General features: G+C 39.7%; 6 protein-coding genes across 10 annotated transcripts; 5 read left to right on the top strand and 1 right to left on the bottom strand.

Moving 5' to 3' along the window:
* Nucleotides 1-2422: 2422 nt before the first annotated feature.
* Nucleotides 2423-7169, top strand: LOC111236640 (tetratricopeptide repeat protein 39B-like). The gene is made up of 16 exons (XM_022765455.1): nucleotides 2423-2520; nucleotides 2700-2831; nucleotides 3077-3153; nucleotides 3619-3748; nucleotides 3875-3980; nucleotides 4152-4217; nucleotides 4321-4429; nucleotides 4545-4612; nucleotides 4722-4781; nucleotides 4864-5025; nucleotides 5137-5228; nucleotides 5315-5435; nucleotides 5519-5630; nucleotides 5731-5848; nucleotides 6100-6216; nucleotides 6787-7169. Exons 1-16 carry the CDS (start codon nucleotides 2426-2428, stop codon nucleotides 6899-6901), a joined length of 1680 nt encoding a protein of 559 aa, XP_022621176.1. The 5' UTR covers nucleotides 2423-2425; the 3' UTR covers nucleotides 6902-7169.
* An 821-nt stretch (nucleotides 7170-7990) lies between these two features.
* dnajb14 (DnaJ heat shock protein family (Hsp40) member B14) lies at nucleotides 7991-16358 on the top strand. The gene is made up of 8 exons (XM_022765437.1): nucleotides 7991-8163; nucleotides 11940-12114; nucleotides 13507-13652; nucleotides 13878-14066; nucleotides 14677-14762; nucleotides 14926-15035; nucleotides 15455-15627; nucleotides 15753-16358. Exons 1-8 carry the CDS (start codon nucleotides 8031-8033, stop codon nucleotides 15875-15877), a joined length of 1137 nt encoding a protein of 378 aa, XP_022621158.1. The 5' UTR covers nucleotides 7991-8030; the 3' UTR covers nucleotides 15878-16358.
* A 1402-nt stretch (nucleotides 16359-17760) lies between these two features.
* Nucleotides 17761-21330, top strand: LOC111236628 (group XIIA secretory phospholipase A2-like). Its single transcript, XM_022765440.1, has 4 exons — nucleotides 17761-18145; nucleotides 18587-18663; nucleotides 19393-19558; nucleotides 20118-21330. Exons 1-4 carry the CDS (start codon nucleotides 17926-17928, stop codon nucleotides 20234-20236), a joined length of 582 nt encoding a protein of 193 aa, XP_022621161.1. The 5' UTR covers nucleotides 17761-17925; the 3' UTR covers nucleotides 20237-21330.
* Nucleotides 21331-22209: 879 nt separating this feature from the next.
* On the top strand, nucleotides 22210-26228 carry LOC111236607 (group XIIA secretory phospholipase A2-like). Of its 4 annotated transcripts, none has more exons than XM_022765411.1 (7): nucleotides 22210-22433; nucleotides 22579-22698; nucleotides 22910-23023; nucleotides 23275-23409; nucleotides 23566-23642; nucleotides 24539-24704; nucleotides 25109-26228. In XM_022765411.1, the coding sequence occupies exons 1-7, from the start codon at nucleotides 22232-22234 to the stop codon at nucleotides 25228-25230; spliced, it is 936 nt and encodes a 311-aa protein (XP_022621132.1). In that variant the 5' UTR covers nucleotides 22210-22231; the 3' UTR covers nucleotides 25231-26228. The 4 variants fall into 4 exon arrangements, with proteins under 4 accessions (XP_022621132.1, XP_022621133.1, XP_022621134.1 ...); XM_022765412.1 differs by having other exon boundaries at nucleotides 25112-26228; XM_022765413.1 differs by lacking the exon at nucleotides 22579-22698.
* Nucleotides 26229-26791: 563 nt separating this feature from the next.
* On the top strand, nucleotides 26792-31545 carry casp6 (caspase 6). Of its 2 annotated transcripts, XM_022765415.1 has the most exons (8): nucleotides 26792-26872; nucleotides 27145-27186; nucleotides 28681-28723; nucleotides 28820-28969; nucleotides 29146-29222; nucleotides 29417-29592; nucleotides 29694-29844; nucleotides 29974-31545. In XM_022765415.1, the coding sequence occupies exons 1-8, from the start codon at nucleotides 26842-26844 to the stop codon at nucleotides 30207-30209; spliced, it is 906 nt and encodes a 301-aa protein (XP_022621136.1). In that variant the 5' UTR covers nucleotides 26792-26841; the 3' UTR covers nucleotides 30210-31545. The 2 variants fall into 2 exon arrangements, with proteins under 2 accessions (XP_022621136.1, XP_022621137.1); XM_022765416.1 differs by lacking the exon at nucleotides 27145-27186 and having other exon boundaries at nucleotides 26819-26872.
* A 142-nt stretch (nucleotides 31546-31687) lies between these two features.
* Nucleotides 31688-45855, bottom strand: mcub (mitochondrial calcium uniporter dominant negative beta subunit). Its single transcript, XM_022765410.1, has 8 exons — nucleotides 45538-45855; nucleotides 35309-35378; nucleotides 34997-35164; nucleotides 33584-33688; nucleotides 33267-33427; nucleotides 32886-33089; nucleotides 32453-32569; nucleotides 31688-31969 (listed from the first exon to the last, which is right to left on the bottom strand). Exons 1-8 carry the CDS (start codon nucleotides 45643-45645, stop codon nucleotides 31892-31894), a joined length of 1011 nt encoding a protein of 336 aa, XP_022621131.1. The 5' UTR covers nucleotides 45646-45855; the 3' UTR covers nucleotides 31688-31891.
* Nucleotides 45856-70353: the final 24498 nt, after the last annotated feature.

Raw genomic sequence — 70353 nt, forward strand, 5'->3', positions numbered from 1 at the left:
CCCTCACATTCACACATTTCTCAAACAAGAGTTATAAAATGTTATGTTGAATAAGAAAAACGTATCTCATGACTAGAAGAAATCTACAGACTAGTAGCCTATATATGTGGATATGTGGATATTTCTGTCATCAGTGTTGTTGAGAGGGGATTCTTTGTCTGTTAAAAGAAAAATGTCCAAATCAGCACTTAAGATGAAACTTCATTAAAACATACACTGCTAAATGACAAAATACTCTACATTACAGTAGAAGACTGAATATAATGGAACATCTGTTACTGGTTTTATATTTGATCAGTCATCAGCTGTTTCTCCTGCATGTGCAGACTTTTTTTTAGGCTTCAATTCTCCATCACCTATTAAGATCCTTTAATAGTAGTGTGTTTAAAGAAAAAAAGGAGGAAAGAAACTTCAAGTAGAGGGGAGAGCAGCAGGAGAAGTGACAAAACCACCCTAAAGAATTAGTTATGCAGGGATATCACATGCATGCAGATAACCAGAAATGGTAACCAATTCTAAGTAAATCACCCCTTGTGCCGTCATAGTCGAGTTAAACCATAATTGACAGGTCACAGTTGCTGGAGGGATTTGTCCTTTGATGATATTATGATAATTTGTTACTTGTGGTGCTGCAAAGTAACTAAGTACATTTACCCAAGTAGGCTACTGTACTCGAGTACAGGAACATTTCACTTGAGTATTTCCATATTGTGCTATTTTATTTCTACACTTCAGAAGGAAATCTGTACTTTTACTCCAGTACACTTACCTGACACCTGAACTTACTGGGTACTTTTCAGACTAGGATCTTAAAAACCAAAACATATAATTGGATAATAAAATACAGTGTATTGTTAGACATTAAACCAGTGGTTTGTTGTGAGTTTTCATTTGGTTTCATTTAAATAATTGATCAAGGCCTAAAGTGGTTAAATTATCCAATATTTCACAAAAAGTGAGAAGATAAAAGAAAAATCCAAAAAATAAAAAATCCTTTGTGTGGGAGAGCTTTGTTTTTTCTAGTCCTCAACCAGCTGCAACAGTCAAATGCTTCCGACGCTCCAATGCATCAGTATTAACAATGTAACATGTAATATACAGTGATAATAATAATAATCAATTTTCTGTTAAACGAATAGCCAACTTTTAATTTTGACATTTTGCTACATTATTGGTACTTCTATTTACGTAAAATATCTGATTACTTCTTCCGCCTCTGGTTCACCAGGTGACTTCAGTTCCATTTGTCCTGCGCACATGTTGTTACCTGCAACTTGCCCCGTAGCTGCATCTCATTAAGTCTCTCAGTGTAGAGAGGAGCGTTTTCATGCTGGAGCATCGGCTTGCATTTAAATTGTATGACTTTCAGTAATATTTAGCAAAATATTCATACACATATTCCGTTTATCTTAGTCGAATAATAACATCTTGATATAATATTTCTTGTAATGGCTGCTCACAAAGTTCAAGACAGGTCAAATCTTTACGTGCTGCTACAATGATGTTCTGTGACACGAAGAGACAAATTTGTGGGCTGGTTCCTCGAGACCACTCCCGTCCCTTTATCTTATAAATATCGTGGGGGATCTATTCATTTTGATTGCAAAGGGAGAGGGCGCCTTCATTGCAAACATACATTCTCTTATTTTAGTGTAACTTCTTGTTATCTAACCCAACATCAAATGGAGACGAAAGACAATTCATTGCAACAGGTAGGCTATCTTTTTATTGCCATCTCTCTGCAATTGGGTAATGCCAAGTTTTAGTTTTCCAACACTTAATGGAAACTTTAAATGCTGTTTCTATCTTTTCACTTTATTTTTACCATTCAAATGCAAGACAAACGGAAGGAAAATTTTCTAAATGAATGAAACAAGCTAAATAATGAACATGTTTTGGCAGTTTTAATGGACTCTCTAACCATAAAGTTTAAAGATCAAAGTCTATCTTTTTTTGTTTTTCAGGTGGAGCTAAACCATCCCAGTGGGGATGCAGCGTAAGTGAAATCAAATGCAGTCTTCTCTTGATGTTTACAGGCATTTGTGCATATCCAGTATTTTAATGTCTTGTCAGTTACATGTGATAATAAAACAGAATCCTGAGGAAATATCTTCAGAAATATGAAATCTATTCATTGTAATGCAGCACACACACACTAGAGGCCAGTAGAGATATGTTAGTGATACCTTGCTCCTTAACCTGTCCTCAAATCTGCATTGACCCAACTCAGTTTAATCCACTAATACACATGTTTACACAGAAATACAATGAAAATAAGTGAAGGCTGAAGTTTTTTCATAGTGACATTTGTGATGATTCTGTACTCCCAAATGCTTATGCATGACCTGCTGTCGGATTCACATATGTCTGTTGGGATGTAGCTGCCTAACATTAATTTGCCAATCTTTCATCCAGATCCTCTAAAATGGATCTGGAGACTGCACTGAGGGAATGCAACACTGCCCTCGAACTTTTTCTGAACAACAGGTTCGCCGATGCCCTGGCTTTTCTAAAACCCTGGTTAGTACCGACACTCATAACAAACTCCAGCTGACTTTGGATGTGTATATTCAGCTGTTTCACACTGCTGGTACTACTCTCATTGTTAGTTAAAAGCGTTTGATTACTTTTGTAATTGTTTCGTACTTTACCACTTGGAATATTAAATGATCAACAATCATTGCATTTGTCCCCCTCAGGAAGAGTCAGAGCATGTACCACGCAATGGGCTATAGCAGCATCTTGGTGATGCAGGCAGGCATGACCTTTGAACCAAAGGACATGGACGCTGCCATGACGTCATTGAGAGAATCCCTGCAGACATGTCAGAGGTATGGTGAAATAGTTCAACGATCGCAAAAAAAAAAGAGTCAAGTTTATGTACTTGTATTTCCATAAAGTTCATAATTCTACATTGGGACAGCACAGGGATTTCTAAAGTTAGAAAATTAGTCATACATGAAAAACAGTTGAATTCACAGATCATTTGCTCTAGAGAATAGAGACTCTGTCCTGTTACATCTCACATGGTCTGTTAACTTGCCACCATCCACTGTGTGTTCTTTAACGTCACAAGATTTCGGAAGAAAACTGGAATAGTGGAGACTCTGACCAGCCTGTGGTATAGACAACCAGCTGACAGTCTGACAGAGGGTGAGTGATGAACTACTGTATCTTCTGACTGTACTCCTTAGAGAATATACATTTATATATACACTTGATATGTTGACTCACAGGAGGCTCAAAAGAATTTGAGTAGCAAATGGACTTGTAAATGATCAGATATAAGATCCAAGATCTGGATGCCTGTCATTGATGAATAGGGAAAAAAGCACGATAAGCAAATATGTACATGTACATACATGGCATAAATGTGCTAATTTTTTTTTTTTGACATTACAAGAAAATGCAATTTGTTGTGGCCTATAATATTAATTAGTGACAAGTGCGGTGTCTTTAACACAGTGTGTTGCTGCTTGATGTCAACACGACCTCTCTGCTGATAATTTCCTCTGAATACTTTTCACCAATAATCTCCTTTGCTCATTTCTTTATTCCTAAAGCAATGTTGTATTCTTTGCTTTCAACCCACCCTGTGGCATTAATTTCCGTTTACAGAAGAGATGCACGCAGAGCTGTGCTATGCTGAGGTTCTGCTGCAGAAGGCGGCTCTCACCTTCCTGGATGAGAGTATAATCGGCTTCATCAAAGGAGGGATGAGAATCCGAAACAGTTATCAGATTTACAAGTGAGTAGCTTGGCGGGGACTTCTGTTGTGGGGGAATGATGCTTGAAAGATGATGGAAAAAATGGAGAAAACATTATCATATTGATGTGAATTCTAGTGCATTTAAAATGTCATCTCTCCAACCAGGGATTGCCAGGCCATGGCAGCTGCCACCGAAGACCCAGAAAAACAGAAGAGTACGCACATTCATTTTAGGGGAGGTGTCAACATGGGCATTGGATCATTTAATCTGGTGAGAGCTATAGAAAGCATGTAATACTAAAGCTAGGTCATTTGTCAGTGGATTATTTTAAGGACAAATGAATACTCACTGTTAATTTGCAGTGTGATAGAACATTTAAACTCCATTTTTGCACTGCTATAGTAATCCTGTGTTAAATTGTATCCCTTTTTTTGTTATCAGATGCTGTCCCTGCTTCCGTCCAGAGTCCTCAGACTGATGGAGTTTTTGGGTTTCTCAGGAGACAGGGTAGGTCTCCTGAACCCATTTCTTGTCATAATTCAGTAATGGTGTTTTAAAAGTAAAGGTTTTTAATGTCAGATCAAATAATCATTTGCTAATTACCTCACAGGAGTTGGGTTTGTCAGAACTGAGACAGGGAGCAGCCGGCAACAGCCTGCGCTCTATCCTCAGCACCCTGACTCTGATGATGTTTCATCTCTACATCACAGTGATACTCGGTGAGCACGCTGTAGGGCGGGACTGCAGTTTCTTACAGATTTAAATGCCTAATTCATTAATTGGGATGTTTTAATGGTCTGCAATGATTTCAATGCTCTCTTATTCTTCCCTTAGGTACTGGTGAAGCAAACCTTACTGAGGCTGAAGCTCTGCTTGAACCCTACATTGAAAAGTTCCCTAACGTGAGCAGTTTGTTTTGCTGATTCTGAATGATGGCAGATGTTGTATTTTATTGCCTCACTCAGTGAAATTGCATTATTTTGTATTAATGTATTTGTATTTTGTCCATAGGGAGCCCTCATTCTTTTCTACATTGCAAGGATTGCTTTGCTCAAAGGAAACTTCACATTTGTGAGTACTGATAATGTCTCGTGAATGTGTCTTAGCTCATGTTGTTGCAGTGAAAGAGAACTGAGTTTGAGCTTCTGTGCAGGCTCAGGAGAAGTTCCTGGCATGTATCGCAGCACAGCAAGAGTGGCGTCAGATTCACCACCTGTGTTACTGGGAGCTGATGTGGGCGTACTCCTTCGAACAAAACTGGAAGGAGGCTTATCGATACGCTGACCTTCTCTGCAAGGAGAGCAAGTGGTCCCAGGTATCTAATGTAACCCTTTCTCCTTTTTGCCTTGTGGTCAAATTACCTGATGTACCTTCTGTATTTCTGTTTTTCCCCCTTTATAACAAGATGTTTGCTCCTTTCTCGTAGGCTATCTATGTATTCCAGAAAGCTGCCATCTTGAGCATGCTCCCAGAGGAAGAAGTGACTAAACTGGGAGAAAATGTGGTGGAATTATTCAGGTGTGCAAGGGAGAGGACAATAATTTATCACTACAATTGGGTAGTGTATTTATTAATGCAATAACTTGAGAACTTGTGGTCTTTAGGCAGGTGGAAGGACTCAGATTGAGAATTGCTGGGAAATCGATTCCGACTGAGAAGTTTGCAGCAAGGAAGGCCCAGCGATACTCTTCCGCTAACCCTGTGAAATTGGTCGTCCCTGCCTTGGTGAGAGCATGTGCACGCTCTTTACTTTCAGTGAATTAAAAAAATCATTAGACCATTTTAAACAACTCATCTTTTTGTCACAGGAAATGATGTATGTGTGGAACGGCTTCACAGTAGTTGGCAAAAGACCTGAGCTGACTCGAAGCATCTTGACCACCTTGGAAAAAGCAGAGGAGCAGCTCAGAAACGATCGAAGTGAGAGGAACAACAGACCTTTAATAAACACTTTGGTAACTTTGGTAACTAAAAAATCTATTACAAAGTGAAACTAACAAGCATTTTGTTTAACGTGTAGACCCATCAGAGTATCACCTGGATGACCAGTGTGTTGTCCTGCTGCTAAAGGGCTTGTGTCTAAGACAGTTGGGCCGTCTGGTCCAGGCTGAGCTCTGCTTCAACAACGTCATTTCAAGGTGAGGTCATCTTAACGCACAGCCCTGAAGAGAATTTGATCACTCAAGAACTCAGTTGGCATCAGAAAATTCACTTTTATAATAGTGTGTTCATAGTCTTATCAGGATGGGAATTTCAATAGAACCATTTCTTTTCCAAGAGCTTGTCAAATTAGTGTTTCTAAAGTTTGAAGATAAATTTAGTGTCATTTTCCGAACACTACTGAATAGACCCACTGAATTGATTTCCATTGTATTCATTTATTTTGCAGTGAAAATGATCTCAAGCATGAAAACTATCTGGTGCCTTTTACCATGTATGAGCTGGGCCTTTTGCACAAGCAGAAAGGCGACATCAACACGGCCATCACAGTGATTGAAAATGCAAAGTAAGTGTTTTCAGCCAATCCATGTTTGTATTTATAAGTTAGCTTCTGGATGTTGTCTTCGCTTAAAATCAAGGCTGAAATTCCCAAAATGACGAAATATAACTGCTCATAACCTGGAACTGAATTTAAGTTTCTTAGGCAAAGAAAGCTGTGTCCCTTACAGAAATAATTATACGATATTTGCTTCCAACATTAAGTGTATCCCACAAGTCACTACAAGATTATTTCACAGGTTGGACGCTTTATAGCTGTGAATCCTACCTAAATTATTATTATGTGTATTCATGTACAGCAACAACCTACACTGAACAGTTGATGCAAAAGTGGAAAAATCCCTAAAGCGTTTGTATTGCATTGTTTATCATAGCACCAGCACTTCCTTTTATTGCTGTTTAGATTTCACCTTGAGTTGATCCCTTGCCATTGTAGTGAATGTTGTTTTTGCTGGGGAGTCCTGTGAAGGGAAAATAATGTGCAAACATGGATTGCAAAGTAGAGGCTACTAGCTATTTCTAGAAGCATCTGTTCTAACATATTACACAAGGTGCTAAAAAGTGATCTCATTTGTAGGATGAACTACAAAGACTACAGCATGGAGTCTAGGCTACACTTTCGCATCCATGCAGCGCTCAACACCATGGGCTCCTTTTCAGCCAAACTTCCGCCTTCACGTACACCGGCTTAAAGGAAGCCATGGCAGGAAACCTGACAAAGAAGAGGGTAAAAACCTGACACGTCGTCTCTCAACCCTGTTTGCCTGGTCCAAAATCTCATTGAGAGCAAGAACCTGGCCTCGGGTGGTGAACTTGTATGAACTGCCTTAAGATGACTTTATTTCCAGTGAATTACACTAGAACTTGTCAGCACCAGAACAACAGAAACTGAAAAGGGTTATAGATGGTAATTCAAAGTTTGAGATTATTTAACTTGTTTTGCTGTTTTTTTGTTTTTTTTGTTGTTGTTTTTTTTTCCATGAGATTAATCTGATTTCAACATTTTAAGGATGCTGATATTTTTTATAAGATCTAATGTCCAAGTGCAGTTTGAACCATCTTCTTGTAAATACTTGTTCATTTTCTTCATCATGTACTGTATGAATTGCTCTGCTTTGGTAAATATTATTAACTGAATAAATCTTCTGGATAAACTTATGTCCTGTACTTAATGGTGACATGAAATATAAGGTATTTGAGAGTTTTTTTCAGGACATTTAATCACTGAACTAAACTCTTTCTCGAAGGGCTTATCAGTACTGTGTGATAAATTAATTTTCTTCAAAAAGTTCTATACAAGCCTTGATTCAAAATTCATCTGTGTATATGAGAAATATACAAATAAATACAGGGATAGTAGTAGAAGCATATTTCTCAGTTGTGACACATTTAAAAGGAACTTTTAAAATTGTTTAATTTAAATAACAGAGTGACACCCAAAGGGGTAAAATTGTCCAGTATTTCTCAAAGACTCAGAAGAGTAAAAGCCATGCTTTAAATAAATTTTACTGATAGCCCTGCACTTTTACTTAAGTAGGATTTTTACCTGTATATACTTAAATATTTTTTATTAGTACTGGTAATTTATCTTCAGTGAAGGAAATCTAAATCTTCCACTACTGACCATTTAACGTGCATCTTTTTCCCCACTTATTGAAAATAAACACACACAGTGAGATAGACTGCCTTTGAAGAAACACGGTGCACAGTCCATTGTAATTATTATTAAGGTGTTTCTCCGAGACTGCTGTCAGTGCTGGTGACCACGTGGTATGCGAGAGCTGATCAGCTGACTCTGCCGGGAGAGGAAGGGGAAAGAAGATGGAAGGGAACAGAGACGAAGCTGAAAAATGTATAAATATAGCGACAAAAGCCCTAGAAGCCGGAGACAAGGAGAAAGCGGTGAAGTTTCTCAACAAAGCAGAGAAGCTGTACCCAACTGACAGAGCCAAAGGTAACACCGTTTGTAGTTGTTTAGCCGGACAGAGCTAGCCCAGCACAGCTCCGTATGTACTTTAAATTACCAGGTGTTAGCATGTAACTGATGTTTGTTAACATACCTCACGGTTTAAGCTCACAGCATGTCACCAGTTGACCAGTGGTTACAAATAGGTGTGTCATAAGGTAATGTTAGTCAAGAGTTAAACTTGGTTTAGAGACAGGAAATAAAGCAACATCCGAGTTAGCTCAGTGGAAGGCCTAGCGTTGTGTTGGCTAACCTAGCTTGCGCTTCGCTCTCTGTACATTCAGGTTTTTAAAAGGTGAAGTTAAGCTAATAAGTCGTTGAAGATTGCCAATAGTGAAGCACGGGGAGGCTTCATAATATTAGCAGCTAACACAAACTAACTACACCACTTGTAAAACGAAACATCAATCCACAATCGAGCAGTGTTAACGCTAGCTGTCGCTCGGTTTAGCGTCTTAAAGATTAGTTGACCTTTGAAGAGATTTAATTGTACTCTTAACTCAAAAAAACAGCCTGCGTTATTAATGCTGCTGTGTAAAAGCTGTGTATTTTGTCGGGATTTCGGTGAGGACAGAGCACACAAGTGGAGCTTGGGGATGGATGTAGGGCGAGCAGTTCATGTTGTCCAGGCCACAGAGCTAAGTGCCAATCCTTTAATTGAATGATCGACCCGGAGAGAGCCTCGAAGTATGGGCTAATCCAGGACACAACTGTCTCTGGGAGGACAGTAAACGGGTGTGTAGTAAGGCTGACGGGTGTTGTGGATTGTAGCTCTAATAGGATCTTAAATATACAATATTGTGACTGACCTATAGCTCCTCAGTTGTTAAATTGTAACTTGCCAGTTGAAATGGAAAGTATTGAGATGCACAATGTTGTTCTGTGTCTGCATAATATTTGCTTGCACCCTCAGTTTTAACTGTGTGTGTGTGTGTTCATTCAGGTGTGTTTGTGTGTCTGTCTGTCTGTGTAAGCACTAATGACAGTCCCCAAGCTGCCCACACGGAGCTAGTAGATAACTGTCTTGCCAAGGCTGGACCTTGAAAAACTAAGTGGCATGTAAGAGCACACACATGGCCACCAATCTGCAGCTCAGAAAGCTCAGTTTTCAGATTTTTGAGCAAATATTCAAGGAACTCAAGTATACATGCACACTGCAGGATGTATGCTGAAATGTAAAGTGATAAGTGATGTACACTGAAAGACTGTGCAATAAATATGTACCATATGAAAGGGTATTATGCAAAAGAGAAGACATAAACAAAAGGTGTTAAACTAGGTGGCAAGGCTGTACTGCCTGAGGAGTATAGATGTTTTACAAAGAAATGTACATTGAGTGCGTATTGAAGGGAGCAGGTGAGTTAGGGGTGCGTGTTGGGTTCACTAGATTGATGCCCTGGCTAGATTAGAGTTCACAATCTTGATTGCTTGGTTTGCTGGTATGAAACAGTGGAGGGAGTTTGTAACTGCTCATAACTGTTCAGATATCTTGCTAATAGACAGACTGACAATATAACAGAAAAATAACCTTGTGAGTGACAATGCTATTAGCTTTTTATATTGAAGAACATATCCTGCTATTGATATAATTCAGATTTTAATTGAATAATATGAAAAAAAGAATTGAACATTACATTCCTTTAGTAGTTCATATTACCTTTGCAGCCATGGCTGCCTTTACACTGCTACCTATTAAAGCCAGTGACTCTCTGAATCTGCTGGTGTGGGATGCTTTCCCATTCATGCAGAAGGCTTGACAAGATTGCTGCCTAACTGACAGAGAGAGGTTTTACATGTGCACTGGAACTGCGCAAATGCAATATGTGAATAGGTCTGGCTGGGGGCGACAAGGTAGTGTGCTACATCCACTGGTGTTGCAATCCTTCATGAGGGGTTGACAGGAGAAGCAGGCACCTGCACATCGGCATTCCTCGAGGCAGTTAAGAACACAAAACACTTGCACTTCATGGTTACCAACTGGCTCTGTTAACTCAGAATTTTACATTCTGCAGTGGACGTGCTCACATTAAAGAGGGAAGACAGTCAATAATTCATCAATATACAGCATCAAGAGAAGTGTATTTGATACAAGATTAAACTGTTGTTCACGGGGGGAGGGGGGGGGGGCAAATCGGGGGGTTGCACCTGCAAAAATGTAAGATTCAGCATGCAAAAACTGTCGAATGTATACCACTGGAATACAGAGCAGAATGATAGAAATAGTTGAAATATACAGTAAACCTTACACTGTTGACTTTTTCAAAATGTTAAGTTGCCTCAAGGGCGATGGGAAAGGAGGATTATGGTTGTGTAAGAGGAAATAGTTGTGCACTTATATTTCATGAGAATAAAGTGTATAACAATGAATAATGCATTGATAAAGTATTCAGCACATTATGTGAGTTAAAGGCATTTCTGCTGCCAAACCAGAGATAATAGCCTCTGTGACATAGATACAATGTAAATAAGATACAAGGGACAAATTTTAAGTGAATGTGAATTTAAAGTCCTCACTACCTGTCAATATGGCACAGTGGACATATTTTGTCTTTATACAATCATCAGCTCAATGATTGTCTGCACTGTGTCCTTTGTTGGGCTGTAGTTGAATAGTGCATTAGTCTAGATTATACTAGTTGTCGTCAGTGAATTGTGCAACAGTAACTTTGTTTATCATTGACAGCTTGGTAATGGTCAACCAGCCACCTCCTGGTTAGGAATTGGAGTTAGCTGATATTTGAAAAACTGGGTCTGTAAATAAAATGGTGTGGTTGATTTTGCAGCATTAACTTGTTAACCCACAAATCTCAGTTCATTAAGGCCCTCTGGCAATACGCTGCTGTACAGTCACATCATGTTGGGGACGATGCATGATTTGCTGTAACGTATGTGTAAAACCCAACATGGCAGTAATGAAATGAAAATGTACATGAAATCAAATTTGTCATGTGTAAAGGAGGAAAGACGGGTGACCAAAAAGAGGTCAAGGAGGTTTACGTTTAGCCTCAGTTACTGCAGGCTGCACAGGTTGACCCGCTGAAAAATATCATCTTTCGTTCCCTGTCCCTCAGTACAGTCACCTGGAACTGATGGCTGATGTTGAGTTTAGACTTTGACTGTGTGATTTCTTGGTTTGATGTACTTGCAAGTCATGTCTTCTCCCACTGTGCACTCACAACCTTCTTCACCGGGTGACTGCAGCCAGTGCTTCATTATAGTTTTGCCAATGTTCCAAATTAGATTCTGTTGGCTGTTTTCTTGGCCCAAATGTGGACTTTTTCTTTTATTGACTAAGTCTTAAATGAAGAGATTTTAAAGTCTGAATGTTCTAGCTAGATCTCATCAGGTAAAAGTGTACTTTACAATTTGGAAATATGCTTGAAAATCTTTTTAACTGTACATGAATGATTTTTAGATTCTTAAACATCACCCACCAAAGTGGCCTGTGGCATCAAAGGACTCACTTGCTACCATGAGTCTGTACCTGTAATTGACAGGTGTTCAGCTCTTTCCATGGCAAGGACGCCAATGTTCATTGTGAGTTAGTGTGTGGCAGATTTACATTGTGTGAAATCACTCATCAGATCATTTGCTCTTCAAGTCTTGTTGCTGCAATTTTAAAGCTTTTCTCGTGCATATATTTATGTGACAGGTTTCACTTCAGGAAGCTGTTAAAAAGTTGAACACATAGAAGACACTGAAGAGGATGATTTGTCATTTAATAGATCTTTTAGCTTATGACTTCTTCCCTCCTGCGTCTTCAGCTTTGTTGGATGCATTAACGAAGAATGGGAGCTCAACAGGAAATGGCGCATATCGAAGGAGACCAGCAGAAAGCTCAGAAAGCTCTGGTGCCCAGCCAGAAAGGGAAAGCCAAGATTCTGGTGGAGGTGATGTTTCTAAAGGCTTCACCAAAGACCAGGTTGAAGGTGTGCAAAGGTGAGAATTTAAGCGTTCACTAGGTCTCCCCTTTTATTGTTGTATTTCTTTTTCCAATAGTTGGTACTGTAACCTTCCCTCTTCAGTCGACCATTTTGGTGCTTTCTTACAATTGGCCCTGTGGCAGTAGCATTGTTTCTATCACACTTAATCTGACTTTTCATCTGCGGCTGAAGCACGACACTGTAGTCTCTGCAGTGTTGTGCACACAGACATTGCTATGGGAACCTCTTCAGCTTGATCTGTTGCCCATGAGGGGAGAGTGAGAGACATGTAGCGGTGTGAATTAGATACCAGGTAACCACTACATGCTCTAATTTTAGTCAGTCATCCTTTACCCTGGTGTTTTTAGACTAAATCCTTTGAGGAAGTGTCAGTTAGTTAAAAATTGCATCATGTCTTCTAAGACAAAGTAAGATTGGCTGTGTACTGTGTTTACCTCATCAGTCCTATTCCAGTCATGAGTCAAGATCGGTAATAACTCAGTATTATTGACTTTTAGTATATCATGATGATTTGATCATATGGTTATATTATTGCTTAATTTAGTTGTCCAATTCAATGATTTCCAGCAAGTTGTAATCAAAATCTAACAAAATGGATTATTATGTCTGATGTCTGCATAAGAGCTGAACACAGTTTATTTAATTGAGCATCAATTTGTTTATTCTATATTTGATTTTTCATACATTTGCTATTTTGTGATGCATATTGATATCTGAAAAATATTGATATTCATTTTGTAATATTGATTTCAATCACTTAGCCTGGCCCTAATGCCCAGCCAGTGTCTGCTCTAATCTTGCATCCATAATTGATAAAGTATACGTGTCATTCATATGTAAAAGTTTTAAAAATTTAGATTTTATTCCTCTCTACCTGAGGTGACCTTTTGTATAGCCTAGTTTAGAATTATTTTTGCTCAAAGCTCTTGTTTTTTCACTTGAATATGTGTCATGTTAGCTTGCCAGAGCTGACAGATGTGTAGTTTGGTTTGATAACAAATTTCCACCTGCACGTGCATCTTCAAGTATTTGTAAACGGGCTACTCATCTATAGGGATCTTCTGTTTTTCCTTTGTATAATGTCAGGTGTTGGAATTAAAATCAAATTAGAAAATCACAGAGGATATAAAACGAGCTGCTGTGATATCAAAAGTTTGGTAAGTCTGAACTATTTTCCTCTAATGCGCTTTAACAGTGACCTTCAATGTCACTCACCTGTGTGACTAAGGCAAAAACCATCAACATGTCACTTTCAGTTGCAATCTAACCATCCATCCGCTATTGGTCAAAAAGTGAAAAAGAAACCAGCACTAAGGGCAGAGACATGACCTGCCTTTCGAGTATATTCCACAGTACATTTTTTTCACCTTCTGTCCCTCTCCTCCAGGATAAAGCGGTGTAAGGACTACTATGAAGTGCTGGGTGTCAGTAAAGAAGCCAATGAGGATGAGCTCAAGAAAGCCTACAGGAAACTAGCGCTCAAGTTCCATCCTGACAAAAATCATGCACCTGGAGCAACAGAGGCCTTTAAAAGTAAGTTTGCTCCTTTTTATAATTTGGTGCTTATGTATTGTAAACATGTGATATTGAAAATATATCAGCTTGTTTGTTGTTTTTAACTTGAGAAGTTTTTACAATCGCCTGCGAATCCAGTGGGACTACACAAAACAGCAGTTGTTTCAAAACTTTGTCAATAAAACATGTGACCCAAGCCGTTGAATATCTAATCATTGATATCCTGACTATTTCCTTCTCCAGAGATTGGTAATGCATATGCAGTGCTGAGCAACCCAGACAAAAGACGGCAGTATGACGTGACGGGATCGGAGGAGCTAAGCACCCCCGGTCACTCACACGGAGGAGGCTTTGACTTCCACAGGGGCTTTGAAGCTGACATCACTCCTGAGGACCTCTTCAACATGTTCTTTGGAGGCGGCTTCCCCTCCTGTAAGTGAGCACTTACGTGCATATAGATTCAGACAGACACAAAGGCCATTGCTACTGATGAGTTTACATAATTTTCCACTTATCTATTACTTATTTAAGCTTACTTATGACCATACTGCCTTGTAATATATAAATATTTTGTCTTTGAGGAATCTAATCATCTATTCTTGTGATGCCATGTTTTCAAATTAGTATCTCTGGATTTCTTTTGCACTTTTATTGGTTCAATCACAGCACTCACACACATTTGGAAGATTCAATGGACTTCCTCATGTGATAGAAGAAATCCACAGATGCCAAATGCACCTGAATTTGGCTCTCTTTAGAGCTTAATTTGTGACCAACAGGATATAGTACCTCTAGACAAGTGCTCTCAGCAATATGCTAAAGTTGGTTCTGGAAATTAGTATGTTTTTAAAGTCAGACTTATAGCTCTTTTCTTTGTTGGGATACTGGGTGCACTTTTGTTTACTCTAATTACACATCTGACCCGATTTTCCTCATAATGTAGAGCAGTATGTACTGTATGTATGTATGTATGTATGTATGAACATGTACTTGACATATTCCATACCTTTTGAATTTGACCTCACACTATTTCCACCTACAGCAAGTGCACACACTTTTAACAACGGCAGGACGAGTTACAGCCATCAGACAGATTATCGCCAAGAGAGAACAGAAGAAAGAGGAGATGTATGTAAATGGGTTCAGACTTTGTGTCTTGAATTTTTTGAAGACACATGAATTTAACATTATTTGCTCGTGTAATATTACAGTTTTAGTTGATACACATCAATGCTACATGTGTTAATTGCACAATTTATTGCTTGAGTTGTTGTACTGTGTTTGTCTCTAGGGTGGTTTCTCAATGTTTATCCAGCTGATGCCCATCGTGGTCCTGATTTTAGTGTCAATACTGAGCCAGATGATGGTTTCCCCTCCACCTTACAGCCTCTACTCTAGACCGTAAGTGCACACACAGCTAATCACAAAACGTATACGCAGCATTCACTTCTTCACCTCTCAGATCTTTAGTGCTGATTACTTCTAATTTCATGATTGGTTTACCTGTCAAAGCTGACACAGTATTTTGTCTTTTGTACAAGCAGAGCCATCTGAAAAACATCTGTAAACTTTGTGTCATACGGTGTTGTTATCTCATCTTAATGTAGTGCTTCTTTCACATTTGTGTTCACTATATATACTGGATATATTAACCACTGTTTTCTCAGTTCTTTCCAGAAAATGTGATCTGCAATTTACAAAACAGACATAAAGATACAATAAAATACCATCAGGATTCAACATGTGGAAGATTACTACAGTTGTCAGAGTTGTCAGAGTTGTCAGAATTTCACAGCTTATACCTCCCCCATCTCTTCCAGGTCCACGGGTCAGACCGTAAAACGGCAGACAGAAAACCTGCGTGTCGACTATTACGTCACTAGAGACTTCAAGTCAGAGTATAAGGGCTCTGCGCTGCAGCAGATTGAGAAAAATGTGGAGGAGGACTATGTAGCAAATGTCAGAAATAACTGCTGGAAGGAGAGACAGACAAGTGAGTGGTTAAATACACCCTCAGAACTAGCTTACTGAATTCAGTAATCGTATCTGCTGTTCACTTTTTTTATCAGCACTCTCTTGTTTAATCACTCACATTGTGTTCCTGCTTGTCTCATCCAGAAACAGACCTGCTGTATGCCGCTAAGGTATACAGAGACGACCGAATGCGCAAGAAGGCCGAGCTCATGACCATGGATAACTGCCGGGAGCTGGACAGACTAAATAACCTGTTCAGAGGCGGATGAGTTGGACGCTTTTAGATTATGTAAATGTATATTAATAGATGTGTATGTTCATGTTTTTTTAAGGAAGAGTCTTTACACTAGGAGCAAAAACTTAATGAAATAATATAGCTCTATTGTTGAGGTTTTAAAATGTCCCTCTCCTCGTATCCCTCCACCAACTTCTCTTCTTCCTCACTCCAGCCTGACCCCAGGAATCGCCTTGTTACAACTTTATAAACCAATCTACACACACTGTAGAAAGCCCCAGACATTTTCTTTTGTTTACTCTGCTTTTCTTGTGTTTTTTTCCTGGAAACAAGGACAAGGACACTTGATTGTGTAAAGGCATGTGCTTCGAGTAGTGAGAGGCATTCTGCATAAGAAAATCACTCTCTTAAGATCAACCAACAGCTTTTGTCATCAAAAAGCTTGATGACATGCTTGACATGAATATAAGCTGTCCTCCAGCCAAATCCTTTTTTCTTTTTTTTTCTTTTTTTTTTTTTTGAAGAACACAGAACGCAAAGAAGAAGACAAAGAACACGCAATGCTTCTTTTAGCTTCCTACTCAACTCCAAGTGCGGATGAAGACCAGTGAATCATAAAGAGTTTTGCCACTAGAGAACATTTTTATGTTGTCCACTTCAGAATGTGAAGGTGGTTGGGACTTAACATGGAAGGACACTGAAACTGTCATTCATTAATGGTTGTACATTTTCATTTTGGAATGTTTGAAAATTATGCAGTTATTTAAGTAACTATAGAAGAAAAGGTTTTTCTTCAATGCTCGCCTAATCATTTAAATAAAGTAAAATTATTACCATAGACTGGATGTATTTGTTTCTCTGAGTCAGATGTTAAAGACTTGGTTCAATCAAATTACAAAAAAATAAACATTTTTTTCACCTATGTCAAGTGGTATGAATCCGTGGAAACAGTTTTGCTTTTATTTGTCCATGTTTTTAAACTTGTTCCTTAAATTTCTGTAGCTGCCTAAATCAGCTGAGGATATTTCTTTGGTACAAAATGGAGCTGCAGCGATTAGCCAATCAATTAGTTGATCTACAGAATATTAATCTGCAACTGTTTTGATAATTGAGTAATAATTGTAGTCATTCTTCCAGCAATATTTATAAAATTTGCTGGTTACAGCTTTCAGATGTGAGGGTTTGATGTTTTTCTTTGTAATATCTGATTGTAAACTGAATATATTTGGGAAATTACTATTTTCTAACATTTTATAGACAAGGTGATTAATTGAGAAATTAAAATGACCTGAAATATTGTTTTTGTACAACACTAAAATCAATATTTAAAATAGATTTGCTTTGAAAAAAAAAGATATTCAATGATCATAAAAGGATACAAAAACATGTGGAATGCAATTAATAACGACAAGAAAGGAAAGGGTTTTAGTTATAGTAGTATTCCTTTCAGTGTTTCAAAGTACACTTTAATTTCATGCTTGAACTGGTGACTATTGGGTTATATTATGAGTATAATATATAACATATATTGAAATTGGATTTCCTTTCAGACCAGTTGCATTTATGGATGTAAAATGCATCATATAGAATGAGAAAATTTACAATAACAGCATGACTTCTATCCACATCATTAGTCTCAAATTAATATCTTTTTGTACATAACACATATACATGTTCAACATCAACCCAGATGAATTTAACATAAATCAATTCATAAAATAAATGTTAATTTGTTTCTGTGCCATTATTACAGAGTACGCAGGAGTAAGACAGAACATTTGTTATAGTAACTCCAAATCAATTCCCAATTAATGTTCTCAAAGTGATTCCCAGACTTGTATTTTTATTTACTGACGTTGCATCATCTCCATTGGTTTATCAGCGGTCACATGACAGCGTCAAACCCGGAAACGACGACCACTGCTGCAGCTGTCTAAAATCGTACCTCCTAGGAGCCTTGGACATGAAATGAAAACAAGCTGAAGTGAAACCTGAGATGCCATCCAGACGACATCTTGAGGAATAAAATCATCCAAAATTAAAACCGACGTGCCGGGAAACGGCCCTGACGTGAGGTGGATTATGCTCTACCACAGCTACACCTGTGTTTTTCTGTTGGCTTCGTTCTCCTGCGGATGTTTCCCACATGTGTCTGCCTACAAACAAGAGCCAGAGACTCCAGACTGGAGGATGACTCTGAAAACTATTCGTAACGGAATACACAAGATTGACACGTACCTGAACGCAGCACTGGACTTGTTTGGGGGCGATGACGGGCTGTGTCATTATAGGTGCAGTGATGGTAAACCAACTAACTTTTTACGTCCTAAAACTTTAAAACTTTTCTCAAAGTGAACAACTGATCTTGCGAACTACAGGTGCATCGAAGAACACTAACAGTGGCTGTGTTTTATTTTAGTGTCCGGACCCAAGTATCATGCATGCTGATTTACTGACACATCTCAACTGTGCTTTTGCCTGTTCTGTCTAGTCAATATCATAGGGCTATGGATCATTAGTAAGAGACAAACGTATTGAGAGTAATATAGTATTATGTTGTAATATGTTGAGTTTATGCCGCTGTTGGGAGCTATACCATACATTATACATTATACATTACCCCGCCCCCCCGGGTGGCACAGTAAGCCATTAAACGGTCTGTACTGATGTGTTTATCTCTGACAACAAGATAACTGTCGGTGGCAGAACAAGAAACATCTTCACCTTTGCTCCTGTCTCACAGGTTATAAGCCGGTGCCTCGTCCTGGGTACAAGCAGCCACCACCCAACGGTTGTGGCTCCCCACTGTTTGGATTCCAGGTAGTGTGACAAAAGTTTGTGGGTTTCTTGTGTGCCTGTGCCACACAAAGTGGGTTGTCATTCCAGCTGATAGCTTTAGCTTTTTTTTTTTCGCAAATGATGTGTACACACTACACAACATATGTAGTCCACAAAATAAGAGACAATGTGGTTATAAAAATGGAGCCCAACTAACAAATCTGCCATGCTGATATTAGCTTCAGATATATCAGGTTATGTCTGTCAACTGAATGCCATTAGTATGTTTCATAGTTTGTCCACCAACCAGCGATGACAAGTCTTTCAGCCGTAGATTTCACTCAGAACATGCAATACTGTGCAAAAGCTTTAGGCACCAAAAGTAAAGTGAGGAGGCTTTCAAAGATAATGCCATGACTAGTTCTTATTTATCAGTTAACCTCATACAAAGTGCAGTAAACAGGAAAAATCTAAATCAATATTTTGTGTGACCACCATTTGCCTTTAAAACAGCACCACTTCTCCTCAGTATCTTCAGTCAGACTATAGTAGAAAATACCAAAAATAAACAGACAAATAGCTACCTTTTTTATATTACTGCTTTTTTCATGTGTTTGAGTGATGTTGAGTTATATTCTATATATGGTATTAAACCTACTGGGACTAAAAAAGTCAGTGTACTATGCCTTTTGTCGTCTTTGACACATATTTTTACCAACTAACCACTGAGTCAAATCCAAAACACACTGATTACAAACATGTTGTTTCCAGTTTGACATAGGCATCCCTTCCATGACCAAATGCTGTAACCAACATGATCGCTGCTATGACACCTGTGGCAGAGAGAAGCACGACTGCGATGAGGAGTTCCAGGACTGTCTCGAGACCATCTGCAGGAACGTGCAAAGAACTCTGGGATTGGCCCAGAGTGTCCAAGGTGAGAGGCTGAGTCACTTGCTATGACCCAATTCCATACAACACACTAATCTTAATGATAATGTTTTTGCACTGAGTATATAAGAAATTAACATTCATAACTGTTTTATTCTATCAGGAAATGATACACTTGATCTCTGTGAGGTTAATCAAACTACTATCAAACTTTGTTGAGATATTTCTGCACCTGCCATACACTATTACATTTATTTTTTGCAGGTGTGAGCAGCTCTATTTTATTTGTGCATTGTGCTGGTTGGTGACCAACAGTAACAGTTGTAACATACAGTATGTCCAGCAGAGGGTGGGAGAGAGCTTTATTTGAAACACTGCAATCTGTGTTACCTGGATGACCTTAATCCGTGCTATCTGGATCACAGTCAGTCTAATAAACCTGAGTTTTAAATGTAGTAGTAATCTACAATAAAATCTGTATTTGATCAAAACTGTATGCTGTAAAGTGAGAAGGTAGCAGGTGCATGTTTTTGAACAAACTCACCTTTCCACTGTTGTGTGTTTGCTCATGTTCTTCCTCTGGTTCTTTCTTTTCATCTTGGCAGCTTGTGAGTCGGCGGTGACTCTGCTGTTTGACGCTGTTATGCACATGGGATGTAAGCCATACCTGGACAGCCAGAGAGAGTCCTGTGTGTGTCAGTATGAAGTGAAGCGGGAACTGTGACACTGCAACAGGAACAAGACTGTAAAACAGACTGGTTCAAAAGCACAACAGTGACAGAAGGACACTGGCAATAAACTTTTCTTTCAGACTTGTAGATTTTCTCAGGGATAGAGTGTCGATAGGTGTTGCACTTCTGTTAGACAAGTGAATGTGAAATTACCTTAGTTTTTAGAGTGGACAATTAATATCTTTCCTGTGCAGTTGATTATTTATATTTTGTCAATACTGTGTAATGTGCTAACACCTTGTTTCCATGGACTAGAAACAGGTTGTTAATGGTTTCCACAGCTAAGCCTGTGTATTTTAGTCAGTGTACAGCAGGTCAGCTGAACATGTGCATTTAGCGTTTTGTCTACAGGCAGCAGGAATACAAAAATTACATTTTCAGTAATATATTAGTGATAAATAAATATTTTCTTAGGTGTATATGAAGCAGTTTTTTTCTAATAGGCAACTGCTTTTAAACTCAGCACAAGAAACTAACTCTTTATTTACTTACTTTGTCTTTATTTCTCGCTATAATTGGCAAGAAATTATTATTGCAGGAAGATTTCAAGAAATTATTTATAATAACAGACCGCAAAATAAAACATTATTGCCCAGTCCCTTCTCCCATGCACCTAATAGGAACATCTGAGTAAAGAATGGCACTAAAGCAATTTTCTTTCCTACATAGACTTATCACATTGAGGGGAATGCACTGGTGAGCTCAGTTTATGTAAATGTGACAACGCTGTGGAGAAAAACTCAACAAAATTTTCAAGTTGTAAAATGTTTATGATGGTTAATTTAGGAAAATAACCTAGAAATCCCCATTACTATTGTTCCAGATTTATCATTTCATATATCACTGAACAATATTTTGGGATTTTGAACTGTTATTTTGATTAAAACAAGTTGTGAGGTGCATTTTTTCACACAAGAAGAGCTAGAGGTGGGCACAGCTAAAAGCAGCACAAGAGCAGAGTAGGACATCTTAACAAGGCAGAGTTTGGGACACACCACACGCAAGAAAACACTGCACTTAAACATTTGTCAGGATTATGTGAGCACTATCAAAAAGAGGAATCGGTGGAGTATGTATTTTTTTCACTGCAAATAAATTTTCAAATACTTTTGAGAAAAATAAATGTGTGTGTGTGTGTACTTGTAAATGCTATAACAATAGTAGTGGTCCTATATAGTGACGGCCAAAAAAGTCCATTTTTATTTTTTATAGTGCCAATTCACAACATAAGTTATCTCAAGGAATTTTTCAAATAGAAACGGGCTGTTTGAGGGCTTTTAAAACTTGATTTAAGAGTTAGGGTTAGGATTAGGTTTAGGTTAGGATTAGGCATTCATTTGTGATGGTTAGGGTAGGGTAAGGGGCTTTGTGTGTGTGTGTGTGTGTGTGAGAGACATGTCTTTCTGTTATCTACCCTACCTTCATTGCTTTAAATAGTACAAAAATAGTAGAAACACCAGTGCGGCAGCCGACAGACAAAATGCTACGTTGCTAGCCAACAGAGTAAAGATGTTCAATGATGTTCGTTGATGATGTTCAATATAGTAAGTCCTCACTTTCTTCAAATGGCATTTTGAGGGTTAGAATTAGGTCAGGTGTGTGCGTGTGTTTGGGAGGAATATTGGGAAATTGTACTCAAGTTAATTTCAGTCAGGCACTTTGCAGTCTGTGCATGCAACTGATAATTACAATTACACCCGGTTGGCAGAACGAAGAACTCCTAGCTAAGACTAATGCAGTCTAATAGTCCTGCAATTTTTAATATTCTTAAAATTGTTGATTCAGCTGTATTATCATTTTTGGATGATGTAGTGCTGATGGGCTGCTTTACATTGTAAAGCCTACCTTCATTGCTATGAATGGGACAGAATAGTAGAAACACAAGGGCTACAACCGGATCAGTAAACCCGTGACTTATGAGTGAGTATGAAAAGGCTGAAGTGAAACCAAAACCTACCTGCTGGGAAACGCTCTTATCTGGCTCTGATATGACATGGAAGATGCCCTTTCCTATCTTTGTTGTTCTGTTTTTGTGCTCCTGCGGATGTTTACCACATGTGGCTGCCTCCAAACAAGAGCCAGAGACTCCAGGCTGGATGAGGACTCTGAAAAGTATTTGTAATGTCATACATAACAACGAACCATTACTGGATGTGTGGGATTGGTTTTTTGGCGATAAGCATAGTGATGGTAAACGAGCCTCTTCCTTTCTTCTTTTAAATATTTTCTTAAAGTGAATAATTGATTTGCTTATTTTCACTTCCAAACATTGCTGATATTATTCACACCTGTGTTTTTGTGTCTGTTGGGTTCGTTCTCTTCCAACATGTGTCAGCATTCAAACAAGAGTCAGAGAGTACAAACTGGATGAAAAGTATTTTTGACAAAATACAAAAGATTGAATCGTTACTGGAGGCAGCGTGGTCCGTGTTTTGTGGCAATAAGCACAGTAATGGTAAACAAGCTTTTTTGCTCTCTCAATACCTTTCTCCTCCTTTTCAAAACTTGATTTGTGGAACATAGCTGTAACTAAGAATATTGTCAGGACCCAGGTATCATGCATGCTGGCTCACTGGTACATCCAAACATCACTGACATTATTCACACCTGTGCGTTTGTGTTTTTCTGTTGGGTTTATTTTTCCCACATGTCTGCCTCCAAACAAGAGCAAGAGAGTCCAGACTGGTGCAAGACTGTGAAAACTCTTTGTGACAGAAAGCACAACATTCGCACATTCCTTAATGGGCTGCGGAAAGTGTACAAAGTGTTAAGTGGCGTAGGTAGGTGGTAAACTACCTTCTTTCTTTCTTCTAACAAAACCTTCAAAGTGAGCAACTGATCTGTGAAACACAGGTGTAACTAAGAACATTAGTAGTGGTTGTGTTTTATTTGAGTGTCATGACCCAGATTTCATGCATGCTGGCTTAATGGTACAAACATCACTGATATTATTCACACATGTGCTTTTGTCCCTTTCTGTTGGGGTTGTTCTCTTGCGGATATTTCCCACATATGACTGTCTCCAAACAAGGGCAGAAGAGTCCAGACTGGAGGATGGTTCTGAGAACTTTTTGTTACACCATACACATGATTGAACCATTACAGGATGCAGCACAGATCTTTCTTGATGGCGATGACAGGCTGTGTCATTATAGGTGCAGTGACGGTAAACTATAGCTTCTTTTTTTTTATTTTAAAAACCTTTCTTAAAGTGAACAACTGATCTGTGAAACACGTGTAAGTTAGAACATTTATCAACATCAACAAGATAACTGTGGGTGGCAGAATAAGAAATGTCTTCACCTTTGCTCCTGTCTCACAGGTAACAACCCGGTGCCTCGTCCTGGGTACAAGCAGCCACCACCCAACGGATGTGGCTCCCCACTGTTTGGATTTCAGGTAGTGTGACAGGATCTGGGGGTTTCTTGTGTGTCTGTGACACACATAGTAGGTTGTCATTCGATATTGATATCCGGTTATGTCTGTCAACTGAATGCCATTAGTATGTTTCATAGTTTGTCCACCAACCAGCGATGACAAGTTTTTTGAGATTTCACTCAGAACATGCAATACTGTGCAAAGGTACTTACAATGAGAATACTATCAAAAAATAATGCTTGAACAGTTTTTATTTATCTGTTACTTAATACACCAATAAACTTAATACAAAGTGTGGTAAACAGAAACAAACCACATCACAGCTTTTCAAGGTACTTGGTGGGTAGGTTGTTCTGAGCATCTTGTTGCCTCATTGTCTTCTGTGTCTGGCTGTATATTTGTGTCAGCCAGAGTCATGAATGCAAATTGAATTTGGGACCAAACAGACACCTCTCTGGTGGAATGGCATGATAAATAAGAATCTGAACATCTACAGTGCCTGAAGCTTTTGCACAGTACTATCCTTGAACACAATTCTTTTTAAGGGAATCGGATCAAAAATGTTTATATTTACATTAAAATTGAATATTGGCTGATGTGAAGTAGGACAAAAAAGAAAAATCATATTGCCATATTGAGATTTGACAGATCACAATGTTTTAGTGGGAATGGTGATTTTTGCATTTCATTTCAACAAAAAAACAAAACAAAAAAAAAACCCCACAGTAATTGTGGCCAAAAGAATTCATGATATTATCTATAGAAAATATGAAAAAAAAATGTTTCTGTGAGTAAAACAGTCACAGCACACTATGCCTTTTGTCATCTCTGAAACATAATTTTACCAAGTTATTGCTGACCCAAATCCAAAACACACTTATTACAAACATTCAGAGTTACTGAGCTGTTATTTCCAGTTCGACATAGGCATCCCTTCCATGACCAAATGCTGTAACCAACACGATCGTTGCTATGACACCTGTGGCCAAAAGAAGCGCAACTGCGATGACGAGCTCCATCACTGTCTCATGACCATGTGCAGGAAGGAGCTCAAACCTCTGGGATCGGAGACGACTGTCCAAGGTGAGAGGCTACAATTCCACACTACATACTAATCTTTATGGTGTTTTTGCAGTGAGTATACAAGAAATCAACATACAGTTTTATGCTATCAGGAACACTTTGGCTGTCTGAAGTTAGTCAAACTTTCATCAGATCTTCCTGTACCTGCTATCCATTTATCCATCCATAAATTGAATGCTACAATTTTTTTCTGTCTGCAGCATAAAATCCTTTTCCATGGAAGATATTTGATAGGTCACAGTAGGAAAAACTTTATAAAATAAAAAAAGAATGATGATGGCTGAATTCCATTCATCTATGCTGTAAAGTGAGTAGGGAGCAGGTGCATGTTTTTGAACAAACTCACCTTTCCACCGTTGTGTGTTTGCTAATGTTCATCTTCTTGTTCTTTCTTTCCATCTAAGCAGTGTGTGAGTCGGCGGTGACTCTGCTGCATGAGGTGGTTAAATACTTGGGATGTAAGCCGTACCTGGACAGCCAGAAAGAGTCCTGTGTGTGTCAGTATGAAGTGAAGGGGGAACTGTGACACTGCAACAGGAACGAGATGGTTCAGCAGTACAAGATACAAGATTCACTGAAGGACACCAGCAATACATTTTACTTTCAGACTTTCAGAGTTTCGATAATGTCATACTTCTCTTAGAAAAGTGAATGTGAAATTACTTCAGTTTTTAGAGTAGACAATTAATTTGGATGCTTGGGAAGGACCCAATCTGTAATGCTAAGCCTGTACAACCTGAAGTATTTTAGTGGGTGTAGTACTACAATGTGCATTTTGTTTCTAGGCAACAAGAATACAATTGAACATATATGAAAAATTATTTCCGATATTATGTCAATGATAGATAAATAAGGGAATTCTTCTGGAAATCAGCAACTGCTTTTAAACTCAGCACAACAAACTAACAGTTTCAGAAGCTTTATTTTCCCCTATAATTGGCACCAAATTCAAGAAATATATGTTTTGTTTTTGTATATATTTTGTTTTTCCTTATGTAAAATTTGTGAAATATAATATGGAGGGAAATGGACTGGTGAGAACACTGTGGAGAAAAATTGAACTGTCATCAAAAAATGATATTGATTATTAATTATTGATAATTCTGTGTCAATTGTCATCATGGACATTTTTGAAGAAACTTTACCACAGAAGCTCTGTTTCCCACACATAACATGATATATCTGAAGAAAGGGTTTTTTTTTATAGTTGAAGTTAATTGTATGGGAGAAATCATGGTATCTGCAGATCTTGAAACGTCTTAAAAACATTTAGACTTGCACATTGGAACATACTATTGTTCCAGACCTCTGACCTTAAATTAATTCGTTATTGTTTACCTAGTTGATCCGTCCATCCATTCAACCACCCATTTTCTGGTGATTAATTGATTAGTTGATTGATAGAAAAATCATTGGCAACTATTTTGATAATCAGCAAATTTTTTCGAGCAAGTAGCTAGCTAGTGAAGGATCTGCTACTTTTTTTTCTCATAAAGCTTATCACAGTGAACTGAACATCTTTGGGTCTTGAACTATTTTGATAAAACAAGACATTTGTGGCATAGACTAAACAATTATTTGACAAATAATAAAAATATAATATAAAGAAATCAGCAGATTAAAATAATTTATAATTTATATTCTCAGGAAATAATGGCAAAATGTGAAATAAAACTTTATTTAATTCTCTCTTAATTTGTAATTATGTAATGTAATGTAAATTGTTGTTTTTATTATCTTTCATGCTATGGACGGTATGACTGTGAAACATTAAATTTAATTCTATGAGGTACAAAATTTATAGAATTCCTCTTGTCTGGATTAGATGTTTCATTTTCCTTATCTTCGGCACCCATTCTAATCTCCCTTCAACTGACTATGATCTATTAAACCACTGCACTTTGATTTTTTATGATTAGCTGTTGCAATGTGGCAAAGGCGAAAAAAAAATGTGTCAAAGGCGGAAGTACTGACTGTTAAGCGTTGAGAAACAGACGTCAGAGCCAATCGTGTTCTCCGTGTGTCTCATTCGGCCAATGAGATTTCGGGGAGGGGCTAAATCAGACTCATTGGTGTTGTCTTGACGAAGCAAATTCATTTTCCAGTGGTGTCAGTCGGGGAGAGACAACCTGTGAACATGTCTAACACTGCGGAAGACAGCAGCGCAGGTAACAACTTTACAAACATGTTTTAATTAAAACTCGACATACCAGTTGTTGTCTCCTTTGTACGGCATTTTAAAAGTTATCAAGTAAATGCAATGCCTTTTAATTTCGCACTATGTTGTTTCATACTGTAAATGTTTCGCCTTTACTTTAAGTGACCTTTCGCTTCAGTCAGTCACTAAGTTAGCATAACATGTGTGGCAGGTTTTTTATGTCATTCCACCAAGACTTAATGCCACAACTTAGCCTAATTGCTCTTTGTCTCGCCTTCCCAGGAAGTGTTGCCAAAGACAGCAAAACGGCAACAGACAGGGCGGGTGAGTGCTTGACATTAAGACATTTATTTACATGGATACATTGTTTGCGTCCACTTGTCTTCTTAAAGGGAAGGGTCACTGCAAATCAATGCACAGTTGTTCTGAGTGATCACGCTTATCCAATGATGGAACAGTTCCTGATGGGAATGGTCTCTTCAAGGATGACATTGACATTGCCCCCATCCATATGGCACGAGGGGTCACTGAACAGTTTGATGAGTATGAAAATCATGTGAATCATACGCTATGGCCTTCACAGTCACCAGATCTCAATCCAAATTAACACATATGGGAGATTTTGGACTTACGTGTTAGACAGTGGGGAATATGATTTGGAATAATGGTGTTCATCCCTCCAGTAGAGTCCAGAGACTTTTAGAATATGTTCTGGTGGCACAACACCTTACTAAGATACTTGATATTGTTTTTTCCCCTTAATTTGTCACATGCTATTATTAAAGCCTATGTGCTGTTATAATGTGAATTGTCTTCAAAGCAAAAGCGAAACAATGTAAATCTGTGAAGAAACCAGGTTTTATTGCCAGTGAGGCCAGAGTACACTCAGTTCAAACACACTGAGATGAATCATCAACTCAAACTCTTTTGATTATTGCTGGGTCATTTAGGCATGATGTAATTTTTCCCATATTTGCTGTCATCCTGTCATTTAGACACTATAAAGGTGCTTTTTATTGGGTGGAGTAAAAACTGAAAGGTATCGAGTGTGAAAGACGAGACAGCCCAGCTATAAATTGGTTTGTCTTGATCCTATAGTATATGAATTGTATGTAAATTAGCTACAATGTAGTTTAATCCAACAGCCCTGGAATAAATGGTAATTTCATGCAGGTTATATTCAGTTTTTGTTAAAGATCTTTGAAAGAGGTATTCATTCAGTTTTATGGTCAGTTATGCGTTTCTGGGGCTGTTGACTTATATTGTGTGATACTGAGAGGCGGCCTAATATTTCTCGCCTTCACACAATTTATATCAGTGAGGACCTCAACTTTGTCAAGGTTCCACGCGAGCTGAGGCGATACCAAAAGGTGGTGTGAAAGCACTGCAGACTACTGATTGGTCAGAGAGAGTTGTTAAATACCCCTGATCTGCTGCCTTCACACACAGAGTCTAACCTACATATCTGTAGGGTGGGACATGGAGGTGTCACTTTTGGCCTCTGTTCTTTGCCATCTTTCGCCACCTGTCATCCAGCCATTGAGCGCAATGAGGACTCTAAAGCTGACAGAACAATGGCTGCTTGACCCCATACCAGCAGCAGTGGTGCAATTCATGCACCTGTAGTTGTACTGCTTAACAAAGAAGCAAAAGCCTGAAAAGCTCAATCATCCTATTTATTTTTGGCAAAAAAAGTGTTATTTTTTGTTAGATATTTAAAAAAAAAAAAAAAAGCTGTAAAACCAGACTTGTCAAAGCATTATTGTTTTATAATTATAGTCTAAGTGGGTTATTCATGTATGTGTTGTTTTTTTATAGCATGCACAGAGAACCTGACAGAGACTGATGCCTTCATCAGAAGGTAAACCGTCTCTTCTTGATAGCATGAAATTCTCATTTCACTTTGGTCCAGTACTTACCTAATGTTGTCTGTATTCATGTTTCTTTTTTGAAACAGCTCTTTAGCTTTGGATCCTGCAGAGGAGTACAAGATGAGCAACAAACGACGAGGCCTCGCACTCATCTTTAACCAGGAGCGCTTCTTCTGGCGCCTGGGGTTGAGCGACAGGCACGGGACCAACGCTGACCGCTACAACTTGGAGAGAAGGTATCCCTTTGCAGCTAGCCGCAGGAGAGGGAACACTGTGTTTGTTAGAGCTACTTGTGTGCGCTGGTTTAGCGACTGTATGTTGTGTCTGTGGTAACATCTTGTAAGAATTTCCAGTGCTTTTCTTCTTCTCTGTATTTTATTACATGCTCAACTAATGCTCACCTCTCCTTTAGACTGAAAGAGCTGGACTTTGAAGTGAAGGCTTATGACAACTACAAAGAGGAAGAAGTCCTACAAAAAATCAGTGAAGGTAAGTGTACACGATCACCTATATGACTGAAATTACATCTATATTCAGCAGAAGGCACTGTAACATCATTACTGTAATGCCTATTTCCTTGCTGTCCTGAACGTGCAAAGATCCAGCATTTGATATCCTGTAGTACAGTTCACTTTAGCTGGTTCAGTTGCGAGTTTAACCTGATGTACCTGATGTCCCACCAGCTGCTGAAGACGATCATTCAGATGCAGACTGCTTTCTGCTCGTCTTCCTGAGCCATGGCGAGAATGACCATGTTTATACCTACGACGGCAAGATCAGCATCCAGGACATCACATCCATGTTCAAAGGAGACAAGTGCAGAAGCCTTGTAGGAAAACCAAAGATCTTTGTATTACAGGTACATGCAAACAAAAACCAATACTCCTTTCAATCCTTTAGAACATGACAACATGCAGTATTACCTATGTTTTTTTTTTTTAATGCTATGTCTGTCACTAGGCATGCCGTGGAGACAAGCATGATGATCCAGTGACCCCCTGTGATGCCGTGGACAGTGAGATAAAGACGAATGAGGTGGTGGTGGACGCCAGCGCTGTATACACCCTCCCTGCTGGAGCTGATTTCATCATGTGCTACTCTGTTGCTGAAGGTGAGCTGCCAAGGATGTTTGAAACTAGTCATTTGCTCTTGATGGGTAGTTGATATTAGAGTTAATTATTTCAGATGCATTAAATGTTGTCCAGTCAGTTAACTTTCTTGTCCTGTGCCATTTGTTAAGGCTACTATTCCCACCGGGAGACCATCAACGGATCCTGGTATGTCCAGGATCTGTGCGAGCTGCTTCGGAAGTATGGGGATTCCCTTGAATTCACAGAGTTACTCACACTGGTCAACAGAAAAGTGTCAATGAGGAGCGTAGGGAACTGTAATGACCGGAGTGCGATTGGGAAGAAGCAAGTACCTTGCTTTGCTTCAATGCTCACCAAGAAACTCTACTTCCGACCAAAACAGTAACAGTTTCAGATTTCAGTCATTAATTTAGTTGGTTTTCTATTTACGCCTGGAAAATAGGGTCTCTGGAAGGGGGATTTTTTTCTTTTCAATTTCTATTTTTCTCCAGTCATCTACTGTATGTTGCTTGTGAATGCTATTATTTACATATGCACTGAATAATCAGCTATTTACAGATTCAGTTTTTCCAATCGAATCAGTGGTCACAAAATAACAGGAGCAACATGTACTGACATGAGCTGAAATAATGTGAACATTCTTGGCCTCAGGCAATCTTATCACTCTGAAACCTCATATAATTTGGAATTGTTGGTTTCATTTGTTACGTAATGTTTCTTCTTGAGAAACCAGATTTTATAAACCTTCACCTGGTTTATAAGTTGTTTTTTTGGTGTGTGTTTGCATCTGCATGACAGAGAATCCAGGCAGAACGATCTGTGGCAGCAGTAAGAGTAGAGAGGAAATCTGATCACCCCACTGGATTTCATTATATTTTAAGTTGTTCCTGTTATTTTACCCAACCACTGTAGCTCAATACACATTTTGCACTTTCAAAAAAAATTGCTTTTAAATTGCAGGATTATCACAGAACACATTTTGCGTCAGCTACTTTTCATAGCCTTTTGTGGTATTTTATCTTAGCTTGTTTAATCCAGTTTTAACTATTGTGGTACTACAGAAATGTTTTCTTATTCTCTAGCCGACTGTCTTTTTACCTTAACAAGCCAAGAAAATGGTAGATTTTGAAATAAGCAAGCTCAAGCAAGCTTTTCTTAGACTAAATACTGTCCAAGAGGAAGCTAGAAGTGTCAGGTGAGGGTTTTTTTTAGCTGTACAGTGAGTTACAGGTATGTCAAATATTTTCCAACTTACTGTATCTTGCGAGGCAGGTGACATAACAGCATGACAACCAGGAAACAGTACTCCTAGTGATTTTGTTCACATCAGGGTTAAATACTTAACTATTACTCTATAAGCACCAATGATGAAGAAAAATCTGTCATAGCAGATTATCCAGTCACAATGTAAACATGCTGTTTGTTCAAGCTCGCTCCATCAAAAAGGGAATTCATGTTTGTGCTCTTCTTTGTGTCGTAGCAGTTTACAGTACTAAATTTAATAATGCGTATTTGCACCCAAAACGGCAACAAACACCAGTGTGGAAAGTACCTCAGGGAGAAGGGGTTTCCTTTTACACATGTACTGTGGACCTAAAACACTTTCAGCTGTGTCACATGATCTATAAACTCAGGAAAAACAAAGTTACCAGCATACACTCATCCTGTATTTTTGGGGTCTTACTGTTTTGACTTTTTACAATAAATTCTGTGTGATATTACTGATGTTACATATAGTGATTTTGTTGTTTTGGTCAAATCTCCATCTTCTAAGAGAACATGGTTATTATCTATCTACTGGCATCAAAACATCTTTGAGATTTCCATAAAAAGACATTGCGCAGACAGGAGGAGCTCCCAGTGTTGAGGAAATACTTTTTATTTCAATAGACCTCAGTGTTTGTATACTTTTCAAAGATATAATTGGAATCATTATCAAGATTGTAAACACAGAGTGATATGGATTCCTCGTTGAAAAGGGGCCATTATCAAAAAAAAAGCAGAAGAAATGTTTTTGCTCTGGAAGTGTGTTAGTGTGAGTGACGACTCGTCGTGGCTTGGCTTCGTTCATGGCTTTGGCTGGATCTGTTCAAGTGGCAGCTGCATTTGTGTTGGATATTTCAGACGTCTCAGGTCCTCCTCCACCTGACGCACAGAAAACACAGTCACACACAGAACACGAACAAACACCAACGATTTTCTGTGAGATTTTAAGAAGACGCAGGGATCATAACTGTTGTAGCCCCTTGAAACAATGAATAAACGAGAGATGCAATTTTCTTAAACAATTATTATGTTAGCATGTTACTACGCTAAACTAAGATGGTGAACATTCTTCACATTACACCTGCTGAACATCAGTGCTAGCTGATGTTAGCATTTAGCTCAAAGTGCTGCTGTGCCTAGGTTCAGCCTCACAGACCTGCTAGTATGACTGGTAACTCTTAGTTTTGTTTGCTAATGTATAAAGCTGTTACATTAGGCAATTTACATGTTATTTGATTTAAATTATGGAAATAGTTATTAAACTTATAGCATATATGTGTCCAGAACATGTTAGCGAGGTCTCTACCTGTAGCCAAGGATTAAGCCATTGTGAGGTTATAAAAACTGAACAAATCAACCAACCTGAGCCAGTTCATCCTTCAGTTCATTGTATTTGTTCACATTGAATTTCTTCTTGCTGGCCCCCTTATAAAAGTAACGCAGGAACTGTCTGTCTTTAGCATCTGGGTACAAATAATCCTGAAAGAAAGAATAAAGTAGTTTTGCTGTTAATGTGGGGAGAAAAAACATATGCATGACTTCAGGTTTAACTGAAAGTATGTTTAAGAAATAGTTTGACATTTTGTGAAATAGATGAGATGATTGATACCATCTCATGTTTATGGATTTTGCCTTCTGGCTGTTTCATATTTAAAAGTATGCTTATATGTGAGACTGGCATCAATCTTCTCATCCCACTCTTGGCGAGAAATAAGTGTATTTCCTACAATGCCGAACTATTCCTTTAACTGTAAAAGATCAGAACTGACGTGGGTTAAATGTCCCTGAGACTTGCCTGTTTGGTAAGGACGTAATAGGAAAAGGCTCCAATGCTGGTGGCGTAGGTGATGAAGTAAGTGACGGGCTCCATTACATCCCATGAATAGACCCACCAAGTGAGCCAGGCCAGAGCACCACCCTGCACAGATAACAGGGCCATGCCGGTCCAGAGAACCTTGGATGATTGGAACTCTGCTGTATGGGACAGCTGTGCCTTCATCTGTCAGGAAATAATACAAGGACGACACGTTACTGGCTAATTCACAGAAGCCTGTCCAGGAAAAACTAACAGGTAAGAAATGCCATGTGTGTCACTTCCCATACTGTACTGAAAAAATAAACAGATGATGCGGCAGCAGATGAAAACAGTATCAACCAACTATAACACATCAAGTACCTTTTCTAAAGGTGAAAGTTCCTGTTTGAGGTTGTCCAGTTTCTCCAGCAGCTCCCTCTCTTTCAGCAGGTGGTGCTCAGGCAGGTGGAGTGCTGTGTGTAGCAGATGCACAACATGCTTCATGTCCTCCAGCTCCATGGCGTGCTCGCTTGACGTACACACTGCAACAGAGGGCACAACAAGGTGGATGGAGGATGGGAAAGTGAGATGAGTCATACCTGGAGAGATAATACCTACTATTTATCAGCAGGACTAAGTGTAACTGAGAGGAAGGCAAAATGAGGGTCATTTATGGCTGGAGAGAAATGTGTTCATACCCTTTTCAGGCGACTGGACGTCATAAACTGCATCGTTGATGATGAGCTGGAAGTCCTTGTCCAGCAGAGCATCTATCAGCGTGGTGTTGGCAACACGATCTCCCTCTGTCAGAAGAAGATGAACATCCAACTGAGTTCTTTTATAGCAATCATATAACTTCATCTCTTTTCTGACAAACTGCCCAAATAAACACAATAAAAACACAAAACAGAGACAGAAAATGCATTTAAGAATATAATGAAATGCTAAACAGATCAATCCTGCATATACTACATAAACCTCAGACAGACACTGCCACACAGGAAGTCTAATTTACAGCTGAAACAAAGTTACTCATCACTGTAAAACCACACTTATATAGACCTACTCCACCAATTTAGCACTGTACTCCTATAACTTTGCCTGATGTCATCTTTTTTATTCCATGCATTCTTCTTCCTTGTCAAAGGTGTTATATGGATAGCAGTTAATGTAGTCTTAAGCCATAAGCACAGACAAAGAGCGGGCTACAGAGGTCGGATACAGATGTCACCTCTTTCTAACTCAACAGCCCCAGATTGTTTTTTTTTTTCATTTTCAAACTTGTAGTCCTCAGTCCTGACTAACGCTGACTCAACATTTGAGGCAATTTATCAGATTTCCAGATTTCGAGTTCCAGTCACAAAAGGCTTTATACAATGATTTTCTCATATGCAGCAGTATTCCCACACTATAGACTTAAATGTGTAAAATCAATGACGTTGCCTGTTAGGGCCATAACATGTGTGTTGTCGGTGACAAGTAAACAGCATCATTTTAAAGGGTCACAAGCCATAGTTGGGAAGCACTGATCTATTGTGCTACTGCCCATTTCAGGATAGTTAATATTATTTTACTGGATTATAATTACTGATACATTAATGTGTACATGATCGCTATAATGTTGCTAATGTTGGGGCTAATTTCAACTACTTCATATACTGCTAGGTAGTTTAATCCATAATAATGCATCATAATTTCTAAATTGATTTATTTGTTGTATTAATAATCTGAATCTGCAAAGTAACTTGTATCTAAAACAAATGCAGTGGAGTAAAAAGTGCAATACTTTCCTTATAAAATGGAAATACTCAAGTAAAGTACAAGTAAAATTAAATTAGTATTAGTTATTGCTAATTAACCCTTTAAAATCTTGTGGTTGGATTTTTAAACAATCTTACTACAGTGGTGAAAATGAGTTAATGATTTATGAAATGATATCCAGCAGGCATCCTGCCAAATTACTGTGTGCAGCTTTCAGTGCTTACACACAACTTGCCAAACCAGGCTGCAACAAAAAAAACCCCCAAAAAAACATGGTCAAACCAGACCGACAACACCTGAAGAATGTGGTCGACTCAGTCTGCGCATAGCTAACACATGCTGTGTCATACCCTTGGAGAAAACAGAAGCGGTGACTCCGGGGTCCTCTCTCTGCAGATCTGTGATCAGGTCTCCTACACTCATCAACATGGGTCTGAGGAAGAACAGACACTTCTCATTCCTAGATGGCAACGGGACCTCCAGAACCAAACGGCCATATTTGTACTTCAAAGACACATCTGCAACACAAAAACAGGGAATCTACTTTCAGAGGGTTTAGGGTTGGTCCTTTAACCAGCATGAATGTATAAAGTCAAAAAAGGAGGGCAGCCATGTGACACATAGCAGTTTATTTTCATGTGGAGGTAGTAACAGTATATTACCACTGGAGGGCGGGAGGGTACTGTAGAAAGGAGCCTGACAATTTCCAAGCAGAGGCCACCTCTGTTGAGCCTAAAAAGAGAAAGATAGAAGGAAAGAAAGAACAACAGAAAGAGAGGATGACATATGGTAGTCAACAGTTTTTTTTAACAGCTTATTCAGTTTGTTCTGTGTGTTAAAAAGTACACCCCTCCTTTGGTAAACACTTGTGTCGGCAGACAAAGGAGAGTAAATAGATACAAAGCTTCCTGAAAAAGAGGATCTGAAAAAAAACCATCCACTTCAAAACAGGCTGCCAAAAGGCAGCATCAATTGAGTTGTCTGTGCTTTGGCTCTGCTCTGAGAGTGCTTTTACGCTAATATGAAAGTCGTCTATTGCAGTCGCTGCTTGTTGAAATGCTTTACACTCCCTTAGTAAACGGCGTGAAACTTGATCAGCTGATTGCGATTGTGCAGATTTAACTGGCTCATTTTCGCTGATGCAGGATTTTTCATTTAAATTTAGGCTATGGTATTTAATGCTTAATGAAATGCCGCTGTGCCTCTCTATACAAAGTACTATCACTCTGTAAGACTTCAAGTCTCTCCCACACTCCTGATAATGGAGAGTGCATCCACAGGGAACACTTCCTTATTCTAGTCAGCAGGACTCTGTCCTGTGCTTGGCATTTCTGAGGCCTCGTCCTTATAGTTTTCATGCAGACTCATATTTCTACTCAATATTTAAAGCCACTGGGATGTGATACAAAGCAGCCATTTTAGCATTAGGGCCACAAATTTGACTGTAGACATGTTAGGCCTAGTCATAGCAGAGTAATGACTCACAATATTCCATGCTCCAGTTTTCTACGAAAAGCTCTCAACACTAGCCACACCCCTGTGGTGGCGCACAGATTCCTCCCCAGTATTTCTTATTTAGCTGAGAGTCAGAGGGGTCCCACTTGCATACATCTTTGTCCAACTGACAATCAAGGATATGGCAGCCAGTCTCTCTCACCCCTTCGTCCTCCAGCTGGGAATCTGTTCGATCGATATCACATTAAACAGGAACAAGGGAGCCGCCCGTTTTTATGGGCCAAGAAAGCAGACACGCCTGAAGGCACAGTGGTGGAGCAAGAGCCAGATACGCAGTCCTTCACACTCCACTGCTTAGGAGTAGGGGGTTCAACATGAAAACCAACATTCACATACACCAATGAGTAACTGTCCACGTGACTTGAGGGTTTTGTCTCAGTCATAAGCTGGACCACAAAGAAGCAACAGCGATCCAGTGGCTAGAGCCAGAAGGTGAAACATTATAAGGGCTTATGCACCGTAAAAAAAAAAAAAAAAAAAAAGACACCAGATGTTACCTGAGGATTACAAGCAAATTTGAACCACTAGGTCTTGTTTTGTCTTGATTTTTTTATAAATACTGCATATTCCAAAAAGAGACAAACAAAATGATCCCAGTGAGACAAATTTGAGCTGCTCGGCTTGTGTGAGATCTCCAGATGTTATTATTCAGCTGAAAGCACTCACAGAGCTTCACCACCTACACATGAGCACACCAGCTCTCCATGGAGAGTGTAGAAGAGGATTTTTTTTTGTAGATGATCCATGTGAATGTACATCGATATTTGAAGGGGCATGTCACAGATTTTTTTACACATGAAGTGCTGTTTATTTGTCATGAGTACTTCTCATGAAGTACTCATCATCTTCTCACTGTTAAAGTTTTTTTCTGTGGCTCTGGGGGGACCTTTCCAAAGTCTGGAAAAAAAAAAACCCTGGTGCTGTCATCTCAGTTTGTGCTTTAGGCTTAAAATATCTAGCAGAAAGCTGGTGGTACAAACTGATGCTGTGGAGTTTGAAAGAGGAGAGTGTTTAGGAGGCAGGTAGGTTCTCATAAAAAATGCCATTCACCTGCAATAGTGAAATTGTAGAGACCAGTGTTTCTGGAGCTTGAGTCATACAAGAGTCAAGATATCAGCCTATGCTGCTTCAATTTTGATGATACTTTTATAATCTCTCTCTAAGTGTCTTGTGAGACCCCCAACTTCATGGCAACTTAAATCAGTGAATAACCCTATTAAATAAAAAGAGTGAGGAATGCCATCTGAAACCACAAAAGCTAAAAAAAAGCATTTATATTCTGTTTAAAAAAAGCTTTTAGTTGTGATATACACAGAACTGTATAGAGTGGGCGATATGGTTAAAATCCTGTAATGTTATCCTGTATATGTAATAAAGAAGCAATTGAAAGATTGTTTCTGGCTAATCCCTAAAAGTACATACCTGACAGTTCATGTGTTTCATTGCATTGATGCAAATATTATGCAAAAAAATAAATCCACACTACCATAAAGCAGTCCCAGCTATTGATTTGCAACTACAATGGCCTTATACAGTGATTCCCTCAGAGGGTCCCAAGATTTATCTGAGAGGTCACAAATAAGACTGACAAATATATTTTTCAACTTTTCTCTATTTTTTTCTTATACAATATTGTAAATGAAAAGGCCTCTAAAAATATTTTAATGCAACAGAAGAGACAAAAACAAAAGAACTGCTCACAAGTCACGTCTCGACTGAGGCCATAATCTGTCATGTCGCCGTTATAAGGTGTCACAAGCCAAAAAGGCTGGGACCCACTGGCCTAATACACATAGAGGAATTAAAGAGAAAACTGTCATAATATAAATGGTGTATTATTCTGTGAGTGCTCATAATTAACCCCTGACAGCAAGCACATTACCATGTTAAACAGCCTGGAACTGCATTTTAAATTCCGCCCCTACAGGCGCAGCCATAGCTTCTTCTTTAAACTGAGTGATGCAGGCGCTGACTGCCAACACATATGACAACACAAGGAAATAAAATGTGTATACCATGTCACTCTCATTAGCATTTCATGTCAAGGTAGTATTATAGCAACATTTGCACTCACATTGCACATTGGCTGGTGCCCTGCTAATGTGAAAACATCAAGGGCGAAGCCAGACTATTTGTCTCTTGTCTCTACTGACTGGGAGGGTATGTGAGTGTGAGTGTGTGTGTGTGTGTGTGTGTGTGTGTGTGAGTGTGAGAGAGAGAGAGAGAGAAAGATTAGTGAGTCAGTTCAAGAGCTGAGTGCCTCCAGGCAGTTTATATGCTTTGTGCACATATACCAAGCCCATTCTAAATCAACAGGACGTGGCTACTGTGACAGATAATGTAGCTTGAGAGCTGTGTGATGATTAATAGTCAATTTCCAAAGCCATGCTCCTGGTCCTGTGTCATTACTGTCTATAGGATAAATACTAACACTTTTACTTCTCTCACCTACATGTTCTACCTCTGTTCTGTACAATGCTCTTACACATCACAGCAACAATGTTTTACTTTTATAGTAAAAACTATTTATATATATTTAAGGGGATGAGTGTCATGTGACAGATGACCTCTAGGGTAGAAGATAAAAACGGAGACCACCAATTTTCTTTTGAAACAGACTACTGAAAAACAGCAGATGAGCTTGCCAGCCTCATTACACTTAATGACAGAAACATAGGGAGCGAGTGCAGTAATGGTTTTTCGTGCCTTGTGGGAATAATGGGGACTGCTGCTGTAAATGCCTAGAACCCACCGGCCAACAGTACAGACAATCCTTTGGTATTAACAAGACAGTCTAAAGTTATATTAGCTGCTCTGTGAGGCTGTACTTATTAAGACACAGCAGTACTTTGAGCTAAATATTAACATTAGCATGCTAACATGCTCACAATTACAGTAATTCATAATGGCGCAAGAGAAAAACTCAGGGGATCACAAAATTAGGTTTCATCCTCTGAGGACCTTGAATATTGTTAAGGATCAACCTGTTGCTTACATGGCTAGAAATAGCATAGTAGGTTGGTTAAATGAAAGGAGAAATATTGTTAAAAATCTTTTTGTCACATTTGTTTCCTAACATTTATAAACGCAGGTACTGGCCAAAATCTAGAAAAAGTAATGTAATGCTTTATGGAAGATGCAATATGGAAGACTGTGAAGGAAAAAACTGATATAGTGATACTGAAACTATTGCATGACTTACATTCATTTGAATTCATGATAAATTACAGTTCATGCTCTTATTTGCCCTGAATTTTAATTGCAATTTAATTACATGTTGATTAGTCTTTTTTCTTTCTTTCTTTTGTTTAGACATGTAAAGCGTGTGGCAGACAGATAATAAGGCTTGCAACCAAAAGCAAGAAAGGTCAGCTCTGTCCCTGTTGGAGGGCTATCCATTACTGTAGAAGTACTAACAAAAGAGGAAATTTCCAATCTCAGTGTTGCATGAATAATGTAATGTTTCATTGGGGCTATTCTCATGGAAAAAGAAGGACACACCCATAGATTATTAAACACATAAAACACTGTAATGCCTGAACGAGCGGAGACACTGCAAATATATGAGTAACAGGCAATCACGCCCTCGTCATGTCACAAGACGTATAGCCTGCAGAGAGGAGTGGGCTGTTCTGCTCTACATGATAACGAACGTCACCACTGGCTACTCAAATGAACATTTTTCTGCTTATCAAAACTAAACACACTTTCCAATTACACAGCTAATCGCTATCCAGAGTGCAGGGCTGTCACTGTCTATCCATTGTCCTTCACACATTTTGGGAGTCAATTTGGAGCTGCAGGGAACAACGCTGCGCACCTGCTCCTCAGCACCAAATAATTTCCTCCAACTGTTCGTTCTCGAAGCAATCAGCTGAAAGTATATTTACCCCTTGATCTGACTTATTTTATGCCAAGCCAACAGGGAACTGGGAGAGAGGAGAGAGAACATGGGGTGTGAAAGCGGAGGGGTGACACACCCCCATCTCCCTCTTCTGCAGTAAAGTCTGCTGGAGCAATGATCAGGGTTATCATGGTGAAAAGCAGCCTCATTTTCCCTGCAGTCTCCCAGCAGGTCAGTCCATTATGAATCCTGTCACAACTGAGCTATGGCCTGTTGCAGACTTGTCATCACATGTTACTCGACTTCCTAAGGGTATTTCCTCCAACTCACCACAGGTTGGATACCACTAAGCAAAGGGAAAGTGACTTTTTTTCCGCATACATGCAGGTAATCATAACAGGATGCCAGTATCTTGCAGGGTTTACTTGAAACAGAAGGAAAGGAAAATGTATGCGTGTGATAAACGGCCTAAAGGCTGAGGTGAAAATCGAAGGCTGCCAAGAAGTGAAATTGACTGACTGAGAACAGCCAGCATTCTTATCATGAAAATGATTTGCATTGAAGCATTTTGTTTTTCTGTTATCAAGTTAATAACCTGGCCGGGTTAGGAGGACAAAGGGAAAAAAGAGTGAGATACTGATGACGACAGGACGACAAATAACACGTTCGGTACCACCGAAAATCAAACTATAAAAAAAAGTGTCAAAATCAAAAATAATATTTCACTGAGGTATAAAAAAAACAAAACAAAGATTTAATCTATTTAATGCACAATAGGAATGTGAAGTTGGCTTTTCTTCAAGCAGGTCCTACAAGCAGAGGCTCTACGTTTCTGACAGCTCTCCAAATAGTTCCTCTGCCATGTGAAGAGGGTAACTGTCTGTTTGAAAGAACTTCTCCAGAGGCAAGACTTTATTTATTTTTTCATCCATTTATTTATTCATACCCTACATGAGAATAGGATCTTTTAATATCACTGATCAACCCTAATTGCAGTGCTTTACCCTGCATCCCAGCACAACACAATGAAGGAGCTGAATGGATTAAGGAATGTGTGTTTGCAAAGGTTCAGAACAGCCAGATTTGAAGGAGCACAAACAACTCTTCCAAAAAAACTGAAAAAAAACTAAAAACAACTTTCCATCCTGAACTAAAATGCAAAGCTGCCACAAAAAAAACATTGCCTCTGCCAGCTTGAGTGAATAATAGTTCCCCTTTAGGTTACACAACACCAGGAAATGCTTCATCACAAGGGCACACCAGGACGAGAAGCACACAAGGTAACTAGTCTGTTGGATCGAGAACTACCTTGAACTTGAAAAAAAAAAACAAAAAAAAAACACACACTCTGTAAGAAAAGATTTAAAAAAAAAAAAGGGATTGAAAATTCTTTCACTTGTTCACTGTTAGATTATCTGGATTCCCTTGTTTTATGAACATGTTATGACTCTCAATACTCTTACCACACAGTGCAGTGCTAAAATTATTATTGGGGATTGTTACCACAGACTCTTTTGCAGCGGACTAATCATTCTCACCCCCATTATTTTCCTTTGCCAAAGGCTTCAGCTGTTGTGTAAATATCATGCAGCCATATGGGTGTAACTGATAAGGCTTAATTTGTAGGATTCAGACATTACTGGTCCGATGTACAGTGTATCCAGCATATGTTGTTGACAAGACAGAATATAGACCACATTATATAACTTACTTACTTACTTACTTACTAACTAGATATCACGTCTTATCTAGATATAGATGTCAGATATGATCTTCATCTTAACCACCAGGTGTACCAGTTAATACCAGGTATAAATGGGGTTTAAAACTCAGCTACTGTATTTCTCACACTATAGCTCTGCTAAGCACAGCTCCACAGCTCAAGTAGACCTTGATATCTACTGAAACACAAGTCCGAGAGACTCCCTCAGGGTTATGTTCACGTGCTTCTACCAGTCCCATTCTATTTCTGTGGATGCTGCCCTAATAAAGAACAGCCTCTACGGCTGGCATGACCTGTCTTGACACTGAGAAACGAGCAGTCTGGCCTGCTGGAATGAAACCTCCTCCATCTTAACAGTGCCATGTCGGTCCATACGATGAAAGATGCAAGGCAGCAGATGGAGCCTGCAGTCAGATAAAAACGTCACCCCGTTCGGTGACAAAGTGAAGCCTTCCTCAGCTGTGCTAACCTTTTGGGGTTTAAAGTTTCTGTGGAACAGAAGGCATTTGTCTCTATTACAGGCGTAACATTACATTATTTCAGCACACTCAAAACCCCAACGATAAATGTGTAAAGATAGACAATAATGACAAAACAGTTTCTTCCTGTATGCTGAAACCCTGCTTGAGCATGTTTTGTTTGTCACAAGCAGTGTTTTCACACCACGCATAGAGGAACAAAGTTATATATTTTGAAATACATGAAGTGATGCACTTCAATCATCATTGTGCAGTGCAAAAAGGTACAGTATGTTGGGAGTGTGGTTAACCTACTAAGCACAAAAACTAGAAGTGGTTTTGACTACCCCGCCTCTGTGAAAAGTGAAAAAAAATATGCATTGCAATATTTCCAGTCCTTTCCAATTGTGGTGTCTTGTAACAGCAGTTAGCCAGGTAGTCTCCAACAAATCCAAGAATCACAGAGCAGAGTTACTGCCGTGCACAGACCTGGCAACCCCACTAGGGCTTTTAATCTCACGTTAGACAGCTCCCATTCATAAGTTCTTCTAAAACCTCCATATCTCATTTGAATAGATCTATTAGCTCACTACACAGGACAGGCTGTGAAAATAAGACGGTGTTGGACATACTGAAAGTTATGTGTTTCTCTTTCGATGGACCTACAGTGGCAGTTTACTCCTCTTCATCCTGTTCAGCCTCCTGAACCTTTCAATACTGCATGCTCGGAGATGAAACTGATATTGATCTTCTCATCTCACTCAGGAAAGAAACTGCAAACAAATATATTTCCCAAAATGTCATACAGTTCCTTGTATGTGTTACTGGTAATACAGGCAATGAACAACAGACAGTCGCTGCAGAGCAAACTCAGTATCACTCATCTGCATTGAGAATACCGCAGGCCAGTCAAATATGCTAATTTGCTTAGTGGCATTTCAAGCTCCCTCATATAATATTTACCTGTATAGTATTACAGTATTGTCTGTTGAAGAGAAACATATTATCTGACAGCACCTTCACTTACTGGCATAAAAGCCAAACTCCCTCTAGGTTCAATACTTTGCTGGAGGCGGTGCAAAAATTAAAGCAGCTCTTAGAGTAATTTGTCTCCTGTGGACTCTTAGTGGGTAATGGCTTTTTTTTTTGTTTGTTTTTTTTTTTTACAATGTATAATAGAAATATAACATAAATATGACAATGACCCTAGCTGCCCACAACAGATTGTATCTGAATTGTCAATAGCTTAAGCTAACATCTACTCACTACTCAAGTCATGTCTGCTGACACTGCACTATAGTTGCTGTTATGAGTAGTTTTCGAAGCAGGGATTTAGCAAGGATTTGCAAGTCAACCAGATATTTACGGTCAAAAATTCATTTCTTTTCCACAACCTTTGGAGTGACCCCTGTTTATTTCACCAGCTGCCATATAAATAAAATGAAATCACTTTATTTCTACACCTTATCAGAAACAGTCTCATACAAAACTGACAATTTGCTCCCTGGATTTTGAAAACTGATTTTTCTGATTCTATGCAGGAGTGTTCTGTCTTGTCAATGTCGGTCTTATTACAGGTGTTGTACAACCCTATTTTAAACAGCACACAGCCACATGTGCAGCCACATCATTGCTCTCCCAGCTTGTACAGTACTGAGTTGACAACAACTTTTTGATAATTGCTACATGGATTCTGGGACTGCACAACACTGAGTCAGATTGTTTGAGATTTAAATGGATATTCCGGCTAAAATCTGTCTGTTTGATTATCAAACACTCTAGCCAGCCTGTAGGTTGTGGAGGCCTAGGGGTGAAAGACGCAGACCATGTGGTTGCAGGGACCCTAGTTGCATATCACCTCTATACTGTTTTGTGTCTAATAAAAGGGGGGAAAATACCCCCAAAATAATGCTTTCCATCACAATCACACAGAACAGAATCTGTGAGCAGCTTCAATGCTGATAAGGTTTCACTGCAGTAAAACGTCATCAAATTATCCATATCATTATCCATTATCCAAATTATCCATATCTAAGTACTCCTCCAGCATAATCCACTTATCTGCTATCTACTCACATTTTGCTAAGACTATAGCCTTAACCATTTGGTGTGTCTTCACCCATAGAGGGCTAAATGGGGTTTGCTGGTCTCTTGGTGGCTATAGGAATCCTTATGCCATTTGAAAAGAGGCAAACTGCAGCTCCCGTTTTATATACGGTCCAGTCTAAAAATAGAACTCATCTTAGTCATTCTTGCATGCAGAGGTGAGTCATGGCAGCTTGCCAAACCAACATAATGTTTGTTTGGTTTTTTTTTCAATTCAAGAAACTGTACATCAATTTTCACTCAGTATGGAGACTTTCATGGCATTTAGCCCCTTTCTCCCTGCACTGTCAGAGATTTGAGGTGTCCAGTTGAGATCTGCATGCTCACGACTCAGCTGACCTCTGCAATTCCTTGCAATGGGTGATAACATGGAATGCATGTGGGTTTTCACTTTATGCAGCATTTCCCTCCTTCACTTTTTACAACTGATTGCATGTGATGATTTGGTGCCTTTTATCTTTGACTTTTGCACCTTATGATTTGTAATGAGCTCTACATACAGGGAAGCACCTGATGATGCTCAATACTGACACATGATAAAGTAAGATGACCTCTATGCTGCACACACTGTGGGCTGCAGAGTATGGAGATGTTAGTGATGTCTCTTAGGATTGTGTAGGGCGATGTACGTTACTACTTAAAGTAAATTCGTGGTCTCTTTTCTCCAAATGGCTGACTGAAGAGCTTTCTCATAAGAGTAATTCAATGAGCGCTGCCTTAGTGACGAGATAATGTTCAGTAATGAACACTTTTCAAGGCTGATTGACTTGAACAGTCATTTAGACGTCAGCAGGCAACATAAACCCCTGCAGAGCTAGGTGCTGTAATGCAATTTAATAATTTATTATATATGTTCTGTATATGTTCTGTTGGTAGTGAATGGAAATTACAGGACACAAAGGTGGAGAGCTAGAGTGACAGACAGAAGCAGAAGCGAGAGCTGCCTTACTCCAGTTATAAAAACCTCCACCAAAAAGAAAGTGAAAGATTGATCTTTTTTTTCCTTAAGTTTCCATCTGATTTTAGGCAATAAAACAAACACGGCCTGTTGTTACAGAAACTAAAAAGCCGAAAAAGCAATCCATTTTAGAGCAGCTTATATGAGTGAAGTTAGCGATTCAAACCGACCGTTTTCTTCTAAAAGCAGGAAGCCAGATCATCAAAAGCCCAAAAGACTTAAATAGTTGCACAGTGGTGTCGCAACTCTACGCCGAATTAAATTACTTAGTTAAATGATTCATTTACCTGTTGAAGAAATGTAGCCGGACGAGTAGTTTTGAGACCGCAGTGAAGAGGCTTAAGACTTCCCGAAAGTCTCGCCGCAACTTTGCCGACCATCCGCACCGAAGCCATCGTCAGCCGTTGCCCGTCTTATTAGCTGTGTTGTTCGGACATACCGGGTAGAGATACTTCCACAAACAGCGTACCAGAGACCGGTGTTCCAGTTGAAAACGGGTTGCTGTATGTGTAAATAACAACAGATGTGGTGATAGCTACGGGACAGAGGGAGGCACAGCCCAGCCTGAGCTGCATTCCATTCCCTCCTAACAACATCCGAATCCGCCCCCCCCCCCCCCTCTTTTTTCTCTCTCTGTTTTGCATGAATCAGCCAGCAGGGAACTGAACAGTATGTGCCATCCCAACCAAGAGAACGTAAGCTGGCACCGTTCCGAAATCACCCCCCCCCCCCCCCCCCCCCCCCCCCCGACCTAAGAGATTAGCTGGCTAAAGGTGTGCCAGTCAGTAAAACAGCAGCTGGTAAGTAGGCTTTACTTAGCTGGGTTCTGTTTTAACTCGTTTATTAACACGTGAATACTTGTTGCAAACTTCAAAGCGCCAACACACATGCATTAGACAAGTAGTTAATAAAATAAGACTCAGACCCTTCAGGGGTCCTGCTGGACTTTAAAGTTCTGGACCTTTTGCGCATGTCACTCACAAATCTACCTTTGGTTTCTCTTAATCTCAGTTTATCTTTCAAGATAGGTAAGTTTGCTGTGTTGTAAAAGCCGAAAAGAAAATGGTCTGAGAACTGTGTTAAAACACTGTTAGCAGTTAGCATAGACTGCTGTGTTATACAGCTTCCAGCCCTTGGTGGAAGCACTGAGCAGCACTCCAATGAACAGGAAATTATCTCCGCCATCTTGGATTTCAGGTAGAGGTGTTCAGATTAAGGAGGCTATAAGCAATCTTTTACAAAAACAAAGTATCAAATGACAACTTGAAAACAATGTCACAGTGTGAAAGGGGTAATTTAGATTAATTAATGTAGCTCTCTGGCCACAAAATTACTGTTTTGGTTCGCTCTCACTACTTTCATAGTGTTGTTAGAAAAAGCCCTAAAAACCCACTTTGGCTACCACAGCAGACAGACACAGTTAGCAACTAGCAGAGTGAGTATTGGACTTATTTTTGTCAGGTGGCCAGAAACATGACCCCTACTGATAGCTAACATTACACCATAACTGTTGAATGTGTAAATAAAAACTGTTGCTAACATGTTTGCCATATCAATGTAAAATGTGATAATACACTCAGCAAGCTCTTTAGCCTCCCTTTGCTCTCAAATAGCCACAGTTGGAAACATTCTGCTCCACGTTGACATGATTGAATCACATCATTTGTGTGATTTGTCTGCTGCACAGTCCTGCTGTGAATCTCCTGCTCTCCCACAAAGGTGCTCTACTGGGTTCAGATCTGGTGTTCATGAAACCAGTTTGAGATGACTTTTGGTTTGTGATATGGTGCATTATCGTGCCGGAAGTGGCCATTAAAAGATGGTCAGTTGTGGCCATAAAGAGATGCACATGGTGAGCAACAATACTCAGATATGCTCAAATGATTATTCATTGCTATTAAGTGTGCCAAGAAAAGATTCCCCACACCATTACACAGCCACCATCAGCCTGGGCTGTTATCACAAGGCAGGTTGGGTTCATACTGACACCAAATTCTAACCCTACCATCTGCGTACCTCAGCAGAAATCAGATCAGGCAGGGTTTTGCAGTCTTCAGCGGACCTGTTATGGTGAGCCTGTGTCCACTGCAGATTTCTTCTCTTGGCTGACAGGAGTCGAGCCATGCGTGGCCTTCTGCTGTTTTAGTCCATCTGTCTCAAGGTTTGACGTGTTGTGCATTCTGAAATGCTCTTCTGCTCACCACAGTTGTAAAGAGTAGTTCTCTGAGTTATTGCAGCCTTTCTGTCAGCTCCAGTCAGTCTGGCCATTCTCTTCTGACCTCTGTCATCAACAACGCGTTTCCGTCCATAGAACTGTCAAGCACTGGATGTTTTTTGTTTTTTGTTTTTTGCACCATTCTGAGTAAAAACTCTGATTGTTGGTTCCAGACAGGCTGGTTTGAGTATTTCTGAAACTGCTGATCACCTGGGACAACAGTCACACAACACACACTTTTATGTATTGCACTGTTGCCACACGATTATCTGATTGAATAATTGCATGAATAAGCAGGTGTACAGGTGTTCCTAATAAGGTGCACAGTGAGTGTAAGCCTGTGCTCTGTGTTGGATTCATAACTTGTTTCCACTGCCCCCAAGTGGCGGGAAGTTAGCCTGCCTTTAGTTATGTTTGCATATTCAATATTTGCTTTATAAGCATCTTTATTAGAATGAAATGTCCAAAGTTGGTGTTTCACAAACATTTTTATGTAAATTACTTGAAAAATGTTGACAATTAAACATTACTTATTGAAAAAATAATGAGATATCTTTACATATTATGCAGGAGCAGATGCAATTAGTGACATTTCTCTTTACATTGTGCTTACCTCAGCCACTGTGCCAAGCTGACCGGGCCAGTAGATGCAAGACGAAACATATCAACCCCCCCATCCAACTCCTGGTAAGACAGCAAACATGCCAACACCCCAAAAATGTTGGACTTGTGACTGAAAAAGTAATAACGTACTGTAACTCACTACTTTTACTCAATAATGCATTACTGCCCAACACTCTAGTATAGTTGGGCAGTAATGCATTGTTGACAAAGATAATCATGACTCTGAAAGCTTGAGTTTACTTGAGATTATTTTTAATTTCAGAATGAGAGAAGAATGTATTTTCCGATCACATGCCCGTCTTTCAACTCTTCACATTATATAAGCAGTTCTTCAGCTCGGGACTGAACCCAAACAAGCAATGTTTTGTATGTGGGTCTGTTAAGTGTAACTGTTTGGGGCTCTTCAAATGAAAAACTCTGGAGCGCTCTTTTAGACAATGAAGTAAAATCTCTTAAGGTTTTTGGTTGTATCACTCAATTCTGAAAGTGTTATTTGATGTTGGATATGATCTTGGTGGGGCTGAAAACAATGACATGAGTCATACTGTCTTAGATAAGATAATAAGGAAAGTTAATTCTCCCCCTCATCTGGATGGCTTGGGAAGAACTAGACTGACCTCACCATACTTGATTAACATAATAAATAATGATTTCATTTGGTGAAGTTGCTGCATGTGTGTGGGAAGGTTGAATAAAAGTTTTTTTTGCATAACTAAATATTTGACTGAGAAATATGTAAAAGTCCCTTTCTATTTGTGCTCTATTTGTTAGGTGTTTGTATGACAGACAGAGAACAAAGGGAGCATTTTCAGCTCCTCTCTTTGATAATCACATAGCACACAATTAGTTGTAATTGAAATACATGTACATTTATGTTTATTGCCATAGAGCATCTGTGCATGCATCATTATTTTTAATCAGTCTAATTGATGACTTTAGAGTTTTTACCACCCAGTCCCTGCCTGATTCATTGATATGGGCTTATGAGTTCTTCGCCTGCAAATGAATCAATGAACCCTCATCTGTGTGGTCAGTAAAGGAGTAAATTGCTCATGGCTCTCATTCTGAAGAATGACCAGTCCAAATGCCCATCTGGAAAATCCCATACCAAATACCACTGATTGTGGTAACTGCAATCTGTTCATTAATATTTAAGCATAATATAGATAAGCTTACACACTTGGCAAGCTGAGTCTGGTTAATGTGATCTGTATAACTGAGTGCAGTAGACAACGTATCTGTTTTTTTTACCTACAGATCTTCAAGCCCAACAAAACTAAACAAATGCTTTGAGAACACTTCCTAAAAAACATGTCTCTACTTTGGGAAGCGTTTGTGTAGCTTTTCATCATACAAACAATATACTGCAATAAAATCTGTTGTTAATAAGGTATGTTGTAATGGGAAAAAACTGCAGTGATTGTGTTAATCCTCATAAGGTTCCGAAAAGGGCATGGTCTGGTCAAAAGGGAGACATTATTTCACTCTCTGATCTGATCCTCCCAGGCTAAAAAAAAAACCCTGTTCTACTAAAACCTATTAGATACACAGCAGTCAGGCCCCCATTCATAAAAGCATTTGTTCATTTGTCTGACTTCCTTTCCTTATGCTTTTCCTTATCTATCCTGCAGACCAATGCAATGAAACCTGTGAGCTTGGTGAAAGTCATCAATACTCCCAGAGAGAAGATGAGAGAGAGATGACAGAAAGGCTGGATGCAATCAATATGGTCTTGGTAAGGAGGTTGTCTTTTTTTTCCTTTTTGAAACCAACCCTTTCTTGTATTTTCTAAATGTACATTTATTCAACATGTTACAGAGAAACTGTAAAAAGAAAATGTTGCGTCATTGGTGAACACAATAAAGTTATGGTATTACTAAATGGTTTATTACTGTATTACTGTAATGAGTGCCAGTCATCACTTGCCAGCTTTATTTGAGACACTCCAGTGCAATCTTCTGCCCAGTTACTGTTACTTTATTCCTGATCAGCCATTATCCGTCACCCTGCTGCTAGATTAATCCTTCCATACTGGCCACAAGCTGACTGATTCAGACTGCATTTAGCTCTCCTGCTGAATGCAGTTATTTATGGGAAGTATGTGCCAAGTTTCTTTTTCTAATGAGTTGGCTAGTGTGCTTTAGGCCACTGAGAGAAGCTGCACTTTAATAATGAAATCTGATTGCGCAGGGTTTTGTCTTCCTGTTAATTATTGAATAGCAAAGTGATAACTTCACTGCAGTAATTCCATATTTGTCATGACAAAAATCTTATATATAAAATGCTCTTGACCCTTTGTGTATTTTTTTTTTAAGTTTTTAATTCTTGAAAAGAATTAATGTTGGGAATTAAAACCAAACACTTCTTTCACACTTCCAGATGATAGATATACTACGCTATAGGATGGACTTGTTGTAATTTTCATGATATTCTCTGAGTATATTATTTATTCTGCTGGTCTATATTGCAGGTATTACAGCAGTAATATGGATTTAGAGAACCTACTCAACTCCATTGTTGCTGGCATCGACAGACAAAACAGCAGAGACGACTTGATCAGTGAGTTTTGTTTTGCTTTATTTCACTTCAAGAGACCTAAATTATTGATTGCACAATCCTTACACTGTCAAGTTAGTAAAACACTTGTTTTAAATGGTGCCCTCATGAACCATCTTGAATTTGAGATTAGGCTGCCCCCTGGAGCTCTTGGATTAGTATTACAAAATCATAACGCACAATCAATACCACCACAAAAAATAAACACTATATTCACAACCAAACTCCTACAGATAAAGTAAAAAAAAACAACAACAGTATTTCTCTTCTTTATTAAAATAAAATCTACATAAGCATAGAATACTTTGTTGAATTCTTACTGATTAAATAAATAGAAAGGGTTAAAGAACAGCACTTTTCTCACCTTTTGGATATTTGGCACCATCTTGTGGTATAAAACACGCAGGTGCTCTGAAAATGTTCAGTCCAAGAAGCAATAAATTAAAAGAGACGTGACAATGTCTTAAATACCAGGTGGATTCAAGTCTGTTTAAAGCTGTATGGTTTCGTTGAGATCACACACAGTCCTCACGTTCAAAATATATTTAGCATCTTCAGCAACATGAAGAGAGTTTCAAATGATGAGGTCAATTACATAAGCTGTAGAAAGGGTGATATATTTTCAAAACAACTCAGTTTGTAGTTAATTGATACCATTAAAAAAAGGGAAATACTCAAACGTTTCCTGCAGGTCTGTCTGTATATCACATCAAATCTAAATTGCTGTGTTGAGAGACTGACCTATACACAGAGGAACTCAGGCTTAGAGACAAGTTAACCCTGAATTTTTGATATCTGCAGACTGAATATCAAAGGTTTGTTGGAAATTATAAATGATCCACGTCAAATCCATTTGAGTTAATTAGACAGAAGGAAAAGACAAAATCCAAAAAATGGCTGTATAAGCTTTCACTTCAAATATATAGTATCTGTAGTCTGTAACTGTGGATTGTGTATTCAGAGTTACTGGATGCCTCTCTAACGTGTACAGGACTTCTGCAGTATTTGGATCCTCCCATCTACTTTGTGTTGTTTTTGTTAATTGTTTGTAATGCATAGTTAGGTGTTTCACCGCTGGGAGTTAATTGGTGTAAAACAGGGTGAGGCACAAGTGTTGTTGGTATACTTAGTTGCAGTTTAATGTACAGTGCCTATAAAGGGATCACTCCCCTCCTTGGAAGTATTCATGTTTTATTCCTTTGTTTTACGTACATATACTGCGACTGACTGAGACCCAACTAAACATACTAATTATGTGACTTATGAACCAGTTGGCTGCACTAATGATCGAGGTGTGTCCTAATAAAGTTGCACACAAGTATTTTCTATTTGTAATTTATCAGATGGCTTTGTTATAGACCTGTTTTTACTTTGAGTTTGTATTTTTCTGTTGGTCAGTGTCAATCAAATCCCCTTTGATTCAATGTTGTCAAACTTCACAGCAGGAATAAACACTTGTTACCGTCACTGTATCTTTCTTGCTGACCTAGAACAGTAGTTTAGCTATCAACCTGAGCTGCTGTGAGTTTGAGGTGTCCTGACATAAGATTTTATTCAGACACCTGCCAATCATAAGCAAGTGTTTTTCTTTGGCACCTTACAATGTATGATTAACATCCAAGCGCGCGCGTGTGTGTGTGTGTGTGTGTGTGTGTTGGCTGAGCAGAGGTAGTAGAAAGTAGAGAGCTGTCAGAGGCAGAGGGACGGGCTGTTGTTTGAAGTGCCGGGGAGCGTGCAGCCGAGGTAATTGTGTCTGACGGGCGGCGATAATGATGAGGCGCAGATCAGATCAGCTGCAGATCCCCTGCCTCCAACCCCCCACTGCTTGCTTTCACTTTTCCCTTCTCTCCTAATTGACCGGGCCGCGTCTCCCCCGAGCCCCTTTGTTATTATTTATTAATAATTCATTGCTAAATAATTCACACCCTTGGACCCGCAGTGTTAATTGAGCCGAGTGGGGTGGCAGTGCTGCTGGGTGTGTGAATATGTGTGTGTGTGTGTGTGTGTGTGTGTGGGTGTGTGTGTGTGTGTGTGTGTGGGTGTGTGTGTGTGTGTGTGTGTGGGTGTGTGTGTGTGTGTGTGTGTGGGTGTGTGTGTGTGTGTGTGTGTGTATGTGTGTGTGTGTGTGTGCGTGGCGGGGTGGGGGTAGGGGTGTAGAAAAGGAGGGGAGGGGAGGGGGGACTTAAAAAGTAGCGACGAAGTGGGCCTTCCTCAACTTGTAGGGGAACACAAAAAGGAAAAGGTTTGTTTTGTTGTGGGTAGGGATCAGGCTTTAGGGCAACTGGACAGCACAGTTGTGTGTGCGTGTGTGCGTGTGTGTGTGTGTGTGTGTGTGTGTGTGTGTGTGTGTGTGTGTGGCTGAATCAATAAAATTCATTATAATTAGAAGTAGAGGCTTAATTCTCACAAAGCAGACTAAAAACATTAACATTCTCACTCTTTGCCTATTTTATATGTAAATTATAGGAGAACAGGTAAATACATCAGTTTTCAATATTTAACTGACATCCCATCTAATTGAAAAAGCTCTTAGGCTGCTGAGTGTTCATCAACTCTTACATGAATATTTGAGTAGAGCTGAAACAATTAGTTGATCAATTAATCTTTTCATTTGACAGAGAATAATCAGCAACTCCTCCAAGATAAAGATACCGTACATTTGCTGATTCCTCAAATGTGAGGAGCGGCTGTGTTTCTCTGTTTTACATCATTGTAAATGGAAAATCTTTTTGTACTGTTGACAGCGACATATTTGTTTCTGGGAAACTATTATTTTCTCACATTTTATAGACAGATCAACATATATATGAATCAAGAAAATAAGCAGCAGATTAATTGATAAGTAAAATTACTGTTAGTTGCACCCCAATTGGTAAACACACTGGGCACAAAGACATTGTTGAGTCTAATTAGTGAATAAAAATGTGATTATAAAGTAGAGCTATATGCCAATATTAACTTATTGTAGATGTATTGCATAGGCATATTTGTAACCCAGTAAGTAACAAGAAACGGCAATACAGATATGTTAAATATGTTTGAGAGACAGTTTTATAGAAACAAAAATTCATATTTCAACTGTAAAAGCTAATGATAAACAAAGTTAAGAGATCTTAACAAAAATAGTTGTTTGTGTTATGTTCTTATATGAAACAATATGAATATTATACACTAAATCATTATCATTTTTTTAATTCTCAAATATTGGCATTGGTTTAAAAAGTCCACCAGTGGTGAGCTGTAATATAAAGATGAAGGTGGGCATGTTTACATGTAAAAGTGTTATACAAGTGTCATTTACTGATATAAAATCCATATGAATAAAATTAGAAAGTAATTGATTATAAGTAACTGAGATTGTAATGAATTTATAGTTGAAGAACTATCATATGGTGGTGTTTCTGATGAATGCTGAGTTGGTTTGGTAACACCCCTGCATTTAGCAGCAGAGCAGTCCAGTAGAGGTCAGTATCAGATCACCAGAACCTGCACCACATGCAGCGGGGCTGCTTTATGCGTTTGCCACGCTGCTGTTAATTTGAAATGACATGTTTTGTTTATGTTAAATTATTCATGCAACCTTTCATTAACACCCTAAACAAATACAAATAGCACAGCAGAGAGGGAATCATAGCAGTCACACTGTGCCAAGGAATGTTTTCTCAAGAAAGTGCCTGCTTGATGGTTTTTGAAGCTGCTTACTGTATATTAGCACTGAGGAGCTTGCATCCTGGTCCTAAACCCGCTGGCCAGCTGGTGTTGCTCACTGCTTACTAACTAATATGCAACAATACATAAAATATGAAAAGGTTAGATTCGAGACGTTGTGTTGCCTCTGGCTGAATAGCTCATCACACTGAAGCCAATGTTTAAGATTTGACATTAAATTGAAAATGCTGACTGTTCCATAACAAGTTACAAAATCATTCGCTCTGTCGATTTTTTTTTCTTCCCTTTCTATTTCTCAGAGTCTTCCTCTGACTCAAACATTGGCACTGTGTCGAGTCGCTTGGGCAATACTCGTCTTCTGAGCATTGCCTAGTTGCTAAATCTCTTTTAAGCTGAGCAATATATCAAAAATCAAAGCAACTCTGAACCCAGGCTTTTAAAAGTTTAGATTTTTTTTTTTGGTTGGGGGAAATTTGTGGGTTGGGGGGAAAAAAAAAATTTTCCGAGAAAAAAAAAAAATCTCCCCAGTTTGTGTTTCTTTGGGGAATAGTTCATCTGAAGCTGTCGACAAGGTCCATACAAGTCTCCTGCTACCACGAAGCATACAGACTGTCTTTCATGCTGTGGTGGTTTGGGACCAGAGAGGAAGGGCCAGCAGAGAGAAATCTGTCTACCCGCGCTCAGTGTATACACTGCATGTATTTTTGTAGACATCGTCGTACACTTCACTTAAACTAAGAGTACATCAAAGCATCCTCTGCTCCTCTTCTTCAGTTAAATCCTTCTGTGGTCCTTATTACCAAAGTGCTCATAAATGCCTTTGGGGAGTTGAGAAGAGGAAAAAACACAAACAAAAAACAAACATGTTTGCTTTTATCTTTCAAATAACTATTTATGCTGGTACAAATGAGCATTCTGAGAGGGGATCATATTGTATCATAGTGTGTGAGGATGTAAAGATTCGTGCTGACTGAAAAGAATAAAAGGAAGACGGCGTGCAGCGGGGTAAATTGTTTCGGTGACGTTTGCCAGAATGTCATCATTGCTGCTAGATTGAAGTGGGCTGCCAATCTGCGAAATGACGCTTTTTGATTCAGCATTGGTTTCAAAAAGTGCCAGCGAACATGAGATTAACAAATGGCTTGTACCAGTCTGTTTTTGATTTATTTTTGATGGCTCTGATGTGAGCATGGAAGTGAAGGGACTGGTTGTATATTCCAGTGGACTGCAGGGCCGGGGCCAGGGAGTAAACAGGCTCTCAGCGGCACAGAAGTCTTTCCATCAGGATAGAGAGTGTAACCCCATGGAGATCCTAGAGAGTTCTGAAGCCAGAGATGGTGAATAATAGAACAAAGTGAGGATGAGTCTTCTGAGGTTCCACTGCTCTTCAATATCCCTCCCTGCATGGAGAGCGGATGTGTGTGTGTGTGTGCGTGTGTGTGCGTGTGTGTGCGTGTGCGTGCGTGTGTGTGTGTGTGTGTGTCTGTGTGTGTGTGTGTGAGAGAGAGATGGAGAGAGCACTGATAGTTGCAACTTCTCCATCCATCTCAACTAAACTATGAAGAAAGCTAAAGTTACCTGACATGTTTTCCTCTTATCAAGTAAAACCCACCACTAAAACACCAAGTTTTGCTCGAATGAACAACTGTAATTGTGAACTGGCACAATGACAGCTACAAGTCTGCATTCATATATGTGACGGCATCAAAACCGAATCCCGTGGGACTGTGGGCCCCCCCCTTTTTTTTTCTCTCTCTCTTTTCGCAGTACAGCCCCCCCCCAAACATGTGTCCTCTGTGCATCTCCAACACTGAGAACTGACATGCGGTAAACGAAGAAATATTCAAAGGCAGGCCGGGGCTGCTTGTCTCCCACAGGGGTCTCCTTTTTACCCCCTCGCCACTAGTGAGAAATCAAAACTCTTTGGACGTCACACAGGCCGATTGAAGTTTGGTGCCTGCTCTGGAGCGGTCCCTTGCCCAACGATGGCAAGCTTCATTAGAGCTGTCAGTCAGGCCCTGGTGACGGGGCAGCGCCACAGGGCACCCTCAGGGCCCAATCAATGTTGGGGTCCCCAGGAAAGAGCCATCAAACGACCCTATAAGATGATGCTGTCACCCTGCATTGTCGAGCTTCATGCTCATCCCCCATTGATCACATGATTAATAGCTCAGCTCCACACTCTGTATTTGAACTCTGATGCAAAGCTGTGGTCTTGTATTTTTAATCATTGACTTCCCATTGGCTCTGGTATGGAAATGTGCACCCTGGAAGCCCATATAGGAGCAGTCTGACTGAAACTCCTAATGATGAAGGAGAATGAAACTTCTCTCACAAACAGCTCCCCAGTAGTGGCAGTGGGAAACAGGAGCCAGTTGTTATTTTTTGCATCATTTCAGCTTGCTTTTCCCAGTGTGTTGCAATCACAATGAGTCACATGATGCAATGAAAATAAATGAGCCAGTGGGTGCTTCTCTGTCCAACAATCTCAAATCCTGGAACAATGAGATATCCACGAAATCACGGTACACAATTCAAATACAGGAGCAAACAAAACCCAAACAAAACAAAGCAACCGTCTTTGAAGAGTGAAAAACTCAGACTGCCTAAGTTCCTTTCAACAATATACAGAGTGCAATATTCTCAGTACCAGTATGTTATTCAGAGCGTTCCTCCAAATATTTGGAGAGAAGGAGGAGAGATGAAACAGGGATAGAACAATGGGACTTTGGCTGTGTTATGGCGTTAGTGCACCTCGCCCCGCCAGCCCTTTGTAGTGTGTGTCCCCATCCCCAGTCGGTCTCCCGCTTGTTCTGAGTCCAGGTGGGGTCTCAGTCCCCCTCCTCCACACATCCACCCGCCCCCACCCCCAATTTGCCTATCTCGCACACACCTGCTCCATCATTTACTCACACACACATGCACACACCTTTTTGTTTCCAGCCATCCAAGCACGGATTAAAGACTGAGTAAGGGCTGATTTGCTGTTGAATTATTGTTATTTACAATTTTGCATTTTAAGCATTTTTAAAATTAGTTGTTATATTTCAGTCTTGGATCTAGGACTAGTGCCTGTAACCCAACTCTGACTTTGCCCATAAAATAATTTACCCCTCCATAATGTTATAAAACTGTGAAATATTCCCTTTGATCTGTTTGGTTCAACTCAGTGACATATGAGAAGGTATTTTGAGGATAAAAAAAGTCTCTTTACAAAGAATATGAATCAAAACTTTATATGTTATAAAAACCAAGCTGTATACATATTATATATGCATATTAATTAGATCCATATATTATTGATCACAAACAAGATCGCTGCTGTCAAGTGCTGTAGTTAGATGAAGAGGGATAAAGGATGTTGCTAATTTATGCAGGCTCTCTTCTAATGGAAATGAGTAAAATATTCTCTCTGGACTGTAACAGTGAACAGCTCCCGAAAGTTGGGCAGACATTTTCCCCACTCACTTCAAATGCATTTCATATGTAAAAAGTTGCCCTTAAAATGCCCAAAAGCAACACATTTAAAAGTGGTAAGATATCAGTTTCATTTTATCTCACACTCACATCAAATCCACAAAATCATCCCTTCACTACATGTCTCACCCCTTCCCCCTCCCAGTGTGCATTACCCAAACAGACCACTGGAGGATGCTGAGATACACATCGCAGGAAGATGAAGTTGTTGAGTCTGGAACAAAGAAAATAAAGTAATGATTTCTCTGTCAGATATTTGGCTTTGGGTACTGAGCGCTACTCTTGTTCTTAGTAAAAGGTTGATCATTAGCAAGTACCAGACTGTAGACACCTTTTATCCAGCAATCAAAGGCAAATAACAACAAAAACAAGGTCTGACCTATATTCACTCTGCAGCGGCATCCCAAAGGAACGACAGGTACCGGGGCATCATGCATCCTCCTAGCAATACATCAGCTCCTTACAGGATATGAGGAGTGCATGTGACTGAAACAAATGTACTTGTAACCTTTCTACTTTTGTAACCACGGACTGATGAAAAGAAACACCTTTCAACACATGATCAATAAATTCAACTATTCAATATTAAATTTAAATCCAGCCCCCTCCCTCTCCTCCTCTGAGTTGAGGGGGTGTCTATGGTCAGTGTGTGGAGGCTGTGTCTGGTGGAGGTAATCCTTGGTGATCTGCCCTAATCTGTCACAGATACGCAGCTGAAGTGCAGAGAAGCTGTTAGAGGAGAGCGGAGGGATTGGGGGGGCTGGATTATGGCAGTACGTCTGCATTAACTCGCTGGCCTTATCTCTTAAACGCTTTGCAAAAACAGCTTTGGCTTGTACACAGGGAATGGTGCAGTGTAACTGTACAAGCTCGGATGTATGCGTGTGTGTGTCTGTGTGCACACCGTCGCGTGTGTCATGTGAGCTGAGCTTATTTCATGGCAGCCATACAGGCCTGAGAAATAAGTGTCCCTATTATAGAGGAGAGCATGCCCAGTGCCACCTTGTGCAAGTTCACATCTCAACCTTGCTAGCTGACAGCCATTCTCAGGTGATGCATTTTCCATTTCTTCCTGTTTTGTTGGGCGCAGCGACCGATTTGTTTCTCAGCATACGGTTACTCGATTTCCACACACATATCAAATCGCTCTTTGTCCGTATATCTGCGAATTATGTGCTCATGACATAATTTTTCCTGTTCAAACCACATGCAATTATGGTTTACACGGTGACTGGAAAAATAACTAATTGTCGGTTGTTACAGATGAAACTGTCTCACATGTCGAGTCGCGCCCTTGTTTGGAGCCTGATTTACCCAGCAGCACAGGAACACACACATCCTTTGCAATCATAAACAGACACACACATACACACTCTCTCTCACACACCTACAACAAAATTTCATAATGTCTTCACAAGCAACTATTATAAAACTGATATGTTGATTGATAACAGTCGGTGAAACTCTTCTAATACAAACAGTCAGACAGCCAGAAGCACGCACAGTGCTGCACTCGTGCAGTTCCTCATCTCCAGTCATGGGAGGGTCACCCCTTTGGCCCTGAGAGAGACACTGTGTGGATGCTCTCATGTTTATGTTTGGGAGATTAGCAATGATGAAAGAATGCCTTTTCAAGTCTGGGCTAGAGGGGCCTCTGTTCTATGCCCCACCCTTTCACCGTACGCACACACACACGCACTCATGCACTCCCTCCAACACACACATGCACACACTTGTGTATGTGCGTGCATGTGCGTATGTACATATATAGGCATACGCACTCAAACAGAGATGTATCATTTCGTCATCAATCCCTGCACATTGTTCTCGATAGGCACCATATGTTCTCCACATCCAAAGATCTGCAAGTATGCAGTAACGTGCCTGACACTGATTCAGTCGTCTTTCTCCGGGGTCTTAGTCGTTCTGTACATGGAAGCTGCACTGACACTTCACCCTCATCTGTCCTCATCTTCCCTTCATCATCGAACCCCAATGAAAGAACTTCATTGTTCTGCTCTGTCTCAATGTGTTCTCGCAGTCAGTTCTCTGATTTTCTCCCTCTAGTTCCCTCTGTCTCTCTCGCAGCCATATGTTTGGCTCTCTTTAGTGTTTCTTCATCTCATCTCCTTGTGGTGTCATGGATTATAATGTGACTTATTCATTTTTTGGGGGTTCCCATACCCATGCCAGGAGACGAGCCCAGTACTCTCGGTCTTCCTTGTCATATCCCTCTCTGCCAAACCAAACAGAAGAAGGTATGAGGTTTAAAGCTGTCTGTCTCTATCGGTTGTGGATTTGGATTAGGGAATCCCTCAGTTTGAGGGGACTACATGCTCAGACAATTTGTTTCCCATTAGTTGTAATATAAGGCAGGGTTTTCCAAACAAAACATGATTACCACTGGGCAAAGTATTCACCGCATCTATGCCTCTCCCAGAAAAATGATCTAAAGACTACTGGGTCACAGTCCCATGATCTTTTTCACTCTTGAACTATTCCATTGTCTGAGATGCATCAATCACAGGTTTGTTTGACCAGGTATTACAAGCTCTATTGTGTAACTTTTCTCCTTTATGCAAGGCTAATTCTGTTTTCTTTGGCTCCTTGACAAGGCCCCGCATGACAGTTTCACTCACTGCAGAGATTCGTGCTTGGGGAATAGCTCATACTATATGCCAGAGTTCATGCTTGTCTTTAAACTGACTAAACACTTTGATATTCTCTGGTTTTATTACCCAGCGTGGTGACTGTATCCAGCTACCTCCTTTGTTGTCTTGGCAAGTAAACCATTCATTCATCAAATGGTTGGAACCACAGATGTAATTGAAGTTTTCAGTATGATTACTGATTCTGGGGGGCCCTGGCTGTTGAGAGGCAAACTCCCTGAGGTCTTACCTACTGAAAAGTGGAAAGCACCTTTTTCAGGCGAAGTCATGAGAGAGCAGTTTTGTGGTGGAAGACTTGAGGATAGGGGAAACAGAGGTGTGCTGTTAGAACGTACTGGAAACTACTTAATTAAACATAGATCCAGATGATAGTCATTATCTCCTGATTGGCTTGATAATGTGTTAGAACCGGGAACCACCGTGCTGCTCGTGACACAAAAAATGCAAGGGAGAGTAGAAGCAGAAGACAGATAAACAAGGCGTATTAAATAAAGAAATGGAAAGAAAAAGATGAAAAGCTGTTGTAAAAGCTACCTTAGTGAGCAGTAACCTGGAGGCACTGGCCTTGCTGCCAGTGTGCAACATGATATGGCCTCTGTGACAGCTGCCGACACTGCTTGATGTGTAGACTCAGAGACTGTAGAACCAGTCAGGAACTATGGGAGCATGTGTGTCTGTATTGGGGCGGTATGGTGTTGATGTTGGCATGCTCATCCAAAAAATGCCGTAAGGCAAATGATACACCATCCTCCATTTTTAGAATTGTTACTTGCAGATTAAATTGCATTCCAACGTGCCCTTCCCTCCGAGAATGAGACGTCTTATGTGTTGTGCCTGCTGTCAATCACTGTCGCGGCACTCGCAGTTAGCTACACACAGGAATGTGATGTCACGGGGAGCTGACCTACATCAGCATGCCCCTTAATGCAGATTGTTAACACTGTATACACCAGGCAGCCTGCTGGCAGCAGCCTGTCTTCTCTGCTTCGCTACAATAGCCCTCCATTATTTGTCTAAGGCACCAAATAGAGGAACAAACATACTGACTCAATCAACATTGTCCTCATGAAACTTGTATGAACAGAGAAATAAACATCCTGGATGTATTACATAGTATATGCCTCAATATAAAGCCTATAGAGGGATCAAAGCTAAAGTCTGAGGAGCCAGTCCATATGCAGGACAGGATATGTGAAGCATTTTGTTGATATAGATGCTCAGTATTTGTTGTACATGGGGAGCAGATGGCACTACCGTTGACCCCTCCGTGTGTCTTCCTGTCCCCTAGCTGAACCACAGCGTGAGGGGGCCCTTATCTGGTCAAACTGGGTGGTGGGGAGGGGAAGGCTTTGAAGGCACGCTTGTGTGGCGATGCAATCAGGCAGACTGCTGTAGGGCCGCAAAAAAACACCCTCCCAACCCCTCCTGTCCAATACCCCTCTTTGCCCCTTTCACCACCATAGAGGGATGCTAGTAGAGTGCTCTGAGGCTCCCTGGGTGTTGTTTGAGCAGAAGAGGCTTCTTGACAGGCCTTGGGAATTATGCAGGCAGTATCACGTAGAGTCCTTCCCACTCCCCAATCACAAGTAGCATCTCCAGGAGCATCTCTAAGTGATAAAACACTTGCAGAAACCCAAGGGATTTGTTGCAAATTTTCCACCCTGGACAGAAAAATAAATAGAGATTATCTATAGAGACAATATGATCCCAGTGGTTCCCCCCCATGCTCTACCCTCTGCATGGAGGACACAGATAAAGCCTCTCAGATATAGACTGAGGCCACTGAGATGGACAACATGCACAGTAAATGCATTGGATGAACTGTATAAAAATAAATAAATATTATCAATAGCATTAATAGCATTGACTAAAACATAAATGTTTTAGTCTGCTGTCTAAAACTATGTGGAAATGTGGGTGTGTCTTGAAATCAAGTCTTTCCATTGATGTTAATACACATAATGTCTGTTTATGTTGGCTGTTAAAGTGGGAAAACAGTCTTCTTTGAGCTGTCAGTCAGTTATCAGTGAAACTTTGGTTGCAAAATGTGTCTTGGGCTAAAGAAAAGCTACTGCTTCCAGTTCACATGTGGTCATGTTAGCAAAAACGTATGCCAGCTCTCACAGATTTTTCCAATTATTTCTCGTGCTATAAAAGACATAATTTCATCTAGCTAACCACTTTGATGCTTTCATCTTCCGCTAATATGTTCCACACTAGCATTGTAACAACACTCTACCACTCAGAGATATTGATTTGGATTAGGCTCTGTCACGTTCGGGGATTGCATAAATGAGGCTTCTTTTTTTTTCTTTATTCTCCCCTCACTCATTTTCGTTCCCCCTCTCCCTGTCACATCTCCATGCTGCCTCCTCACAGGCCCTTTGATGTGCCTGCTTTAATTTGGAGCTTAATGGAATCTGTGGCACTGCTGTGCCTATCGGTGGCAGGATCACAGATCCCAGGGTTCATTGCGGCATGCCTCCATTCTGGTGAGTGGGTGTCAAGATAGCCGTGAAACAATGGAGGAGGGCCTGTAGCCCTAGGAGACGAACTGCATTTCCAATGCAGATCCCAGTGTATCGGAAGCCCCTGTCGGGTTATTGCCAGTGTGTTTCACTGAAGGAAGTCCCATCTGTAGCTTGGTGTTACAAACAACTGTTGACGCAGTGAAGACAAAACAAAGCATAAAGCCACTCTGTTTATATTACATGATGAATGGGAGTATTATGTTAAAAGAGGGGTCACAATGAGAACAATGAGCAATGAACACTAGAATTAATAGGCAATACAAGAAAAATAACTGTACCAGTAATAATGGCAACTATAACAGCAACAGTTACAATAATAATAGTTATGTAATGTTGAATTTTAGCACCTCACCTTTAGCCACCTTGTAAGTGACGTAAGGTATGCGTATATAAATACAGTATACATGTCTCCAGGTATCCTAACGTGCGGCACAACAGACAGTTGAGCCACTATAAAAAACTCCTCTTGTAACTTTTCAACTGAAGAGAGAGATTTACTATTTCACCATCGTTAGCATCCCATGTGTATAGATAATATAAAAATACATGATGACAAATACAAGTTAAAGGAAAAATTGACAGTTACTTTTCTCAACTTAACAAACAAGTTGTCGCTTTTTCTAAATGTTGTTTTTATTCAGGGAATCTGGAAGTCACTTCCAGACGGCCTGCATCTGTTTGAATGAAACAGCAGGAATTCCTCTACTGGATATGCTTCGGCTGTAATTTTTGAAACATGCATGTTTTATAGCCAGTACTTCTGGCCTTAGACAGCTTCCCTCTGCCCTGAGATGGAGAAAAGATGATGCCAATTTTATCCCTGTGTGGCACACTTCATATTCTCCTGCTCTATAGTATTCAGTATGTGAACATTTGTTTTGTTTTTTTAATCAGTACTAATATTCACAACCATTTGCCACCTTTCTATGGATCACACATAATCTTTAATTCTTACCATTTGCCTCCTTTGTAGTTTTTTTTTCTTGTAAGCCAAGAAAGCTGTTCAAGTCTAACTGATAATTTAGACCATCCGGCTCAAAGTCTGGACTGCCCAGAGCCCGGCAGTGGGACTGGACCTAGAAGAGATGTCAAGGATTTAACACACTGCAGTCCTGACTACAACTTTCAATCCGTGGGGGTTATAAATCAAAGCAGGTGGTTTCCTCCCCAAAAACCTCTCCACAGGATAGAGTGCTTGGGGGCAGTGGGTTATGAGTGAGCGATGATAAAAGTACGGCCATAAATCAATTCTTCATCCTTATCAAAGGCATATTTCAATCACTGTATGTACCATTTAACTAGCATGCTAGTAAAAAAAGAGTCAGAAAAGAGAAGGAACTTCCATATGTGTGTGGAAAGAAGACAGGATCTGGGATCTGAGGCATGATGAAAATACGCCCTCAGCCATGCATTTGTACAGTATTCAAAGACACTGGCAGTCATGTTCAGACAGTATGCTAGCAAGGGGGAAAGCCCCCAATACAGGGGCCTTTATCTCTCCTCACATACTCAGCTTAATGAACTCTGCTGCATGTAATGGCACATACAGGAGCTGTGTTGGAGGTGCTTTGCTTCTGTCTTTCATCCATGTTTGTATTTGATGTGAGCCTGCCAGATCATTATATTGGAGGGAGAGTTGTTTGTGGCTTTGAGGTTCTGCCTTTTGGATATGTTGCTCTCTTCCTTCATACATCCTAATCTGCATCACACAGAGGTCAGATTTTGAAATAAAACACGCCAAAGAAGATTTGAAGTGTGTTGAGGTTAACTGTAATTAATAGATTGTTGAATATAATAGATAATGTGAGGGCTACAGCCAGTAATAATACATATTAGTTTTATATCAGCTATAAGAGAACGTTGTCCTTTTGACCCCCCAGGAATGGAGACTCCTTTGAACGCTGAGACATTAAAATTCAACACAACAGCTTATTCAAAAATAAGAGACATGAATGCACACAATCTCTGAAATGTTAATGCAATCTCATTTTGGGTGCATCAACAAATCAAAATGAAGAATGAATGCAGCAACAAAAAATGCAGTATGTTTAACTGGTGGTGTGTAATTGAGTTTCCTTGTGTACAGAAATTAAATCTTGCCAAACATTTCAGAGATTTTGTGCATGCACATTTCATATTTTCAACAAACTTTGGTCAAGAAATTAAATATTTCTTAACAGTCGAAGCAATTAATTCTATGAAACAGGCTCCAGTCCTGTGAGGGTTCAGATTAAAACATTCTTCTGAGGCTGATTTGAAAAAAAAAAGAAAAAAAAAAAAAAAAAAAAAAAAAGTATGTATTCTTACTAGCTCCTGCATTTATTTGATGTCTGACAACTCCTCATACAAAGACATATATTTGACTTCAATGCAGTTCAAAGTAAAACATGTTTTTTTTTTTTTGCTGGCTTACAGTGGTCTGAATACTCTTCATGCAGATCAAAACAGAAAAGTTAAATCTTAACTTTGGTCAAACTGAAATTCCAATACACCCACAGGCGTGTAAACAAGATTTGCTTTATTTGTGCCACGTACCCCATCCACTACATCAAGTTAGAAATCAGCCACTCTGGACCAACCGCTGTTGCCATAGTGAGCTCTCGCTTCCTGTCATCCCTCTCATGTCTCTCTGAATGAACTTGGTGATATCCATGACGATAAGGGCACATGGGAAAATTGCTAATACCATGAAGCGGTTTACTGGCTGTTGGACCATGCTCTCTTGGGGCTTTGATGTACCGACATACAAAACTTTATGGCTGCCGGTGGACACACCACCTTAGTCAACCCACACTTCAGGACTCTGCGCTGAACTGTTTGCGATCCTGCTCGTAAATCGATGTGTGTAACGAAGCCAACAATGAACCTGCTTTAGCTGAGCTGTCCGAGCTGTCTGTTCCATTCAAATCTGACAGATGAGGAGGTTGTGGAGCTGCAGCCCCGGCTCTCTCAGCCCTACCTGTGCAGGAGAAGCCTCTCCTTCTGATGTCTGTCTGTAAATTGACTTGCCTTTTCAGGCTTTGACCCTGATGTCTGATGTAAGACCAAGACACCCACACATCAAAGGGAACTGGGGGGGTGGGAGAATGGATTTTTATTTTGGAAGAAATATTGACTCTAGGCACTGAAGTGATGAGGCATCCAGCTTTTTGTATCCTATGTGATATTACAGAATCTAAAAATTGATTTTTTTTCTTTAAATTAAACTATCATAAACTATCATGGAGTAGTGGTTTTGGTTGCCAAGAAATGAATTGGCTCTGTTTTGCATTACTTGGCAATGTCTCTGGATGGTCAGAGGTTTGTGCTCTGGTCCTTAGTACCATGGTGATGTGTGAATATATTTGAGGTTACATCAGGACCTCAACTTTGCAGCTATGATTATTTTCATTATAGTTCAATATGTTGGTTTTTAATATATCCACAGATTAATACAAAATCTGAAAATAGTGAAAAAAATCTTTCTCAATTTTCCAAAGCCCAAGACGACATCTTCAGCAGTGTAGACCAACAAACAGAAAAACATTCAAGCAGCAGTAGAAGACATATTTGCATCCTTCACTTTAGTTCAGTAGTAATAGAAAAAGTCAACCATTCGAAAATTATAATAATACAGAATTATTATCAACAAAATGTACTTTAACTATCAACATAGTTAGTACTCATTATCCATAACCATTGTGTTATTATTATGATATATTTTAATATATTATTATTACTAATGCATTGATATGTAAACAGCATTGTAATGTAGTACCTGTTTGTCTTGGGGCTGATTTTCACTACTTTATTTACTTTTGGGCAGTTTAACCTTTAATATTTCATAAGCTGGACATGTGTTGTTTGTAGAATATTAGTCTGCAAAGTATCTCATAACTATATCTGTCAGAAAAAATGTAGTGAAGCAAAAAGTACAAAATTTCTTTCCCAAATGTAGCAGAGTAGAAGTATAAAATTTTAGAGAATGGAAATACTTGAGTAAAGTGCTCTGAAATTTTACCAGTAAATGTAGGCTACTTTCCACCAGTCCATTTGAAAAGTTGAAACCAGCAAATGTTTGGCATCTTTGTTCAGTAAATGACTTAAATGTAATCAATCATTTCTGTTGATGAACTAATACAACTAATAGTTTCACCATTTGCACGGCACATTCTGAGTAGGCATCTTTATCTGAAAAATCAAAACCAGTCTCCTAAAAAGAATATAGAGTGACCTCATGTAAATACAGAGAGAGAGAGAGAGAGAGAGAGAGAGAGAGAGAGAGAGAGAGGCTTTTCCTTCAAACATCATCCTTAAATATACAGATTTGCAGTGTGAGAGGCTGGACTGAGAGCGGAGGAATATTGAGCAGGCCTCTTCTCCTGCATCCCAGTATCAACAAACGGGACCCAGCTGTAGTCACTAAAGACAGAGGCCACCTGCTGCTTATCCTGCAGGCTCATTCTCCTGCAGCATAAACATACCTGCACTGCTTTGGGACTGGGAGATCAGGGCAAAGGTGCATGTACATACACAAACACAGAACAGAGGCCTACAGGTGCTGATTTTAGTGATAGCTTAGGTCAGAATAAGGATTGGCTTTGCTGGATTCCAGTAAAGACTTTGGTTAGAGGAGCTGTGGTGAGTCACACACACTGCCAGGAAGCGCTGAACACGCAGCCCAGTAGTTTACGTCTTTTTAATATGCAGTTAGCCAGCTCTTCATTTTTTAAGTGTAAGTCACAGTCATGAAATATATGTTGACGATTTGACAACAATTAACATGCAATGTTTTTCCAAAAACAACAACTTTCTTTGCAGTCAAGGCTTTTTTTCTTTTTTCGTTTTTGCCTGAATGGCCGATGAATCACCTGAACCAGTTTATAGACTAATTAAAAGAAGTGGTTAGTTTGCTGCCGCCTCCACATCACCACCACTAGTGCCACAACACACACATGCACACACACACACATGCACACGCACACTGCACACACACACACACGCAGAGCTAGGCTGGTAGAGGACCAAAGATAACACTAAAGCTCCAGATGACGAGAATTTTTAGACACACACGCACAGACAAACATGAGCACACACATCTAATGGCACCGCCAAAGCTCCTGATGATCTTTGTTGTGAAAAGTTAGCTGAGACTCTAGAGCCATCTTCAAGGTTCAGTCAGCCGCTGCGCTCAGTGAAGAGTTTGCGGGATGGAAAAGCATTTAAGCTGGATTCACAGTGGGGATCTCCACAAAGCACACTCAGAAGACAGCAAAACCAAGTATTATACAGCTTTCTTTGAAGAGTGGGAAATACCAGTTGTTATGTTTCCCCAAAATAAGCAGTGCGGCACACTGTGGGTTTGTACCTTCAATTTTTCTCCTTGTACAAATAAAACTAAACATGGGGGAAACGCAAACACACACAGCCACGCATGAGCACACAGGAAAAGTCTTTTCGATTCAGGGGCGCGCTGTATACATGAAAAAAGCCTCAGTGATTTACTGTACTTGTACACACATACACACACTACACATGCATGGCAAACCGCTTCCTAACCCTTTACCGCTAACTAGAGTGTGGCAGCCTGAGAGTTATGTCCCTCCTCTCGATGCTCTTCTCGTAATCGTCGGCTGGCTGCTGCCTCAGCCACAACGCTGCCTTGCTCAGGAGCCTCCGGGAAAACAGGCCAGCCAGCCACCTGTGAGGTAGGCTGGCTGGCCTGATGCCAGAACAGAAAACAGATATGAAAGCTAGTACCTGTGAAGGCGTCACACTCTAGTGCAAACCATACACACCAACACTTGCACACACACACACAAAAGGGAGGATAATTCCCTTGGCCACATGAAAGCAGGAGGCGGTGGGCAGAACGCCAAGCAGCGCTACCTGGAGACAAAGGAGCAGCACCTCTGGGGGGGGGGGGTTTAATGTTCATCTGGGATTCAACATGCTGATGGATCCTGCCTGTGAGGGGGAGAGGGAGATTGGGCTTGTGTGTTTGTGTGTGTCTGTGCACAGATGAATATATTTGAGCCTGCAAGCAATGTGTGCTCCCAGCATGCTGCAGCTCCGTAGTCTGCAATTAATCTCTCCGACATCAGGCCTTCCCCCAGGGGGGGCAGATTTCTCTCTGCTGCTACTGATCTCCGCCGCACAGCAGGCCCGCGGGCTTGTGGGCGGTCTGAGAGCTCACCCAGTCTACTCAGGCAGGAGGGGATCCACCTGAACACCGGGAGAGACGAGCAAAGGCACAACTCACCTGCCTTGGCACGGTAGATAGTGTGATGTAAGATTAGTTTTGATTGTCGCCTAATTAAGTGTAAGAAAGCACTTTAAGTAATGTTAACATGTTTATTTTCCTTATTACCATCTTCTCCTCATAGGGATGTTTGTCATTATAACTGACCTACTAAAGTTTTATTTGTGAGTACAAATACGAAATGCCATCCTTTGAAAGTCTGTCACTTCATAATACCATTTCTTTTTTAGGCTCTGAGTCAGACCGCCTATTTTACTTTGATGACAATACATTTTGACATTATCCACTGGGTTTTAAAAATGCTTTTATGAGCCCCTCCAGAGACTGATGGTGTCTCAACTCTTAGCTTTTTTCTTCATATGATAAAACAACGTGAGAATCACCAGGAATGGAGGCACAAAGTTTTGCAAGACAAGTATATATAAGTACAAATTTGTATGTAGTTTTACGTATGTGTGCAGTAAATCATGTTTATTATCCATTATATTTTGAACATTTAACACAATTTCATGTTTTACAAATCACCACTGGCTTCATAATTAAATCACTATTTTAAAAAAAAGCAGAAAATTAGATTGGGAAAAATTGTAAATTGCTGTAGAATTTAATCAACATGTGAAAGTCTGTTAACCTTAGTTCCTAAAAGAGAGGAAAAAAAACTTTTATGCTGTGTGTAGGCTATGCTCTTGTTTTCGGCTGTATCTAATGATTATTTTTAATATCTATCATGAGCTCTCAGAGGCCATATTGGCTTCTTCTTATTGCTTGTTTTCTCTACAGCTGGAACAATTACTGGATTAATCCATTAGTCAATTGATTAAGATAAGTTAATTTTGCAAGCAAAAATACCAAAAATATGATGGTTCTGAAATGAGCATTTGCTGCTTTTGTTAGTCTCACAATGCAGTAAATTGAATATTATTGGGTTAATCAAATTAATCAGCAGATTAATTGATTCATAAAAAATAATTGTTGCCATCCTACTTTGGTTTAATCAACTGTTCTAAAATTTACTCTCATAGAAGACAATGAAAACCAGTAAATGAAAGAAAAGAATTTGAAACATTATTGATTTTTTTTTCTTTTTTTTTTTTTATTGATTGAAAATGACCTAAATAATA

This window comes from Seriola dumerili, unplaced genomic scaffold, assembly GCF_002260705.1.
Source record: "Seriola dumerili isolate Sdu_G_001 unplaced genomic scaffold, Sdu_1.0 BDQW01000686.1, whole genome shotgun sequence".
Taxonomy (NCBI): Eukaryota; Metazoa; Chordata; class Actinopteri; order Carangiformes; family Carangidae; genus Seriola; species Seriola dumerili.

Bases quoted from the DNA above. Each gene is read 5' to 3' on its own strand.
- LOC111236640 (XM_022765455.1), top strand. From the start codon at position 2,426: ATGGATCTGGAGACTGCACTGAGGGAATGCAACACTGCCCTCGAACTT. The intron at 4,218-4,320 runs GTAGGTCTCCTG...ATTACCTCACAG, and splicing joins TGGGTTTCTCAGGAGACAGG to GAGTTGGGTTTGTCAGAACT. The intron at 6,217-6,786 runs GTAAGTGTTTTC...TCTCATTTGTAG, and splicing joins ACAGTGATTGAAAATGCAAA to GATGAACTACAAAGACTACA.
- dnajb14 (XM_022765437.1), top strand. From the start codon at position 8,031: ATGGAAGGGAACAGAGACGAAGCTGAAAAATGTATAAATATAGCGACA. The intron at 13,653-13,877 runs GTAAGTTTGCTC...TTCCTTCTCCAG, and splicing joins AGCAACAGAGGCCTTTAAAA to AGATTGGTAATGCATATGCA. The intron at 15,036-15,454 runs GTAAGTGCACAC...CATCTCTTCCAG, and splicing joins TACAGCCTCTACTCTAGACC to GTCCACGGGTCAGACCGTAA.
- LOC111236628 (XM_022765440.1), top strand. From the start codon at position 17,926: ATGCTCTACCACAGCTACACCTGTGTTTTTCTGTTGGCTTCGTTCTCC. The intron at 18,146-18,586 runs GTAAACCAACTA...CCTGTCTCACAG, and splicing joins TCATTATAGGTGCAGTGATG to GTTATAAGCCGGTGCCTCGT. The intron at 19,559-20,117 runs GTGAGAGGCTGA...TCATCTTGGCAG, and splicing joins ATTGGCCCAGAGTGTCCAAG to CTTGTGAGTCGGCGGTGACT.
- LOC111236607 (XM_022765411.1), top strand. From the start codon at position 22,232: ATGACATGGAAGATGCCCTTTCCTATCTTTGTTGTTCTGTTTTTGTGC. The intron at 22,434-22,578 runs GTAAACGAGCCT...AACATGTGTCAG, and splicing joins TGGCGATAAGCATAGTGATG to CATTCAAACAAGAGTCAGAG. The intron at 24,705-25,108 runs GTGAGAGGCTAC...TTTCCATCTAAG, and splicing joins ATCGGAGACGACTGTCCAAG to CAGTGTGTGAGTCGGCGGTG.
- casp6 (XM_022765415.1), top strand. From the start codon at position 26,842: ATGTCTAACACTGCGGAAGACAGCAGCGCAG. The intron at 28,970-29,145 runs GTATCCCTTTGC...CCTCTCCTTTAG, and splicing joins CGCTACAACTTGGAGAGAAG to ACTGAAAGAGCTGGACTTTG. The intron at 29,223-29,416 runs GTAAGTGTACAC...ATGTCCCACCAG, and splicing joins CCTACAAAAAATCAGTGAAG to CTGCTGAAGACGATCATTCA.
- mcub (XM_022765410.1), bottom strand. From the start codon at position 45,645: ATGGCTTCGGTGCGGATGGTCGGCAAAGTTGCGGCGAGACTTTCGGGA. The intron at 33,428-33,583 runs GTATGAACACAT...CCTCTGTTGCAG, and splicing joins CGTCCAGTCGCCTGAAAAGG to TGTGTACGTCAAGCGAGCAC. The intron at 31,970-32,452 runs GTTGGTTGATTT...TCTGTGCGTCAG, and splicing joins TGAAGGATGAACTGGCTCAG to GTGGAGGAGGACCTGAGACG.